Below are 72,089 nucleotides of genomic sequence, written 5' to 3' on the forward strand. Positions count from 1 at the left end.
CCTCCTGGCTCCAACAGCAACAGGCTGCCCACTGCCCCACATACACTGAGGGCTCAGCCCCACCAGCTGGAAAACTTCTGTATGTGGGGAAGGCAGCGCTGATGCGAGGGTGTGGAGCTGACTAGGACAGGATCGGCTGTCTGGGATGGGGCATCCAGGGTCGCCCCAGAGCCCACCCTCAGGTCCCAGGGCGGGGCCTGCACCTGCTCTGCTTTCTCCTTGGCACCCCACCTCCTCTTCGGCCTGCGCCTGCTCTGATCTCCAGGAGAAGGTTTCAGAGACAAGGTGACCAATTCCTCTGGGAGGTCCCACCAAATACGCCGTGCCTGCCCTGCCTGTGAGCCAGGTTTTCAGTCCCCACTCCCTTTCTCCTGAGCCAGCATAGTGCCCCCCACCCAGCCCACAGTGCCCACAAGCCCCACTCCGAGGCCCCACCTGTGCTGCTAAGTCACTGCCATGACCCCTCGAGAGCTGCCTCCTGGAGACACCCCTCCCTCGCACCAGCCGCTGTGGCCCATTGCTTCCTCTTCTCGTCTCTCACTCTCACTGACACACAGGGGACTGGTGACCAGGCCCCAGGCTTCTCCATCTGAGCCCCCCAACCATGCCAGGCCTCGGGTCCTGGCACCCGGGCCCTCCTCTTTACCCAAAACCCCCCAAGAGCAGGAGGGCATGTCCACCTCCTCTTTCTCCACTGTCTACACAGTCCGCCTCACACTCACGTTGTCCACCCCGGGAGCAGGGGTTCCCCACTTCTGACAGCACCAGCCCCTCACATTGGGGGAGCTCTACCAGCAAGTCCGGCCATGTCCCCTATCCGTTCTACAGGGCACGGGCTCTCCTTGAACCCCACCCACTGTGGTTTCGGACTCCACCTGCCAGTTTCTGGCTCTGCCTTTGTCTCAAATGATATCCCCTTACTCTAGAAGAAAGCTGGGTTGGGGCCCTGGACTTCGAGGATCCCCTAAGCACACAAACACAGAAATATGCATATGGGCTCCAAACTGTCTCCTAAGTCAGGCTTCAAGCAGTAGTCGATTTCCTACAGATGAATGAATGTCACCAGTTAAGCACTTAATGACCTTTGCTAAAGTTTATCTCTCACTTGTGACCATTTTCCATTAAGAAGCCAAAGAAACATTTAAATACTTAATAAGAATTATCGCCCCTAGAACAACGAGTAAGAAAAAATCAGAATGCTCAGTAATCTGCTCGCCTCATTCACAAGCCAGGTGATTCCTCCCACCACAGTCAACGGCAAGTCATGTCTCAGTCTCCATTCATGTAAAAATGACTACAGGTCATTAACCTTCTGCGACTCTTCAGAAACATCAGTGTCACAGTCTGTCAGGCCCCTCAAATGAATACGCCCAAATATCAACTGATCGCCCCCACACTTCCAAACCTCTGCCTGTGGTTTTGAGTGTTCTCAATCCTGTGACTACCACTCCATGGTACCAAGTTTGACCCTAAGGAACGATGCTTGTCTCTTCCCTCTCGCTGGCCACGAAGCTACAGGCTCCTTGAGGTGTGACCATGAGCAACACCCAGTCATACTGTCCACACACCAGACAGGCCCTTGTCACACTCGACTGCGCTGAGGGGAGCTGCCCGGGGGAGCAGCCTACCTGTGGTGGAAGGGAGCCCCTCGCAGTCTCGTCTGGTCCACTTCGGCTCTCAGGGTTTCCAGGTTTAGAATCAGCTGGCCCTACGAAACAGCAAATGACACAGCCTGCACCGCTTGCTTTCCGGATGCAAAATGACTTGCACCGAAATGTGCAGAACAGGTTACGTGAGTAGGTATCAACTCCGAACATTTTAATTCTGAGAAAATGTTCTCTAGGTGTCCCTAGAAGATATAAACACTCAGAACAATATTCACCCATAAACCATAATGAGGAGGAAATTCCCTCTCAGGTGTAGAAAAGGTTTCTCTGGAGGAAACATGGCAAGCCATTAACAACGACGAAGTCTGTAGAGAGAAGCTGGACTTCAGGCGGGGGATTCGGGTCAGGGGGACACGACTCACTCTATTGCCCTCACTCCTCTCATCACTTTAAACGGTCTCCATGGAGCTCACCTGCATTCCTGGGCATTCCTCACATTCATTCCTCTACGCCCACTTCACTTGCTCATGGGGTAAAACAAGTCAAACGGGCCAAGTTTCCGAGTCACTCGAATCAACCTGGCAGCTCTGTGCTGTCGGCCATGGCAGTCACTCGCCTCGTGCCGCCCCTGGGCACGTGAGACAGGCTGGTGCAACACTAGATGTGGAAATCACACAGAAGATTTCAAGACTCACAGTGAAAGAAGGATGTCAAGTAGCCCGATGGGTTTTAGGAAATTTTAGATTGTGTAGGTGGCTCGTATTATCTTCCTGATGCACAGCACAGTCCACGTGAAGGGCTCATGCTTTGTCTCAGCTTTCGGGTGATCCCAGAAAGGACTACTCAGAATTCTGAACCACACATAATGGCCACACACTCTAAACCCAACTATAATGCAAACACATTCAGTGCTCAAAACCAGAAATGCTATACGTGTTACAGCAGTGGATTAGCCATAAGGAAAATGTAACTCGACTATTGCTAAGCATCTGCTCAAACTCATGTCCATTGAGTTGGTGATGCCGTCCAACCATCTCATCCTCTGTCATCCACTCTCTTCTTGCCTTCAATCTTTCCCAGCATCAGGGTCTTTTCCAATATGAAAATTCATATTAAAAAACTGGAAATAATTACCTCAAGCAATTTTTAAAGTAATAACAAAGTTGGCAAGGCTGTGTTTTATAAAATGAGCATCAATTTCAAGGTTTAAAAAGCTGTTTTAGAACCTACCATATAAAAAAAAAATGGAGAGAAGACAGAAGAATGATCTACTTGAGATTGGCTTTGTGTTAAAAATTGCTGAGACTAATTGACGGGTCATGGGTATTTATTATACTACTCCATCCACTTTTGTGCCTGTTTGAAATTTTCCATTATAATACATTTAAAAACAGTTTATTTTCTGTTAGAACAGAGTCTTCTCCAGCAACACAATTCGAAAGCATCAGTTCTTCAGGGCTCAGCCTTCTTTATGGTCCAATTCTCACACCCATCCGTGACTACTGGAAAAACCATAGCTTTGACTATATGGATCTTTGTCGGCAAAGTGATGTCTCTACTTTTCAATATGCTGTCTATGTCTTGTCATGGCTTTCCAAGGAGCAAGCATTTTTTAATCTCATGGCTGCAGTCACCGTCTGCAGTGATTTTTGAGCCCAAGGAAACAAAACCTGTCACAGCTTCCACAATAAGGCATTGGCATTCAAAGATTTTTAAAGCAAAACAAAAGTTGACTTTGAATTGGCTTAGTCATAAACAGCATCCTGATCTCAACAGCCTCTGAATAGCAGTTCTGAAAGTAAGGAAGAGCACCCCTGATCGGGAGCCATTGAGCTCTCTGCCTAAGCCGGGAGGGCGCCTCACCACAGAGCTCACTATGGGAGTCAGAACCATTGCCCCCTGGGAGTCCATCTTTGAGGCTCTGCAGTCCAGGCCCAAGAACACAGGCATAGTGGGGACAGTACTGACATGTGAGGCTGGACCCGGGATCCCCACTCCATTTCCTGAATGGTCTGTATCGCCGTGTGGCCAACCTTTCCAGGAAACCTCTCTCAGGACTCGGTGACGCGAGCCTCCACCATCACCCTTTCCTGACGCGCCTTCTGTCGCAGCGCAACTGCGCTTCTCCTGTCTAGAGGCAGCCATCCTACACACACACCGTGTCTGGACCAGCGGTTTGGCATGTGGGACTCCAGCGCCACGTCCGAGGCAAGCAGGCTCCACACCTGGGCGCCATGCCTTCAGTTTCATGGGCCCCGGGCTGGCACCCCAGGTTTGTCTGAGGGGCAGTCGTGAGGTCCACCTGTATCCCAAGCAGCTCCCCGGACTGACTGGTCAGAGCAACAAGCAGCCTCTTTGAATGTGGGGAGGCCCTGGCTCCTGCCCACTGCCTATGGGCGACCACCTCTGGCCCTGCTCCCGAGGAGGTGGGTGCCCGGATCAGCAGATGGGGCCACACAGGCACACACTTGGAGGCAGAGAAGGGAGCAGCGAAGAAAGGCAGCACTGGCCCCCACCCAAGCCTCATCTCCCGCCCAGACGCCGCCTCCCCATCAGCACAGGCACCCGCTGCAGCTCCTTGTTCTTCTCCTACAGTTGGGCCTCCATCTGGTACAGCCTATCCTCGATGCTGCCGTGACTCTCTCCCACCTGTTGGCCAAGAACAGCGTCAGCTCCGCTCGCAACGACCCTGTCCTGACGGCACGCGGGCTGGGACTGTACGGGCGGCAAGTGGGCCGTGCTCTGTGCGGACCACTGGCCCCGGGCTCGTGGGGGGCATGCCCGCATGCCTGCTCATGCAGCCTGTGTGGCTTTGTGTGTGACGCCTGGATCACGGAGGGTGCTGGTGACCGGCTGGTGAGAGGAGACGTACTCCCCCTGCCCCGGCCCTGCAACCGCGGCCTCTGCGCCCCCTCCTCGGACTGCCTGTGGCAAGCCAGCACAGGCAGCAGGCAGCGCCAAGTGCGGGACGCACGAGGCACACATTCTACCTTCCTAAGCTGGGAGGGAAGTTCGAACCATTTAGCCTCCTTAGAGGCAGAGCTTCCGAAGACGAAAGGTCAGACTACAAGGCCAACCTGGGACTGACAGCAGAGATGCCAGGGGAGAGGAGAAACCAAGCCTGAAGAGGAAGATCACGGGCGAAGGGCGCCCCCTGGCGGCTGTTAGTGACCCTGCTCTGGGAGGGTTTGCGAGCGCACCTGACACCGCAGGCCGCCCACCAACGGACCGCCCCACAGCTGCTCATGGAGCTCCGGGCAACGCTCCCAACAGCCGCGCCAGCACAACCCCGCCTGACTCTCCATCCCCAGCCACTGCCCACTGGCAGCGCGGGGCAACACTTTCCCACCAGAAGGACAGGGTGGCTGGCTGGCTGGCAGTGGGGACGATTCCCCCAGCAGCGCCACATCCCCGGGATGTTTCTCATAAATCATGACCCCCGCAGACACGACCGCCAGAAACATTATGATTCCACACGGTCACACAGCTCGGGCCTGAGGATCCCAGGGTGAGCAGACGCCACGACTTGTCTGACCGCCGGTATCACTGGCACACATCCCTTCAAGGAGCGGAACCTCAGAAAACTAGAGAAGATGGCCAGGCAAGCTGCCTCAGCAGAGCCCACACAGCATGCTCCCATCTCTCTGAGAGAACGGGCTCCACAGATGTCACCAGACTCGTCTGAGGGAATCAGAAGGAAATTTCAGCATTCAACAGGCAGGTGGAGGCGGGGATGAACTGGGAGACTGGGGTTGACATATATACAGTACTGATACTACACATAAAGCCCATGAGTAAGGACCTAGTGTACAGCACAGGGAAGTCTACTCAGTGCTCTGTGGTGAAGTAAATGGGCAGGAAATCTAAAAGAGAGGCAGATAGATAGATAGATAGATCGATGATTGATTCACTTTGCTGTACAGCAGAAATTGGCATAGCAGTGTAAAGCCACTATACGCCAAGAAATGAATGAATGGATGAATGACTTTTTACAAAAGGAGCACACTGGGCCCCCTAGAACTTGTGGAAAGGAGGAGTCCACACCCAGGGTGCAGCACAGTGCCAGGGCTGCCCTCGTGTTGGTCCACTGCCAACGGACTGCCTGGACCAGGCCTCTTCTACCCCAGAGAGCTCGACGCAGAGGTGGGGAGGCAGCCAGTTGTGGTCTCTGCAGTGCTCTGCTCTTACTCACGCAGCCATCCCAAGGCTGAGATCACCGGGAGAAGAAGGGACCCACAGTCCACCTCAGGCAGACACGACCGCCGTCACTCACTTCGCGGATGTCCCACTGCAGTTTCGTGTTCCTGTCCTTAGACTTGAGGAGGTCCTTCCTGGCCGTGTCCAGGTCTTCCTCCAGATCTGTAACGTGGAAAGAGAGGGCTGCCAGGCGCTCCTTCAACTGGCTCTCCTCCTGTGACTGCTTTTCTATGACTTCCTGAGTGCAATCACCTTAGTCAGGTCTTCCTCATGGCTTAGAGAGCCGTAGGAGAGTCCCTAAGGGGGAAAGGAAGCCTTAGCCCTGTTTTGAGAGGGAAGGAACACAGCACTTCCAGGCAATCGGTGAGGTCAAAACAAGGCACTAAGTGTACAAATCCAGGATGGATGGGTGGCTGGTACCTTCTCGTCCAGGGCCTTGTGGTGCTCAAACAGCAGTTTCAGTGCCCTGAGCACCTCCACCTCGCTGGTCACGTTAGCTGGGGACTGTGCCTGCCGCTTGCCCACTGTAATCCGGAAGGATGGAATGTACCGGGCAACCAGTAACCCCAGGTGCTCCAACAGCAGCTGCAGGGCAGGGCCAAAGGGGCACTTTCAACCTCATGCTTGACTTCAGGGCCGATAACTCCTTTCAGCCTCACGCTACAGCTGGAAACATGCTAAGGCACGTTGGAATCCTGTCAGTTCAGCCTAAAGTTAAGAGTGGACTTCCCCAGGGGCCCAGTAGTTAAGACTCCACCCTTCTGCAGGGGTCATGGGTTTTAATCCCTGATTGGGGAACTAAGATCCCGCACAAAGTGTAGCATGGACAAAAATGTAAGTTGAGAACTCCCCTCTCAAAGGTACTAAAATTACATTAGCTCTCATCATAAATTTGAAGTAAGGTATGAGAACCACAAACTGATCCACCCTGGTCTTCTCAGTGGGAAGATGTGAAAAATGACTTGAAAATCAGACAGAGTTTAAAGACAGCAACACAGAGGCTAGCGGTGACCCACGTGGGGCAAATGTCAACACGTGAGAATCCCCCTGCTGACCCTGGTGTTGCTTCTTTCTGCTTTCAGTTCAGCAATTTCTCCTTCTCTTTTAAGAAGCTGCTCCCTGCATATTTTGAGTTCTACACTAGGAGTTGGAAACTCCTGGAAAACACTTAAATGAGAAACTAAATGCAAACATAAATTAAAAAGAGAGCAAGACTGTGAAGACTGACCCTGTCAAGTCTCTCCAGGCTTCACACAAAGGATCTCCTCGCCCCTCCAGAGGAGAGGGGGTCCACTGACCCCAAGACCACACAGACCACCACAACTCAGACTGGCCTTTGGCCTCCACCTCGACCTGGCAGGCACGCAGCAGGGGAGAACCCGGAATCCAAGCCTGCCTTCTCAAGACCCAGGGACGCCTGAGAAGCTTTCCAAAACATAAACCTAACAACAAAGTGGATAAAGAGATTCTTAAATGACACACAGACCAATGACCTAGAGCCACTGGGGAGAGTGAAGAATAAAGGGAAGGTCTACAAGGCCACCAAGCTTTGGAGTGTTCCTCTGGGACAAAGGCAGATGGCACCCCAAGGCCATCTGTTAGCCTGACTCCACTGAAGCCACCCAGTCATTCAGTCAACTGGGTAAAATGTAAAATTTATGTTATATGTATTTTACCACAATTTACATGCACGCAGGGCCGTCCACGTGGTGCACTTGCTCAAGCTGAACCACACGGAGTCTTTCGTTCTTCTGTTTTTCTTTGCAGAAACAGAAAGATCCTGGGCTACGTATCCCCTACTACATACTGGGTGTCCAGCACCCAGAACAGTGCCCAGCACTTGTAAGAGGCATGTAGTAGACATGTGAAGCTATGAGGGTGTATGTCATACACGTAAGCAGTAGGTACCCGTCATTAAAACACTGGACACATTGCTCTGTGGTTTGTAAGATGGGAGACATTAACGGGCTTAGCCTTTCTGCTTCAAGGACTGACTCTCTAGCTCGATCCTCATGCCCCAGAGTCTCCTCCAGCCAGTGTATACTTTCCTTGGAAGAAGGGAGACATTAAGGGGCTTAGCCTTTCTGCTTCAAGGACTGACTTGATAGCTCAGTCCACATGCCCCCGTGACTCCTCCAGCCAGTGTTTCCCTTCTTGTGGGGCCCCCGCCCATCCTCTACGTGGCAGCTGGACAACCTCTTACAAGGTAAACTGCTGGGGTCGATCCTGCCCACTAAGGCCAAAATGCCCTGGCCAGCAGGGCCCACAACTATGCTAACAAAATGAAACACAACCCCAATGCTTCACTGGGTGAGGGCCAATCCGATGGGCGTAGTCCCTGGCTGCTCTCACCTTGTTGAAGTCCTTTAATGGACTGGAACCTGGTGGTCTAGAGTCGACGATAAGAAGGTAAAGGAGAGAAAAAGGCTGATATTCCTTGATTTATGCAGAAAGCCAGTAAAGCCCCTGAGACGGGACTTGCTCTGTTCACGGAGGCCTCAGGTGCCCTCTCGATGGAGTGAAGATGGAGAGCGCCTTCTCGAGAGGGTCTTAGAAGCCCGGGTAGGAAAGTGAACTCAGAGAGCCTCTGCACTCCAAGGGATCAGCCTGAGAGAGAGAGAGAGAGAGAGAGAGAGAGAGAGAGAGAAATACACGGGGACCAGAGCTCTGATGGAGCAAAGGTGTTTTAATCAAACATGGTGTGGGCATATAGACTGTCTTACAAGGTAGTTGTTCTCAGCAAAGATAAAGATTAAAATTCCAGACTTACAAAACATAGGTGATCCATATTAAAGGGAGAGAGAGTTGTATACAATCACTTTTACCGTATGGTTCACAGGAAGGAAGAGGGTACTTATCACTGTATAGAAAAACTAATGAAGGAAATGCCTGGATTCTTCAGCCCGCGGGAGAGGCTTGCCTCTCCTCTTCAGGAATTAATAAGGAGCAGAGAATTCCTGACAGATCCAAAACAGCACACAGGAAGCCTCTTGTTAAATGCTTCCTGACAATTCCCTCTATTTTATTAAATTTGTAAAAAAAAAAAAAGGTCTTGACCAAATGAGTTTGGTTAGTATTAACCAACCTTATAGAAAGGCGATGGTAAACAACAAATATAATTATCAAGACAATCACCAAAGCTACAGTTCCAGACCCGATACTGTGGGTAATACTTTGAAACCATCCTCGCGGGTCTAGCCCAGGTAATTTGTTCAGCTAAGGTTTCCAAATTAGGGGAAGAGGGCAGATTTTTAGAAAAGGTTTTAAAGATTTTCTTTTATAGTAATTGTACATTCAGAGAGGCATTATCACGTATATTTTGTAAATGAAATTTGATTTGTTCCCAGTTGTAGGCACTATGATTGACGTGAACAGGAATAACACAAAAAGCTTAAAGAAATAGAGGAGTTAATACAAGTATATAGTTTGCAATTAATACAAGTTACAGAACGTAAAAGTCTTATTAAATTGTAAATTTTCTATGGCTATAACAAAAGGAAGTGGGACACAGGCCTGTATAAAATATGACTGACTGTAGCAAAAGAAATAGTTACTATGACGACTGGTCCCTATGAAATGTCCGGTCCAAGTTCCAAGTTCTTCGGTGCTCTGATGCTCGCAGCAAGTTTCCAAATGGCCCATTGTTCAGACCCACTCTGTTTATCGAGGACGATCTTAGGAGGAGGTGGGGCTAATCCATGGTCAAGCCACTCAAGAAGTCGTTTGTCATAGTAATGTTCCATCATAGTGTCAGTGACCTTCCATATCACACACAGTGTTGTTAATATCATCTGAGCAGTCAGATAACCACATACCATGGGGTCCCCAATCAACAATTGTATGATTAGCCACAAACATTGATTTTCTTGATTTGGTTTGACATTTGTCCCAAGGAATGGGAGTATAAGTAAAGTTTTTATACGTAAACCCTTTGCATAAAGTTCTTTGTTCTTTCCCTAACTCTTTCCCTAAAGTTTCAGTAGTATAAACATGGTTTACAGACGAAGAAAGGGCAGTAAATAATCCAAGCAGTGTCTGAAAGTCTTCTTTTGGAGGCAGGACGAAAGCCCAAGTTTGTCAGCCCAAATTTGTCGGCTGACGTTTATGCACAATTTTGCTGGGCCCATGCACAAGGGAAGGACTTCATAGCCTAAAGAAATATTAATTAGTTTTCTTTCCTGCCCAGGGTGTGAAGGCCCTTTCATGTACTAGGGGAGAAAGCATATGTATAGAGTCATTAGTTGAAATGATTGGTCCTCTCTCTGTCCATTAGACCACCTGTAATAGAGGGGGGTTGGGTGTTAGTCTGAGCTTGAGCAGGGGGAGGCACAAGCCAAAAGACTGAGCATTGCCAGGAGAATGTATTCAGGACTCGGAGGCAACCCTTGTTGAGAGACCAAATTTTCAGCTTGATTAGTAGGGCTTTTATTTGTCTCCAAGTGAGGAGATCATCGGGGTGATGCCGCCGAGGGTGGTGCTTTCTGGAGATTTTTGGAGCAGACATGGCCCGTATTGGAATTTCTTCTTCCTGGGGTTCTTATTTCATCTCCATTTTGAATGCCGGGGGCCCCCTTGGGTCGAATCTTAAGAAGAGGTTAAAAATTTTAAAACAAATAAAGCTGTAGTAACAATAGTTATAGGTTTAGAAAATGTTAGAACCTAGTAAAGTCTGCTTTAGATAAGGAAGACAGTAGTGTACCTGTGTATTCCCCTTTTAAAAATTTTTTTTATTTGTAACTTTAGTGTGTGATGTGTTTGTTTTGACTATGTCTTGTGTCTGTGGATTATAAGGAATACCTGTAATATGTATTTATTGATAGGTATTACAATTTTATGAGGATCAGAGCCAATTAGAGTTTTAGTCCTAATTCTTCCACTGATAACGATTAGAGCAATTAAATCAAGGTCGGGTGTAAGTGACTTTATTTCCATAAAACGGGTATAGATCCATTTTACTGGGTGTTCTTGTTGGGCAATAAGTCCTGTGGGAGAATTAGAGGGGAGTATAAACAATTCTAGAGGTAAATCTATTTTGATGCGAGTAAGAAATTGTTTTTGTAATTTATTTTGCACCAAACAGAGTTCTTCTCGTGCCTCTTGAGAAAGTGAATGAGGGCTATTTAAATCAGGATCTCCTTTTAAAGTACTAAATAGACTATTCAGTTGATAATTAGCAATGCCTAAAGAAGGTCTAATCCAATTAATATCACCTAAGAGCTTTTGAAAATCATTTAAGGTTGATAATTTATCAGCACGGATCTGAGTTAGTTCGGGAGTAATGTGTTGCCTATTAACAACGAACCCCAAGTAATAGTAAGGTGTAGAGGTTTGAATTTTTTCAGGGGCAATGATTAATCTAGAGTTTTTAAAGCATAGTTGAGCTACATCAAACATGTGTTCAGTGTTTAAGATAGATGGAGCCGAAAACAATATATCATCCATATAGTGAATAACAAGAAAGTTAGGAAATTGCTTTCTCACAGGCTCAAGGGTTTTGGTTACGTAGTACTGACACATGGTGGGAGAATTCATCATCTCTTGTGGCAGTACAGTCTATTGGTACCGTTCATGAGGTCTAATATGATTAGGAGAAGAGAGAGAGAAAGCGAATCTCTATTCGTCTAAAGGGTGTAAAGGTATATTTAAAAAGCAATCTTGTCCTGGTTGCAATGCACCCATAGGTTTCACAGATGCACTAACTTTTCTAAGGTCTGTTAGGAGATGCCATTTGTTAGATTTTTTTTTTTTTTAATGACAAAAATAGGAGAGTTCCAAGGAGAACAAGATTCTTCAATATGTTTTAATTCTAGTTGTGCATCTATAAGTTCCTTAGCCGCCTGTAATTTCTCTTTCGTGAGGGGCCACTGCTCTGTCCAAATAGGCTCGTCATTCTTCCAAGTTATTTTAATAATTGTATTGTTTGTTAAATGAGCAGTGGCCCACAGGGAAAATGTGGGATGTATATCTCAGTATGTCATATCTTATATCTTTTTATTAAAAGCATATATCTCACTTTTCCTTAGCAACTATGAAGTGTCTTGTATATTAGCATTTTATAGATTGGTGAATATATTTATATTTATATATATCAATATATTATACATTATAAAATATATTTATTAATAGTTTAAAATCTCTTTAGTTTTTCTGTAAGAAAAACTTTTTGTAAGAGGAATTTAATGTTTAGTAATTAATGTTTTAAAATCTTATTTTATTTGGAAATGACCTAGCTGTTTAATAAACTTTTATTATTTAGTTTTAGTACAACTCTAGAAATTTAAGTTATTCTAATCCTAAGAGACTATTTTAGATTATAATAACAGATTATAATAATAGATTATTCTATTAAAACTATAATTACTTTTAACAGTTTATCCAAAAGTTTTTATCTCATACATATATATATATCTATATAAAGAGTTACCTTTTTGTTGACAAATTTAGTTTACCTTAAACCTAGGCATAAGAAAAGTATTATATAATGTTGATGACTTAAGACATGTCTTAATTAGATTAGCAAACAATTATATTTAAATTATATTCATATTTAAATAATTATATATATTTAATATTTTTCAGTTCACGTGAATTTGAATTTAAGTAGAGCTCGTTAACTTCATAGTATCTAAAACCAAAGCTGGTATATCGATGGCAACACTGCCAGATGTTGAGGGTTTCAGGTAAAAGATGGAATTTGTCTCAGGTTTTTGCTGAAGGGGACCTGGGGGGTCCCTGCTTGCAGTTTTCTGGAATAGGTTTCCTTTCAATGCCAGATTTAGACTTACAATCTTTAGCCCAATGCATTCCTCTACTGTAGCGAGGGCAGATTTTTGGAGGTCTTTTATCTTTATATATTTTTCTTTTCTTTTTTTTTTTAAGCTTTCTTAGGGCCATCCCTTTTTAAATGGTTCTTATTTCCACATGTAAAACATCCTTTATTTCCCTTTCTTAAGGCAGCAGCTATTGTTTCAGCTACCATTTGCATCTTTTGAGTTTCTAATCCTAGATTGCGACAAGCCTTGAAATAATCAATAGTCCCTTTCTCACGAATTGGAGCTATAGCTTTTTGACATCCCTGATTTGCATTATCACATAATGCAAGTAATTTGCAAGTAATTAAAGGTGTTTTAATCAACATGGTGTGGGCATATATACTGTCTTACAAGGTAGTTATTCTCAGCAAAGATAAAGATTAAAATTCCAGACTTAAAAAACATAGGCGATCCATATTAAAGAGAGAGAGAGTTGTAAAGCAAATAATTTCTCTAGTTGCCTTTTGGCTTCTCCAAATACACTACGGGAAATAGTAGTTTCTAATCTAGCTAAAAAATCAGCATGCATTTCCTTAGATCCCTGAACTTTAAATAAGTGATGAAGTAAAGTAGAAAAGTGATGGGGCTTTCCAGCCTTTTTACCCATGTCTTAGTACTTACTGGCCTCAATAGGCCCTGCGGTCACTCCGTCCAAGAATCTGCCTACGTGTACCAAGTCCCTGTTCTGGGTGCCACTTGTTGAGGTCCTTTAATGGACCAGAACTTGGTGGTCCGGAGTTGATGATAAGAAGGTAAGGGACAGAAAGAGGCTGATAGTCCTTGGCTTATGCAGAAAGCCAATAAAGCCCCCGACACGGGACTTGCTCTGTTCACGGAGGCCTCAGGTGCCCTCTCAATGGAGTGAACACACAGAGTGCCTTCTCGAGAGGGTCTTAGAAGCCCGGGCAGGAAAGTGAACTCAGAGAGCCTTTGCAGAGCTCCAAGGGATCAGCCTGAAAAAGAGAGAGAGAGAGAGAGAGAAAGAAAGACACGGGGACCAGAGCTCTGATGGAACAAAGGTGTTTTAATCAACATGATGTGGAAATATATACTGTCTTACAAGGTAGTTATTCTCAGCAAAGATAAAAATTAAAATTCCAGACTTACAAAACATAGGTGATCCATATTAAAGACAGAGAGAGTTGTAAGCAGTCACTTTTACCGTATGGTTCACAAGAAGGAAGAGGGTACTTATCACTTATAGAAAAATTAATGAAGGAAATGCCTGGATTCTTCAGCCCGCGGGAGAGGCTTGCCTCTCCTCTTAATTCCTGAGTATTCAGGAATTAATAAGGAGCAGAGAATTCCTGACAGATCTAAAACAGCACACAGGAAGCCTCCTGTTAAATGCATCCTGACATCCCCTCAGGCCACTCTCCTTACAGGACTTGGGCCGAGGCCAAGTTCTTCCTTGTCTTGGCCTTTGCCTTGGGGTTGCAGCACTGAAAAAGCGCCCACAGGCGGGCCCTGCTGCAACCCATCCTCGCGGATGGGGGCAGCCCCCCACTCGGGGGCAACTGCTGTTTCATGGCAGGATACCTCCGCTCCTGAGCTAAAACCACCAATCTCACACTACAACCACTGCTATTCACACTATGACCACCGCTCTCACACACACTGCTCTCACACACCACTCTCACACACACCGCTCCCACACTATGACCGCTGCTCTCACACTATGACCACTAGCACCACTGTCTCAAGGAGAAATGGCATGAAGGCTCTGCCTCCAGCACGTCTCCTACGAGCCCGGAACTGGAACCCACTCAGTCACAAGGGGCTCTGTGGTAACAGGGGGGCTGGGCTCAGGCCCACCGTCAAGGGTGCAGAGAGGGGGGACGGGCTGCCAAAAAGACGACAGGTGAGTGTGGGGTGTGGGAGAAGGAAGGCCGTGCCCGTGGCTCAGGCCCCCAGTCAAACATGACCCTGCAAGGTACTGGGTCACAGTCGAACCGACCAGTATGAACTCCTTCAGAAACCACCACCCCTGGGAATGAGCACATCTTCTAAGTGGGCTTCTGCCCCCCTTTAAGCCCCAAACAAGCCTCCAGTGAGGCTACTGAAAGGGCACCCATGAACTCAAGGGCGTCCCCAGAACCCACCCGGCTGAGGAGGACTCACCACGCTAGCTGCCCCTCACTCTCACCCTGAGCTCGGTCCTCCCTGACTGACTCCCTCACTCGAGCTCAGCAAGGGCTTGACCAACCTCGCTCCAGGCACTTAAAATGAACCCACAGTGGGTACAGGGGTTCATTCAACCTGCTGTGAACTCGCCCTTTTAACTTCGACCCTGGGCTGTCAGACGACTCTGCCCCGTGGGGGCTGCAAGGTGGAGGTTCAGGGGTGTCCCTGCCTCGAGCCGCGACAGCCAGCGCCTCCCAGAGCCCACCAGGTGCTGCACCACCCTCCGCCCCCGAGTCTCCCACCCCTCTCCTGGCCCCACTCCCACCCTCGCGGCTCTCCACTAGCCAGAGCACAGGCCACTTGCTCCTGGCTCAGCCTGGACCTCTGCTGTCATTTGAGGACCTCGGTCCCCAGGGTGCTTGGGGTCCTATATCCACCCATCTCACGAATTACACACTCTGGGAGAGACAGAGTACAGTTTGGGGTCCCGCCTGCAGTTCACCCTGACCACGTTCTCTCTTTTGGGCTTTATCTACTGGAGTTCTCTGAGATGTGTTTTTAAAACCTCAACTGTTGCTTTCAAAAAGACTGTAAAATCACTGTGCTCAACTTTAAGAATAAAATCTTCATTTTCCACCTTAAAGTGAAACTGGAGGGAAGACTAAAAGCAGTCATTTTTCCAAACTGAAATAGAAAACCCACATGTGACCATGTCACAGAATACAGGTCACGTAACCCCTCCCTCCTCAGCCTTGGCCTCCACCGCCAGCAGCCTGTCATCGCAAGGCCTGCCCTGGGCTGGCAGGGGCAAGGGAAGAGGGGAGACCGGCTCCTCTGTGTCCAGGCCATGTGGGCTGCTTGCTCCACCTCCTTCCCAAGTTCACGTGGCACTGAAACAGCCCGGGCAAGCTGGGGATTCTGACCAGAAACACAACCGTGGGTACTAAGCAAGGACCCCTGGTTCTTGTTTTCCCCAGTATCAAAGTTGATCAATACAAGTACTGTGACTGTTACATGCGGCTTCAGATGACAGAATACACCCAGGGTGTCCCCACTTCCAGTGACAGATGCAAGCAGCTTGTAGATCAGCCTACCGAGAACTAGAAAAGCTAAACACAGTTTAAAAAGAGGTCCTTAGGCAGCCACAATCCAAGATTTCAAACAAAAGGGAAGCCCAGTGAGGGAGCTGAAGACTGAGAGGCCCGCTCCTTCCCTCGGGCCATCTGAACAAAGCCAACTCTGCGAAGAAAAGGCAGGAAAAAAGTCAAGCGGAGGGGACTGGATAACACAGCTCTGGACGGTTCCTTGGGCTGGGAAGACAAAAATTTGAGTGCAGGCCTAGTGAATCAGTTCGGATGTCAGAAAATGGACCCAACACTCTGCCCAAACCGGTTGAGCACTATCTGTCACCTCGTGGTGCTCAGGAGACAGATGGTGGGCTTCAGGACCTGCTGAGAAGAGGGCGGCCCTGGGAGGCAGCCCAGGCTTCCAGATGGAGACGCGGGAAAGCTCCTCCCTGGGCTCGGGGGGAAAGGTGGGTGAAGGCTGCTGAGACTGAGCTTACAAGGAACCCCCAGCCTCAAGTCCATCAGGCCCTGAGTAAACAGACAGCTCTGTCCCCACTGGAGGTCTGTGTCAGAGGAGACTCTGGCGAAGACAGCATCACTCAGAACCTCTAGGGTTTTCCAAACATAATGTCCAACATGCAATCAAAAAACCAAAAGAGGGTGTAACAACAAACAGGACCAAGAGAAAAAAAAAAACTGAACCAGATCCAGAGGTATCAGATGTATATCAGCATATCAGAGGTATGCTAGAGGTATCAGATGCAAATGTCACCTGTTGAAAAATATACTTGACAAAAGGAAAAATTTCTGAGAATCAAAATCAACTCTCGAACTTTACAATAACAGTGACTGAATTTAAGAACTCAGTCTCTGGCCTTAACATCACATTGGACATAGCTGAAGAGATGATCAGTGAACTGAAAGATGGGTCAGGTAAAAAATATATATAAGAGAGAAAAAAAGGATAGAATATAGTGAAGGAGCCCCTTGTTAAACTACGTTGTTAAAAAGTATAAATGGGGACTCTCATGGTGGAGAAAAGAGAAAGGGGAATAAGAAATGCCTCCAGGGGTTGAAACGAAAGACCCTCTTGATGAAAGTGAAAGAGGAGAGTGAAAAAGCTGGCAAAACTCAACATTCAAAAAAATGAAGATCATGGCATCCGGCCCCATCACTACGTGGCAAATAAATGGGGCAACAATGGAAACAGTGACAGACTTTATTTTGGGGGCTCCAAAATTACTGTAGACAGTAAAATTAGAAGATGCTTGCTCCTTGGAAGGAAAGCTATGACAAACCTAGACAGCATATTAAAAAGCAGAGACATTATTTTGCCGACAAAGGTCATTTAGTCAAAGCTATGGTTTTTCCAGTAGTCATGTATGGATGTGAGAGTTGGCCCATGAAGAAGGCTGAACGCCAAAGAATCGATGCTTCTGAACTGGGGAGTTGGAGAAGACTCTTGAGAGCCCCGTGGACTGCCAGGAGAGCCAACAAGTCACTCCTAAAGCAAATCAGACCTGAATATTCACTGCAAAGACTGATGCCGAAGCTCCAATACTTTGGCCACCTGATGTGAAGGACTGACTCATTGGAAAAGAACCTGATGCTGGGGAAGACTGAAGGCAGGAGGAGAAGGGGACGACAGAGGATGAGATGGTTGGATGGCATCAATGACTCGATGGTCATGAGCCTGAGCAAGCTCGGGGAGTTGGTGATGGACAGAGAAGCCTGGTGTGCTGCAGTCCATGGGGTCGCAATGGGTCAGATACTGAGCGACTCAACTGGCTGACAGGGACAGTGGCAAGAGTTGGTTCAAGAATCAGACCACTGACTCAAAGATGAAACCACACATTGGTTTCAGCAGCTCTGCAGGTGCCTAAGGCAAGAAGAGCATGTTCAAGCGCTCAGAGGAAAAAAGGTGTGGCTTTTAGTGGCACAGCAACACTGAGAGCTGACTTTCCAAGAACAAGGAAGTCAGAAGATAATGGACTGGCATCTGTGAAATGCTGAAAAACAAATAACCACCAACCTGGAATTCTATACTCAACAAAAATACTCTTCGAAAGTGAAAGCAAAATAGAGACTTTGAGGGCAAATGGAAATGAGACAACTCATCACCCACACACATGCACTAAAAAAATACTCAGGCAGTGCTTTGGGAAAAAGAAAAGTAGTCTCTGACGGAAATATAAAAAACAAGTAGAGACCAACAACGAGGTAACTGTGAGGGTAAATATTAACTCTACAAAACAATGATGTTAACGCCAAATATATATCTAACAGTTCAAAGTGTAACAGTGACAGGAGGAAACAGTCGAGTCAGGGAGGCAGTAAAAGTACTAAGTTAGTCTTGAGTGTAAAACACATGCTGTGTCTGCAAATGCGCACCTAACAACCTGACAGAGGAGCACAGAACTAGAGAAACACTTCATAGCTTTAAAAGAAGGCAAGAGCAAAGAACACAGACTAGGTGGGACAAACAGAAAACACACAGCAGCATGGTGTCTACACACTGAATATCAACATTATAAACAGAGCAAATACTCTCATTAAAAGATAAAGTGTCAAACTGATTCCAATGAAGACTGTACACTATTCACAGAGCTACATGTTAAGATGGAATATCTTTTAGACAGGTGAACCTAAAAGATACCTAGGCCAACAAGGACAGAAAACTGATGTGGCAATATCACTGTCAAATAGTCTCTAAAGAAAGAAGCATTATTAGTGATAAAAAGGAGCATCTCATACTGACACAAGTTAAGTCTAGAAAGAAGATGAGGATTCTAAATTTGAATGTACCTAATAACATAACCTCAAAATATCAATACATAAAAACTGACAGAAATAGAAAAGGAGTAACAGCCGAGTTCATAATCCCAGTGGGAGACGTTAAAGACACATCTCTCGTGGAACGGCCCCCTGGTATGTAGTCACCTGCAGCCATGAAGTACCTGAAATGTGGCTGGCTCTACAATGAGATGCGCTGCAAGCCTGAAACACACACTGGATTTTAAAGACTTAGCATGAAAAAAAGAATGTGAACTATTTCATTAGGTTTTATCATGTTGATTACACACTGAAATGATATTTTATGTGTGCTAAAATAAAATATATACAGGTAATTTCACCTACTTCTGCTTTTACTCAACGTGGCTACTGGAATCTGAATTACATGAGTGACAAGCCTGATCTGACTGATACACATGGAACACTGCATCCCACTGATACATATTATTTTCAAGAGCCCAACGAACATATAACAAAAAGAATATATATTGGGCCATTAGGAAAGCTCAAATTATTTCAAAGGACTGAAATAATGCAGGGTATACTTAGGGACTGCAACGGGCTGACGGTTTATGGGCCCTCAAACTTCACCCGGCAGGTGGTGATGATCCTAGGAGGCAGGCACTCTGGGAGGGGTCAGGCCAGGGGGGAATGGGCTCCTGTGCTGCGAGAACAGGGAGAAGAAGCAGGCAGTCTAGGAACCAGGAAACAGGCCTCACCAGACGAGGCACCTGCTGGTGAGCTTGGGACTCCCCAGCCTCCAGGCCTACAAGAAACAACTTTCTGTTGTTTATCAGCTAGTCTACGGGATTTATAACAGTAGCCCAAAAAGACGAAGACAGGGCTCTTCATGGAATTAAGCTAGAAATCAAAAAAGGGTCACTAGAAAAACCTCCCCAAACATTCCGAAGTTAAATGACATACTGCTTGAAGAATTTCCTGATTAATAATTTTAAAAAACACAATGAAAATTAGAAAATACTTTTCCTTAAAAGATAATGAAAATCTGGCTTATTCAAACTTGTGCGATGCAGCGAACTATGTTTAGAGGGTAACTTAAAGCCTTAAACACGTATACTGGAAAAGAAGGACGGCTAAAAATCAATTAAGCCCCTCTCCCAAGAAACCAGAAAAAACACCATAGCGAATGAAACACAAGGCAGATGGGAAAAAAAAAAAAAGAGCAGAAAACAAGGAAACAGAAAGCAAATATGAAGTTTCTTTAAAAAGAAAGCCAAAAGTTGGCACTTTGAAAGGAATGATAAAACTGATAAACCCCTAGAAAGACTTATTAAGAAAAAGAGACAAAGCACAAATCACCAGCATCAAGGATTTTTAAAAGGGGAGACAACACATCTTGCAGATAAGAAAGATATTATGAACCACAGTTCACTTACTAATTGGAGAGTCTGCTCATCTCAATAAATTCCTAGCAGGGGGGAAATGCTTTACTGAAATAGACCCAAGAAGACATACAATATGAGAAAATTTTATTTGCATAAAAAAATTACATCTGAAATTAAAAGCCTCCCCACAATGAAACCAACCGGTTTTGCCAATCAACTCTTCCAAAATTCTAGGGAAGAAAACAGTCATCTCACAGGAATTCTTGCAGTAAACAAGGAACACTCTCCAACCTTGTTTTATAAGACTAGCATAACCTTGATACTAAATCCAACCAGGAAGAAGTACAAGAAAGTAAAATTACAGACTCTGAGTATAGATGAAATAATCCTAAATAAAACACTAAGAAATAAAGTCCAACTGAAGGAGAATACATTGAGATCAGGTTGGGGTTGTTTTAGAATCACAAAATTTTTAAAAGTTAAATCACCACATAAAAGAAAAATCACCTGTTTCAAAATCTGCAGAAGATAAACTTAAGAATTTTTAATGTAATAATTTAAGCTCATGACTAAGAAAAAACTGCTTAGTAAACTAACAGAGAAGAATTTACATATTTTGATAAAAATATCTACAAAAAAGCTAATATCCTGTGTGATGGTGAAATAGTGAAAGCTTTTCCTCTGATAATTGGACAGAGACAAGGATACTTATTCTCACTACTTCTGTTCACCACTGTACTGGAGATCCTAGTCCATACAATAAGTCAAGAAAAAGGAAAGGGTTATCACAGTTGCAAAGGGGAAAAAAAGAACTTATTTGCAGACATAATTGTGTATACATAAAAAAATACAATTAGAATGATTTGAAGTAAGTGGATTTACCAAGGGAATATAGAAAAGTCAATTCTATCTCTATTAGGAATTTATAATGGCACTGAAAATATCAAGTTATCTAATTAAACATGTGCAAGACATACAGCAAACTATAAACTTCTAAGATAAATAAGATCTAAAAAAATGGAGAGCTATCTGTATTGTGTTCATGGATTATAAGAATAACATAAAAGGCACACACACACACAGAGTTAATCGTGTGAGGCGATGCGTATGTGGGGCACTCATTCCACGACGTCTATGGGCATCAAGTCATCACAATGTAGACTTGAAATACACAAAAAATGTATCTGTCAATGACTCCTTAGTGAAGCTGGGGGTCTAAAATCAGCGCCTGGCACCTGGTAGCTGGCAGGTGTGGGAACCCGGGTTCACGTGCAGGCTGTACACACTCTTAATCACAGGTGAGACTTGAGGCAACCCAGCAACTCTCCATTTTTTTCTCTGTTTTGCTCTGTTCCCCTTGCCATTTGTGTTTAACAGATACCCAGTATCGAGTGAGCAGCGTCAATGCAGCAATAACGTTTCCCCATCTAAGGCAGGAGCATGTAACACCAACAGACTTCCCATCGCCCCGAGATAACTGGGGTGCCCCATCACAACAGAAAGCAAAGAAACACGACAGTCCCCGAGAGAGAGCTGCCCCACGGCAGGGGGAACTAGGTCCACCAGACGTCCCAAGGGGACCCCCAGGGGCTTGGAGCCCAGGCTGGGCCCCTCAGCTTGAGGCCACACTTGCCTTTCCACCATTCTGGGGGTCCTGGCAGAAGAAAGCCAGGCCAAGGAAGGGGGAGGGTGTGGCCGGCCCGTGGGACTCAGGGCAGGACTGACTTGGGTCTGTGCTGGGCTCCACGTCCAGTCACCACCCTTGGAGTGTACAAAGCTCTTGGGATCATTGCAGGTTTTTGGCAAAAAGCAATGGAGCTGAAGTCACTTAGGATGGCTTTTAAGGAAAAAAATCCTCACTGAGGATTCCCTCAGCGCCAGCCTCGGCCCCTAGGGAGATGCAGACTCCTGGTCATCCATGGCTGTGCCCGCAGCCCACCAGCTCCAGGAAAGGACTCCGCCTTCTCTTCTCTGTGTGCCATGAACCTGCACAGTGGGCCTTCAGAACCTCAGGAGACTCACCCCACCCCCACTGTAGCCAGAACCCTCCCCAGGCATTAAAACAGCTGTGGAGTCACTTTGGCCCAAGCCCTGGTTACGGATCCCTGGAGCCCACTACAGCCTCTACAGCATGATTAATCAGGCCCTTTATACACAGATTCCTGCCTGTCAGATCTGAGCTTTGGATTCATGGTCAGCTCTGTCCCTCCCGTGGCAGCCAGGTGGGCCGCAATGCAGACAAAGGAGCTCAGGAGCTGAGTGTCAAGGGAAGCACTGAAAGGACAGCGATGGATGCAACCTGTTGCAAACTGAAGGAGGGTCCCTGCATGCCTCAGAAATGGCCTCTGGTGTGCAGGTGTGGAGGAGGGCCCCCACAGTGCAAAGCAAAGAGAGGTACTCAGGGGCAAAGGCTCTTGGCCTCTCCGGTAGCAGCTCCAGGTGGTAGCTCGTGAACAGTGGACAGCCAATGTGGTCACATGAGCGTGACACTTATTCCCTTACAAAGAAAGAGAAAGGGGGCAGGGTGTGGGAGTACCCGGAGGGTGTGGTGGGGGGGATGAAGAGAGGTGTCCCTCCTCTCTTCAGTGCAAATTGCTTTTGTGAGTCTCAGAGCTGCCAGAAGGCAGTTACCAAGTCAGGTCCCCACAGTATCCAGTGTGGGCTGGGTGCCTTAGCCCCCGTCACATGGACAAGCCACACCACATGGCTTCCCTGAGTTCTAACAGAAGATCTGGGGGGTTTGTCTAGGTACACACTTCCTTACTGTAGCTGTGTTACCCACTTCTGTGAGCCCCCGTTTTGTCCTCTAGATAAAGGACATCAATTGCTACCTTAGCAGGTTGCCAGCTTAATCCCATGAAGACTAATTAGGGTCTACAATTAATTAATTCTACAATTAATATCTGGCCTTAAGAGATATCAATGAATAGCTGGCCTTAAGAGATATCAATGAATAGCTGGCCTTAAGAGATACTGGGCTTCCCTGATAGCTCAGCTGGTAACGAATCCTCCTGCCATGAGGAGACCCTGGTTTGATTCCTGGGCTGGGAACGCTGAGCCGCTACAGAAGGGACAGGCTACCCACTTCAGTATTCTTGGACTTCTCTTGGGGCTCAGCTGGTAAAGAATCTTCCTGCATTGCAGGAAACCTGGGTTCAATCCCTGGACTGGGAAGATCCCCTGGAGAAGGGAAAGGCTACCCACTCCAGTATTCTAGCCTGCAGAATTCCATGGACTGTATAGCCCATGGGGTTGCCAAGAGTTAGACACGACTGAGGGACTTTCACTTCACTTTCAAGAGACATGACCTGAATCCAGATTAAACTGGAGTCTCCCAGTGTCATCTGGCATTTCTTCCCTGAAGCCAGCCAAAATTCACATAGGAGCATTTCCAGGGTCTCCACGTAGCCAGCTGGACAGAAAATCCAGTGTGGTTCAAACAAGCTGACAGACAAGCAGGAGAGGACTCACGGGCAGATGGCCTCCCTCCGGTCTCAGGGGAGCTCCGGGACCACAGCAGGAACCAGCGCTCTCAACCCCCGGGCTCAGCAGCGCCCTCCTTTTCAGGCTGGCGGCTCTGCCCTGACGGGCGCAGGAAGGCCACCAACTGCCCCAGGCTGAACTCACTCCCCTCCCACGGCTGTAGCCTGACCTCACCCGGCCTCACCCCTTCCGGCAGAACCAGCCCTCCTCTTCCCTTGATTCCAGTGTGAGGCCCGGCCCTGGGCCCTGATTGGTCACTGCCCCAGTCCTGAGCCACTCACGGTGGCCAGGGAGGATGGAACACACCGATTGGCCAGGTCCAGGTCATGTGACCATACTCTCCAGGATACGTGCGAGCTGCTCACCCTGTGTCCGGGGTAGAGAGAGTGTGATGCCTCTAGAGCAGAGCTGAGACTCCAGTCCATGTGTCCGTGTGCTCAGTGTCCTGGGACGTGCCTGCACATCCTCTCTACACACCGCTTTGTCCTCTGCAGACAAAATATTCATGACACACCTCTTCCTTTCCCAAGCGCTGTTTCACACACCCACATTCAAGGGAGCAAGACCTCCTGTTTGAAGGTAGGTTTGGAGATCCTCTCTTAACCTCTGGACTTGTTTCTTGTATTGCTACCACTGCTACTGCCAAGTCACTTCAGTCGTGTCTGACTCTGTGCGACCCCATAGACGGCAGCCCACCAGGCTCCCCTGTCCCTGGGATTCTCCAGGCAAGAACACTGGAGTGGGGTGCCATTGCCTTCTCTAGTTTCTTATACTGTTAGAATAATTTATTCAGTCTAAAAACCCCCCACAAGCACCACCATATGCTTGCTGCTTTGCCTATTCAGGATTCTTAGCTGTTCTGACAGAGAAGGCAACGGCAACCCACTCCAGTACTCTTGCCTGGAAAGTCCCATGGGCAGAGGAGCCTTGTAGGCTGCAGTCCATTGGGTCGCGGAGAGTCGGACAGGACTGAGCGACTTCCCTTTCACTTTTCTCTTTCATGCATTGGAGAAGGAAATGGCAACCCACTCCAGTGTTCTTGCCTGGAGAATCCCAGGGACAGGGGAGCCTGGTGGGTCTATGGGGTCGCACAGAGTCCGACATGACTGAAGCAACTTAGCAGCAGCAGCTGTTCTGAGGGCATGGCCCAGGGACCTCCCAAAGGGAATGCATTTTGTCCAAGGAAGCACCTGAGAGGCTGAATCACTGAATCACTTTGCTGTACACCTTAAACAAACAAATTATTATAAATCAACAATACCTCAATTTAAAGAAAAGATATTCCCTCATCAAAAATTGTTCCAAATTTTGTAAAGTTCTTCCTTCAATTGTTGGTTTTTAATATGTGTCTAATTGGTTTGGTGGTGTTTTGTGAGGTAGGGATCCAACTTACCTTCCCACATGGATACCAGATTGTCCCAATGGGACGATTCCTTTGTCCTTGAATAATTGAATATTTTTTAATTTAATAATGGAAATTATTAAATTAAATTATTGAATTAATTTAATCATTAAATATTAAATTATGTATTATATTAATATTATAAAGTAATCTATTATATTGATTAAATTAGCTATTGAATTAATTTATTTAAATTAATATTTAATTTATTTTAATTTAAATAATATTTCAATTATTGTGCTTGATTTATTCATATTTTCTATTTGTTCCTGGTTCAGTCTTTAGAAGATTGTACTTTTCTAAGAATTTGTCCTTTTGTTCCAGGATATCCATTTTCTTGTCATGCAGTTATTTCTAATTGTCTCTTATGACCCTTTGTCTTTCTTTGTGGTCTGTTGTAACGTCTCCTTTTTCATTTCAAGTTGCTTTGAGTCTTCTCCTTGTTTTTCTTGATGAGTCCGGCTAATGATTTGTCAAGTTTGTTTATGTTCTCCAAGACGTATCTTATTGTTTTATTCATCTTTGCTCGTGTTTCCTTCATTTCCATTTATTTCTGCTCTGATCTTTATGATTTCTTTCCTTCTGCTAACTTTGAAGGTTTTGTGGCCATTTTCCTCTTTTTCTAGGTTCTTTAGGTGTTAGATTAGGTTGTTTATTTGATGTTCTTTTCATTTCTTGAGGTAGGCTTCTTGTATTGCTATAAACTTCCCTCTTAGCATTGATTTATTGCGTCACATAGGTTTTGGGTTGTCATTTATTCATTGCCATTTGTTTTTAGGTATTTTTAAATTTCCTCTTTGATTTCTTCAGTGACCTGTTTGATTTCTCCATGTGTTTGTGTTTTTTACAAATTTTCCTATAAATGATCCCTAATCATGTATCAGTGTGATCAGAAAAGATGCTTGCTGTGATTTCAGTTTCTTAAATTTTGCAAGGCTTGATTTGTGACCCAAGATGTGATCCATTCCAGAGAGTGTTTCATGTGCACTTGAGGAAAAAAAAAATGTATTCTGCTGTTTGGTGATGGAATATGCTAAAGATATCAATAAGGTCCATCTAGTCTAATGTGTGATTTAAGGCTTATGTTTCTATATTAATCTTCTTTGTGGATGATCTGTCCATTGGTATAAGTGGGGTGGTAAAGTCCCCTAGTATTATTTTCTTACTGTCGATTCCCTGTTTTATGGTTATTTGTATTTGTCTTACGTATTTAGGTGCTCCTGTGTTGGATGTGTGTGTATTATTATTGCACTATCCTCTTCCTGGATCGATCTCTTTATCATTATGTAGTGTCTTTCCTTGTCTCTTGTAATAGTCTTTATTTAAAAGTCTATTTTATCTGAGATGAGAATTGCTACTCCAGCTTTCTTTTGATTTCTATTTGCATGGAATACCTTTTTTCCAGGCCCTCCGTTTTAGTCCGTGTGTGTCCCTAGGTCTGAGGTGGATGTATTATGGACACCATTTATATGGGGCTTGTTTTTGTTTCCATTCAGCCAGTCTGTGTTTCAGTTGGACCATTTTATCCATTTATAGGTAAGGTAATTATTGCTATGCATGATACTATTATTTACTTTATTATTCTGTTTTTTTTTTCCATGTCTATTCACTCCCTTCTATTTCCTGCCTAGAGAGCATCCTTTAATATTTGTTGTAAAGCTACTTTGGTGGTGCTGAATTTTTTAACTTTTGCTTATTTGTAAAGGTACTGAGTTCTTTGAATCTGAGTGAGGTCGTAGCTGGTTGGAGTAGTCTTGCTGGTAAGTTTTTCCCTTTCATAACTTTAAGTATATCATGCCACACCCTTCTGGCCTGCAGCGTTTCTTCAGAAAGATCAGCTGTTAAACTTATGGGGATTCCCTTGTTATTTGTTGCTTTTCCCTTTCTGCTTTTACCATTTTCTCTTTTTGCTAAGTTTTTCTTAGTTTGATCAGTATATGTCTTGGCATGTTTCTCCTTTGGTTTACCCTGTGTTGGACTCTCTGTGCTTCTTGGACCTGGGTGTGTTTCCTTCAACAATATAGGGAAATTTTCAGTCATTGTTTCTTCAAGGGAGAGTTTATCTTTCTCTCTTCTCCTTGAATTCCTATAATGTGAATGTTAGTATGTTTGATATCCACCAAATGGCCTTAAACTATCCTCAATTTTTTGGCTTCTTTTCTTCTTTTTGGTGCTCAGATCAGGTGATTTCCACTACTCTGTATTTCTTTGTCTTTTTTTTAAATATAAATATTTATTTTAATTGGAGGCTAATTACTTTACAGTACGGTAGTGGTTCTGCCGTACATTGACATGAATCCGCCACGGGTGCACATGTGCTCCCCGTCCTGAGGCCCCGCCCCCTCCCTCTGGGTCAGCCCAGTGCACCGGCACTGCTCTGTGTGTCAGCTTACTGATCTGTCCTCTGAGTCATCCAATCTCTTGACTCATCTGCTGTATTTTTCGTGTCAGTTATTGTATTCTTCCATTATAATCAGTTCTTTTTTATACTTATTGCCTCTTTGTGGAGTTCTCACTCTGTTCTTTCATGCTTCCCCTGATAGAAGTCAATATCTTTTATTCGTTTATTTAATGGGTCCACTGGGGCTTGCTGTGTCATTGGCTTTCTCTAGTTGCATAGAGTGGGGGCTGCACTCAGTTTTGGTGCGTGGGCTTCCCATCGTTCTGTCTTCTCTTGTGGAGCACAGGCTCTAGGGTACATGAGTTCAACAGCTGTGACATGCAGCTTTACTTGCCCCGCAGCCTGGGATCTTAGTTCCCAGACCACGGGTTGAACCCTTGTTGCCTACATTGTCCGGAAAATCTTAACAAATGAACCAGCAGGGAAGACCCAGTAAATATCTTTATGACCCTTACTTTGCAGTCATTTGATGTAGATTATTTATCTCCATCTTGTTTAGTTCTTTTTCTGAGTTTATGTCTTAGCTGTTCATTTAGCATAGATTCTTTGTCTCTTTATTTTGCCTTTTTGTTTCTATGCATTAATATTAGGTAGATGAACTATGTCTCCATGTTGAATAAGTGGATGTTTGTAGAGTGTCTCCTAGGCGGCCCAAAGGAACAGCTCCCCCAGGTCACCAGAGACAGGAAATCCAGGGTGTCTCCTGTGTAGGCTGAGTTTGGTGTTCTGTTAGATGGACCTGCATTTGCTTTGGGCATGCTGGTGGGTCTGGCTGGCCCCCAGTGCAGCTGAATGTAAGCCCCACCTCAACAGTTGCAGGTGTACTTCTGGCTGGAGCTGACCTGGAGTGGGACTCACCTTGAGGGGATGCAAGTCACGGCTGAGTCCACCCACCGTGAATGGTAGGAAAGGAGGCGATTGTGTGGGAATCCAGGCCCTTGAGGGCAAAGCCATTTTGGAGGAGCGTTGTGGACGTGGCTGGGCTGGGTATGTCTGTTCCACAGGGAACACAGAGACATAGCAGGGCAAGCAGTGCTAGCAAGGTAAGTGAGGAATGTCAGAAAAGTCTCCTTCTAGCACTGGGACAGCTGGGTACAGGGAGGATTTTTTTAAATGTCAAGTGATTTCATCCCTGGATAAAGTTTCAAGAAATCCTTGCCCCTTTGGCACGTGTCCTAAAATTAGTATATAATTCTCTTTCCCATGTGACCTGTGGCTACATTGAGCATCATTACCGGCAACATTCAGCGTCAGTAAGTTTGGCACTAACCTATTAAGCATGGGGTCTTGGCTTACCACAGCCCCCAGCTCTCTCCCAGACGTAGCTCTGCTGGTTTCAAATCAAGATATGGGGGCTTGTCTTCCTCATTCAGGTCACCGGGGCTCAGGTGCTCAGCATGTCCTCCCAGGGAAGATACCAAGTTGGTAATGTCCCCTCCTAATTCTGGGTCACCCATCAGGAGTATGGGTCCTGACTAGACTCTATCTCTCCCTTCCAATGCATCTCCATATTGTTTTTTCTTTACAACCTTAGTTGTGGAAGAGCTACTCTGCTAATTTTCAAGTTGGCATCTGGGTTTTCCATGTGAGGAAGCTCTCAGAATAAAATAGAGTAAGTGTCTCAAAAAGTGCCGTTTCAGTTTCTGTGGAAGCTGTCTCCTTGTGTAAGTCAGTGGTTCTCAAAGTGTCATCACTGGACCAGCCGTGTTAGCATCACCTGGGAAGTGGTTAAAACTGGAGTTTCTTAAGGTCCACCCTGATCTACTGTATGAGATGCTCTGAATCATTCCTCCAAGCCATACACATGCTCAATCCTAAATTAACCTGAAACACATCTCCCCCAAGGTTCTGGGCCCACCGTGCCCCTTAGCTTTAACCAGGCACTACTGTTCTGCAATTCTGAGGAATTTTAGGAATTTGGGGGGCATGTTTCACCACTCTCACTGGGAAGATACTAAGGAATATCTAATAAGTTGGACACGATACTTCTCTCTCGTCACCCATTGTGAGAGTTCTTAGTACATAAAGTAAAAATAAAGAACAATTTGATTGATAAAGAAAATCCTACAGCAGGTTGGAAAGGTGAAGATGCTGCATTAAGATCAAGGTCTTGTACAAGGTTCATGGGAGTACAGGATGTACAGATATTTTGTAAACTTCATGGAAAAGAAACAAGGGTGGAGCAGAGTAGCCACTGGGCTTCAGTGACCCCCTATTGCTTAGCTGTGCACCTTCCTGCAGGTGTGATCACCACTGAACCCTGGGAAGAGCGCTTCACACCTTGAACTGTGAGACTCCCCAGCAGGCTGGCCTGTGACCTCCTGGGCACCATCACCTTCTGCTGCTTCCTGAACTGGCCATGTTTTCTCCCTCTGCCTTCATCTCCTCTGCCTTTATCGCCTCGTCTTTTGTGGGGTTGTCAGTACCTTGTGGTCTGTGCTGGGCCAAGGAAGACGCACGTTTGCACTTCTGAACCCTACTGGCCACCTGATGACACGTCATCCTCCCGTGATCGTTAACTCTGGCCCTGATGGGAGAGAGCTGTGTTCACTCACCACTGATGTACTCTCTTTTAGCTAAAGAAGGAATCCGTTCTAATCATGCTTTTTAGGTGGCTGGATTTACCAAACAGAAATACACGAATCCCAGTTAAATTTGAATTTTTGGGAAACAATGAAAACTTTCTTTTTCTTTTTTTAGTAGAAGTCCATCTCCTGCAATACTTGGGATGTATTTATACTAAAAAATTATTCACTGAGAACCAAATTTAACTAGATGTCTTGTGTTTTACCTGACAGGCTTACTCCCAAGGTAAAGGGGTTCCCATTTTAGCTTCCCATCCTAGGAGTGGCACTTTGTCTTAGAAAGGAATGTATTTAGTCATCAAAATAAGGTCAGACTTACCTGCACGCCAGCCATGACTTGTGACATATTGATCACATGTTGAAATGATAATACTTTTTGTTTACTGGATTAAAATATAATTTGAAAATTAATTTCATCTGCTTCTTTATGTTTTTAAATGTGGTTACTAGAAAATTTAAGGTATTATACGGAGCTTGAGTTTGTAGTCCATAGTACACTTCACTGGACAGCTTTGGCCTAGAGCAAAAGCCATGCTGGGGGACCTAACGACCATCGGGCTGGGAGTGGGGCACCCCTCTCCCCAGAAAGAGTTAGACTCTCCCCTTTGGAGTCGTTTGTGGCTGAACTGGTCGGGGGCATACAGATTCCTTGAGTGTAGTTTGTCTTTACAAAGATTTTATTGTTTGAATTTTTCAGTTCTGACCAAATCTTGGTGGTTTTTGATTGACGAGAGACCAAACAGGCCTGGAGTGCATTTCCTGTTAAGTATATTTGTAGCAGGGTGCTTCCCAGGTGACTCTGGTGGTATAGAACCCATCTGCCAATTTAGGACACACCGAAGACTAGGGATAAAAGTTTGATCCCTAGGTCAGGAAGATCGCCTGGAGGAGGGCAAGACAACCCACTCCAGTATTGTTGCATGGAGAATCCCATGGACAGAGAATCCTGGTGGGCTACAGTCCATAGGGATGCACTGAGTCGGACATGCCTGAAATGACTGAGCACACACGTGTATTTGCAGTTGAATTATGACAGCAGATTGCGACACATGGGAAGAAGCAAGATGGGTGTGGAAAGGGGGTGGTTTGGGAAAGGGTCTGGTTTCTGGAAGCTGTGCCGTGTTGTCCTTTTTACTCCTCTTTTTCTTCTTTTGGTTTTATGATTGCATACTGGTGGTGGCAAGACAACACTGACTGCATTTGCTAGAAGCAGATGTCCCCATTAATTTAGATTTTAGAGACTGAAAATTAAGGAGGATGCATTATGCAATATGAAAGAAGGAAATGAAAATTTCTTTGGCAACATTCAAACTCTGAATATCTCCTGAGTTGGGTTCGTGGAGGTGGAAGTCTTTCTATATAAGTCTTATATAAGATATAAGACAATATCTTAGGATCATAGTTTAGTTGTAGGACTACAATTCTCCTTGATGATTCACTGCTTTCCTCTCCCTACCCCCTAACCTTCTGAAGTTCTTGGAAAGTCAAGAAACAGTAGTGAGAGCAAAGCAAATGAAAATTCAAGAGCTTTCAGAGGCCAAGGGCTTGGTCTCTGGTCAAATAACCTGACCTTTACTCAGTTCCATTTACAATCTCTCTTCTGGGAAGGCTTGGACGGTAAAAGAATCTGCCTACAATGCAGGAGATGTGGGTTCAATCCCTGGGTTGGGAAGATCCCCTACTCCAGTATTCTTGCCTGGAGAATCCCCATGGATAGAGGAGCATGGAGGGCTACAGTTCATGGGGTCTCAAAGAGTCAGACATGACTGAGCAACTAAGCGTAGCACATGCCAAGCACAGCAACTCGGAGAACCTGCTCTTGCTGCAGGATCCACCTTCTGTCCACTTCCACTTTTCCCTGCAGGTCTCACTACCTGCTGATCATGTTGCCAGAGTGTCCCTCATAGGTGTCTTGTCACCAGTTTGAGGGCATGACCTCCAAGATGTCAGGCCAGTGGGAAGTTGATGCCACATACCTTAGCAGCTGGCAGTCTGGTTCATCTGGTGATAATTTCATTAAGCTCAGCCCTCCCCCACCCTAGGTCTTCTTGTTGGCATTGTTGTTAATTTGAGGATTTCTATAGGACACGTGTGACACATGGCGCTTCAGTAAGAGGAGCTGATAGCCTTGGCTGGCAGAATGAGGCATGGGGCTGTGTGCTAGGTTCCATTTTCTGAGAAGGAGAACACCTCAATTTCATGAGGCCTTGAGCTCTCAGACCCAAAGGAGAGAAACCAAGGGTGTAGAAGGTTGACAGGCACTGACTGGAAATCTGTGTGAGAAGGTGTTACTGCTGGCTGTGTCCTGTGTCTCATGCTGAGCGCAGAAAAACTGATGCTTTTGAACTGTGGTGTTGGAGAAGACTCTTGAGTGTCCCTTGGACTACAAGGAGATCCAACCAGTCCACCCTAAAGGAAATCAGTCCTGGGTGTTCATTGGAAGGACTGATGTGGAAGCTGAAACTCCAACATTTTGGCCACCTGATGCGAAGAGCTGACTCATTTGAAAAGACCCTGATGTTGGGAAAGATTGAAGGCTGGAGGAAAAGGGGACCACAGAGGGTGAGATGGTTAGATGGCATCACTGACTCAATGGACATGCTTTGGGTAAACTCCAGGAGTTGGTGATGGACAGGGAGGCCTGGTGTGCTGTGATTCATGGGGTCGCAGAGTCAGATTCGACTGAGCGACTGAACTGACTGACTGACTGACTGACCACCACCATCATCGTGCACGGTCACTGGCCCTTGTTCAAGTCCAACAGGTCCAACTCCCCTTATCCCCTGGCAGCCTTATTCTACTTTGTGTTTGCAGTGGACTTATCTGGACATCTCACAGTGGAATCATAGATTATTTGTCCATTACTGTTTAGCTTGTTTCACTTGGCATATGACTTCAAACTTTACTCAATTTGCAACACATGTCAGAATTTCCTTAGTTGTTAAAAATAAACAGCACACAGGCTCACCATCATGTACAATCGGGGAATTACAAATTAAAATCGTGATCTATCACACCACACCTCTTAGGACTGCTAAACTCCAAATATAAGATAATACTAATTGCTGGAGGGTGAGGAACAACAGCAATTCCTCATTGCTGGTGGAATGCATGTACAGCCCCCATGAGAGACAGTCTGGTAGTTTTCCCCAAAGCTCAACAGGTTTCACCTTGGGATCCAACAATCATGCTTTCAGTATTTACGCAGTTGCTCTGAAATTGTACATCCAAATGCAAACGAGGATGCAGTTTTGCACAGCAGTTCTATTCACAATGGCTACAAACTTGAAGAAATCAGGATATCTTTCAGTAGATGAATGTGCAAGCAAATTGGTGTACACAGATATCAAGGGGACCAGAACACACCACCCCGAATTATGTCTGACATGAGTTAGTTTAGTTTAATTTAAAATAATAATAATAATAAAAGAATCTGAGTAGAGGTTGCCCCCTATTTTTTTTTTAAATGTGTTCATTTCTTTATGGCCATGCTGTGTCTTCGTTGCTTTGAGAGGGCTTTCTCTGGTTGTGGAGAGCTAGTTCTGCTCTTGTTGCAGAGCATGGGCTCTAGGTGTGCAGGCTTCAGTAGTTGTGGTGCCTGCATGTAGTAGTTGTGGCTCCCCAGCTCTAGAGCGCTGGCTCAGTAGTTGTGGTGCATGAGCTCAGCTGCTCTGAGGCATGTGGGATACTCCTGGATCAGGGATAGAACCTGTGTCCACCGCATTAGCAGGCAGAGTTTTAGCAGCTAGCTCACCAGGGAAGACTGAGGTTACCCTTTTGTGAGGTACATTTACATTTATGAGAGAAATCTCCATTTGTAAGGGTGTCCCCCTTTGAACCTAGGAGAGGAATAATTACATCTCAAGGAAGGAACACTTATCAGTGAAGAAGTCAGGACTTAAATCTGCAAACAATCATCTGTTTGTTTACTGTGCTTTGCATGATAACCTGCCATAAATGGCCTCTGCCTTCCCCTCAAGGTCTTTCTTCTGTTTGGGGTTGAAGAGCTATTTATGGTGAAGTCTTTGGTCATTTCAGGGAGGACTCAGTTTTCCTTGGCATCTCCTCTCTATGCAAAAGGTATACATGTTCATTAAAGTTCTTTCTCCTGATAATTTGTGTTTAATGATGGAGAAGGAGGGCTCAACCAAGAACCTGGAAGGGGAGAGGGAAATTTATTTTCCTCCTATATACATGCAAAGGAATAACACTCAACAGTGGAAAGGAATGAAACATCAACCCTTGAAAGGGATAAACCTTAGATGCACATGGCTAAGTGAAAGAATCCAGTTGAAAAGGCTGCACCCAGTATGACCCCATTGTGACATTCTTGGAAAGGTAAAGCTACATAGATGATAAGCAGATCACGGAGTGGGGAATTGGAAGTGATCGTTTAGGATGGATACCTGTCAATATGCATTTGTCGAAGCCTGTCACTTTATGTAGTGCAAAGGGTCAATCAGAATCTATTCAAATGTACTTACTCATTGTATAAATAAGTCATAGGATGGAATACCAAACACAACAGCATCTCAACATCACTCACTATTCTATCACTATTCAGTTCAGTTCAGTTCAGTCGCTCAGTCATGTCCGACTCTTTGTGACCCCATGGATTGTTGGTGGGAATGTAAATTGACATAGCCACTTTGGGGGGCAGTATGTAGGTTCCTTAAAAAACTGAAAAGAGAACTACCATACCACCCGGTAATCCCACTGGGTTTGCTGAGACTGCCATAATTCAAAAAGACATATGCACGCTCATGTTCATTGCAGCCCTATTTACAATAACTAGGACATGAAATCTGGAGAAGGAAATGGCAGCCCACTCCAGTACTCTTGCCTGGAAAATCCCATGGATGCAGGAGCCTGGTAGATTACAGTCCATGGGGACAGGAAGAGCCAGACAGGACTGAGTGAGTTCACTTTCACTTTTCACTTTCATGCATTGGAGAAGGAAATGGGAACCCACTCCAGTATTCTTGCCTGGAGAATCCCAGAGACGGGGGAACCTGGTGGGCTGCCGTCTATGGGGTTGCACAGAATCAGACACGACTGAAGTGACTTAGCAGCAGCAGGACATGGAATCAACCTAAATGTCCAGCAACTGCGAAATGGGTAAGGGAGAGTGCTACATATATACAGTGTGATATTATGTAGGCATTAAAGGAATGAAAGTGGGTCCTCTGAAGAAATGTGGATGGACGGTCAGTCATAAAGTGAAATGAGACAGAAAAACAAAAACATATATTGTATCTTCATATATATATATATATATATATATATATATACACACACACATATATATATATTCGTATATATGAATTTATATGTTTATCTGTCTATCTATAGGCTTCCATAGTAGCTCAGCTGGTAAAGAATCTTCCTGTAATGCCTCAGACCCTGGTTCAATTCCTGGGTTGGCAATATCCCCTAAGAAAGGATAAGCTACCCGTTCCACTATTGTTGGGCTTCCCTTGTGGCTCAGAGAGTAAAGAATCTGCCTGCAGTGTGGGAAACCTGAGTTTGATCCCTGGTTTGGGAAGACACCCTGGAAAAGGGCATGGCAACCCACTCTAGTATCCTTGTGTGGAGAATCCCCTTTGGCAGAGGAGCCTTGCAGGCAACAGAATGAACAGGATTGAGCAGCTAAGCACAGCGTATATGGAAAATGGTGCTGAGGCTCTTATCTCCAGAGCCCACATAGAGGCACAGACACAGAGAAGGACCTCGACGACGCAGCAGGGGAGGGAGGAGGGGCAAACTGAGAGGCCAGCAGGGACATGCATGCCCTGCTAGGATGTACGTTTCCTGTTGTTGCTTTTGTTTGTTTTTAAATTTCCTTTATTTATTTCTAATAATCCTCAGGTCTTTAACCAGACAGCTAGTGGAGAGCAGCCGTCTAATATACGGAGCTCAGCTTGGTGCTCTCCATTGACCTAAAGAAGAGGAATGAGGGGGTGGGTGGGAAGCTCAAAGGGGAGCAGATATATATGCACATATAAATGATTTACTTCATTGTACAGCAGAGAATAATGTAACATTGTAAAATGACTATAACACAATTTAAAAAAGAGAGAAAACAAATAGGTGGTCCTGGTGCTACGACTCTGCACTCCCAAAGCAGGGAGCCCAGATTTGATTCATAGTCAGGGAACTGTATCCCACAAACTGCAACTGAGACCCAGCGTAGCCAAATTTAAAAAAAAAAAAAAATGAAAAATTACGAATGCCACAGACAGCATAAAAAATAAAATAGTATCCATATATTTCTGATAAATGTTGTAAAAAATGGGGACATTTCCTTTTCAGGAAAAGTCCTGATGGTTATTAGAAATAAATTAAGGAAATTTAAAAACAAACAAAAAGCAACAACAGAAAACCTATTATGCCAAACAAAAGAAGTCTGACACAAATGCAAACCCATGATCCGGTTTTTATGAAATCCTAGACAATAGATCTAATCTCTCGAAACCAGCAAATCATTGGCTGCCTGGTGTTGATCAAAATGGTTGGGAAAAGGACAAGAGAAGATTTGTGGTGATGGAAACATTCTGTATCTTGCTTGTGGTGGCTGTACATGGGTGTATTTATCTGTCAGAAATCATAAAACTATACCCTTAAATTTTACTGCATGTGGATTATACTAAGGTCATGAAATGATACTTAACATGATTTGTCACTAGAGAAATGCAAGTTAAAACCACAATGAGAAACTATCTCACATCTAAGATAGCTTCAATGTAAAGATCAGAAACAACAGAATATGACAAGAGTGCACAGGATTAACAAGTGGTGGGAGAACGTGGAGACACAGGAACCCTGTATCTTGCTGGGGAGAATGGAAGATGATGTGGCCACTGTGGAAAAAAGTTCACACATTCCTCAAAAAGTTAAAATTGACCTATGAGCTGGCAAAACTGTTAGGGGAAGCACACTAATTGAAACTGCCCACCCTGGCCAGGCACCATAGTAACAATTTGCATGAGTTGTTTTATGACAGGAGATCCTGATAAGGAATACGAAACTAATAAGCCACCACCAACAGGAAGAGTTCGGGAAGGGTTAAAAGGAGACACCGTGTGTCCGTCCACTTGCCAGAATCCCTCTCGCTAGCATCCATCTTGGCTGAGCGATGCGTGTGCCACCAGGAAAGACTCTGAATTAGAATGATTGGCCAAAGACCACCCAGAAACTAATCCCATCACCATAAACCCCAAGACTGCGAGCCACGCGGCAGAGCAGTTCTCCTGGGTTCCCTTACCCTACTGCTCTCCACCCGGGTGCCCTTTCCCAATAAAATCTCTTGCTTTGTCAGCACATGTGTCTCCTTGGACAATTCATTTCTGAGTGTTAGACAAGAGCCCAGTTTCGGGCCCCGGAAGGGGTCCTCCTTCCTGAAACAAAACTACTCTAGGTCTAAACCCCAAAGAATTGCCAGTAGGGACTCCAACAGACACTTGTACACGAATATTCATACCAGCACCATTCACAACAGACAAAAGGGAGATGCAACCCAAACGTTCATCCATGGGCAATGGATAAGCAAAATGCTTTACAAACACAGTTACCCCTCAAACAACACAGATTTGAACTGCACAGGTCCACTTACACCTGTATTTTTTTCAATAAATATATCTATGGCATGTCCCATGGTTTTTGAATCCACAGACATTAAACCGAGGTTATAGAGGGCTGACTGTAAAGTGTACACAGATTTTTGACTACATGGAGGATCTTAATACTTTTTTGCTTTCAGAGAACTAATTTTGTAAAGGGAATGGTGCTCAGAGATATAACTTGATACTTTCATCTCCACCTGCCTACCTCCCACCTTCATTCTGAAGTCTAAGATCTGCCTCAGTATCAGCAGGGCCACAGCCATGACTTTCCGCCTCTACTCTGTTCCTGCAGGTGCCCCCACCCCCACACCTCCCCCCATAGTAGTCACTGCTTACTGTTTCTCCGGCCCAAACAACGATTCCATTCTTGGCTCCTTCCTTCCACCAGCTCCAGACATGAATTGAAGAAAACAAAGTTGATTCTGTCTTTGAGACATATCTAGTTCTGCCCATACACGAGTACTTGCTTTACTACACTACTGGTACCAGTGACTTCCCTGATAGCTCAGATGGTCAAGAATCTGCATGCCATGTAGGAGACCCCAGTTCGATTCCTGGCTTGGGAAGATCCGCTAGAGAAGGGATAGGCTACCCACTCCAGTATTCTGGCCTAGAGAATTCCATGGAGTGTACAGTCCAGGTGGTTGAAAAGAGTCAGACACGACTAAGTGACTTTCATTCATTCACTCACTGACTCAGTACCAGTGAGCAGGCAAGTAGATTTAAAGTAAATGCTGCTTAATTAACTGCCCATCTAGATGGAATAAAATCGATCCAACAAAAGTCAGTTCCAAGTGAATAGTGAACCTAAGTGGAAAGGAAAGAAAAACCGGTAGATGACATAGGGGAATATCTTCATGACCTCAGGTAGCCAAAAGTCCAAGGGCAGGAATTTGTGTCTGCTGCGTTCATGCCGCATCTCCAGTATAGATGCCCAGTGTTTCCAGAGGGAACATAAAGGAAACTTCAACACCATTTGGAGGAAACTACACACATGCAAGCACTTGGGTCATTGTGAAGACACGCAGTGTTCTTAATGATCAGATTGAATGTCATATAAATGTCACTTCTCATTAGTCTAACATCTAATGCAATCCTAATTAACAGCCATTCAGACTGATTTTCAGGATAAACTGATTCTAAGTTTCACATGAAAAATGAGCAAGAATACCTAGGAAAGCCTGAGGGGGAAAAGCCAGGTCCAGTGATGAGGTGTGATAAGGCCTACCAGGAGATAAGACAGATTTTTAAAGGCAGGATTATTATCATTTTTTTTTGAAGAATCCAGGCCACTACTGTTACAAGTTTCGTTATTGGCTCGGATACCACTACATAAAACACTATTCCGAAGACTCTTGACTTGTTAGGTGCCTCCCGATTCAGAGATTGGGAGGGCCCTGGGAGGCGCAAACGGAGGCGGCGGCGATCGCCTTAAATCAGAAAGTGGTGGATAAGTTTTTAAAGGTTTGCGCAGAGGGGCAGGGGGCTCGCCAGGGCACCCAGCTGCAGTGCCCTGTAAGCCCCCTCCTTTCTCAGGAGGTAAAGCACAGTCTCCCTCCTTTTCTTCATCAATGGCAGAAAAATATGATCTGCGCAGAAAGTGGAGACCCACCACCATCCACCGCCATAGCCTCCCCCACAGGCTCTCTAACAGCCTCATGACGGGGGTCCAGGACATTTCTAATCACATTCCACAGAGCAAAAGCATCTACAGGAACCCTTTTTGGCCCATGTTTCTCTTTCCCTGTTCCGGAGATCTTTTAACTGTTTGGTGACTGAATCTTATGGATGGTCTGATTGGGGATGTTTCTCTTAAGCTCTTAGGAGCATTTTTAGCTTAAAAAGACCAATCTTTATTAGAATGGTATCGGGCTGCTGCCTCTTTTAAATCTTTTTCATCTTGAGGTGAAGTATATTAATTATAAACAATTAACAAATTGCTTTTATTAATAATTTATAATTATTTATGCATTGTCATAAATATATGTATTTATATAATTGTACATTTTAATTAATTAAAGTAATATACTGTAAATATAAGTATTTACAATAAATTTTTGTAATATTATGTATGTAATGTAAATGATTACAATGTAATTCATAGCTATTATTAAATATTAATCATATATAATGTATATGTATATACATAAGTATAATGAATATATATATAATAATGTAATAATAGCATTATTTAATAAATGTAATACATTTATATATTATTAGATTCATAAACACTTATTAATATTAAAATTATATTATTTAATTACAAAATAATAACAATACATTTTAATAAATTAATGTAAATTATTTATATATTTTATTACTAAATCACGTTGGCAATTAATGTAGTGGATTAACCAGATTCATGAGCAGGGTCTAAAGCGTCTCTAATCATATTTCAAAGAGAAAAGGTGTCAGTGGGGACCTTTTCTGGGCCATGTAAAGTGTAGTAAGTTTTTAGGGGCTTCCCTACCTTTTCCCAGATATCTAGGTTAACAGTGCCCTCTTTTGGAAACCAAGGACATTGCTCTTGTACAAATGTAAAAACGATTGAACATTAGCTTTCTTAAACTTAATTCCTCTTTTGTTTAACAGTTGTAAGATTACTCCTATAAAGAGTTGTCATTCTTTTGACTCACTGTTACCCGTATCAGAAAATTATCTTTTTTACCTCTTCGTCAAAAAGATTTTTACTTCCCACTGTTTTTTACTCTACCTATTTTATGCAGGGGGGTCTGCGGCATCCTGAGTGGGGTCCTAGCCGTCCAAAAAACTGTACAATGGGGGAGACTTACCTTCGGGACCCTGTTTCGGGTGCCACTTTGCGGGGTCCAGCCCCAGTTGGATCCAGGGATTCTCTCAGGAGAACGGTGTCGGCAAATGGAGAAAGTAAAGAAGAGAGATAAAAGGGGAAAAAAATAGGCTTAATCTTCCTTGGTTTACACAGAAAGCCAATAAAGTTCTTGACACAGAACTTGTTCTGTTCACGGAGTCTGCAGGCGCCCTCTCAGATGGGGTTAGGACGCAGGATGCCCTCTCCCTGGTGAAGACGCAGGGCGCCTTCCCGATAGGGTCTTAGAAGCCCAGGCAAAAAGTGAACAGAGAGCCCCTGTGTTTTAAGTAGTCATCCTAAAAAAAGAACAGAGAGAAAAAAAGAGTGAAAAGGAAAAAAAAAAAATGACACAGGGAGACCAAGCTCTGATGAAGCCGGGTCTGTAGCTTTATTTTCAAAAGGAGCTTTTATACCCTAAGTTACACATTTCCAGAAGTGAAAGATACAGAGTTATATCGAGTCAGCTCAACATTACATCAGTTTCACCCTTATCAAAAGCAGGACATTTTTTGCATAGCTTTTTATAAACAAGGGTCTTATGTTGTGCACACCATCTTCTGGCCCTGTGGCCTGTTAACATTTTGTAACTCTTTTGTGATAAAGGTTGGTCGCCCAGAAAACCTGTTTTCCCTTTATCTTTTTAGTCTGCAGTCCCCCTCAAGAAACAGAGATACATTCTTATGGAACAAAGGCACAGTGGGTTACAACAAAGAAAGAACTTACCAACTCAAGGGTTTTCTGTTGCTAATGCCAAGGCTACTGCTTGTTTTTCTTGCATACCAACTATTTTTGTTAATGTACTCCCAGGCACACATTGGGTAAAGGACAAGGAAACTCAGCAGCAAACATTGGCTCAACAATGCAGTATTATTTTAATAAAGCTTTTTTATCGCTCGAAGGTTATGCTTGGGGTGTTGTGAACAATCATGTGCATTAGTTGTAAGAATGTGGATAAACCTGCCAAACAAGCTAAAATAGTAACAGAGGGGTTAAAGTAAAAATGTTCCTTTCAAGCCCAGGAGACTTAGTAACTAGAGCCTTAAGTTGATTTGTTTCAGAAAAAGGTGGTCAGGGATAGCCCCCTGTAAATGTCAAAAAAGTTGGTGAAAAGCATAATATAATAAACAGTAGACAGACAGATTTTAGTTTTGGGGTAGATGCTGGAGCAGATCCAGGGAATCCCTTGAGTCCTGTTTCGCCTTTGTCTGTCAGGTCCTCTCCACATGACGTTTGTCATGGTTGGGATCTCTCATGGTGGCTCCCGACATACATCAGAAGCTTTCTCTATCTCCTTTATACTTTAATAAAACTTTATTTATAACTTTATATATAAAAAGCTTTATATATATATATATATATATATAAACTTTATATATATAAAACTTTATATATAAAAAGCTCTGAGCAATCAAGCCTCATCACTGGCCCTGGATCGAATTCCTTTCCTCCAGAGGCCAAGAATCCTGGCATCTGTCACAGCTCATCGCAGCAACATTTCAATACTGAAGAGATCCTCCAAGAACTAAGAGTCTTTTAATAGTACAAAGCCATAGATTACAAAATGAAAATACATATGACCCCCCCCCCTAATTTGTGCAGCTTCACAGGTGCCACTATGAGGGTCAGGAAGATCCCCTGGAGGAGGGCATGGCAATCCACTCCATTGTTCTTGCCTGGAGAATACCATGGATAGAGGAGCCTGGCAGGCTACAGCACATAGGGTCGCACAGAGTGGGACACGAATGAAGTGACTTTACACTCACGCACCTTAATTTGTCAAGAAATAGCTGGAGTAACAGCAAATTTAGCCTTGGAGTACAGAATGAAGCAGGGCATAGACTAATAGAGTTTTGCCAGGAGAACACGCTGGTCATAGCAAACACCCTCTTCCAACAACACAGGAGAAGACTCTACACATGGACATCACCAGATGGTCAACACCACAATCAGACAGATTATACTCTTTGCAGCCAAAGATAGAGAAGCTCTATACAGTCAGCAAAAACAAGACCGGAAGCTGACTGTGGCTCAGATCGTGAACTCTTTATTGCTAAATTCAGACTTCTATTGAAGAAAGTCGGGAAAACCACTAGACAATTCAGGTATGACCTAAATCAAATCCCTTACAGTTATGTAGTGGAAGTGATAAAAGAGATTCAAGGGAATAAATCTGATAGAATGCCTGAAGAATTATGGGCGGAAGTTGGTGACATTGTACAGGAAACGATCATCAAGACCATCCCCCCAAAAAAAGAAATGCAAAAAAGGCAAAATGGTTTTCTGAGGAGGCCACACAAATAGCTGTGAAAAGAAGAGAAGCGAAAGGCAAAGAGAAAAGGAAAGATATACCCATTTGAATGCAGAGTTCCAAAGAATAGCAAGGAGAGATAAGAAAGCCTTCCTCAGTGATCAATCCTAAGAAATAGAGGAAAGCAATAGAATGGGAAAGACTAGAGATCTCTCCAAGAAAATTAGAGACACCAAGGGAACTTTTCCTGCAAAGATAGCACAGTAAAGGACAGACATGGTATAGACCTAACAAAAGAAGAAGATATTAAGAAGAGGTGGCAAGAATACACAGAAGAACTGTACAAAAAAGATCTTCACAACCAAGATATTCACGATGGTGTGATCACTCACCTAGAGCCAGACATCCTGGAGTGTGAAGTCAAGTGGGCCTTAGGAAGCATCACTACAAACAAAGCTAGTGGAGGTGATGGAATTCCAGTTGAGCTATTTCAAATCCTGAAAGATGATGCTGTGAAAGTGCTGAACTCAATATGCCAACAAATTTGGAAAACTCAGCAGTGGCCACCGGACTGGAAAAGGTCCGTTTTCATTCCAATCCCAAAGAAAGGCAATGACAAAGAATGCTCAAACTACTGCACAATTGCATTCATCTCACACGGTGGCAAAGTAATGCTCAAAATTCTCCAAGGCAGGTTTCAGTAGTATGTGAACTATGAACTTCCAGATGTTCAAGCTGGATTTAGAAAAGGCAGAGGAATCAGAGATCAAATTTCCAACATACGTTGGGTCATTGAAAAAGCAAGAGACTTACAGAAAAGCACATACTTCTGCTTAATTGACTACACCAGAGCCTTTGACTGTGTGTATCACAAAAAAACTGTGGAAAATTCATCAAGAGATGGGAATACCAGACCACCTGACCTGCCTCCTAAGAAATTTGTATGCAGGTCAAGAAGCAACAGATAGAACTGGATATGGAACAACAGACGGGTTCAAAATCAGGAAAGGAGTAAGTCAAGGCTGTATATTATCGTCCTCCTTATTTAACTTACATCCAGAGTACATCATGAGAAATGCTGGACTGGATGAAGAAAAAGCTAGAATCAAGATGATCAGGAGAAATATCATTAACCTCAGATATGCAGATAACACCACCCTTATGGCAGAAAGCCACGAGGACCTTGATGAAGAGCCTCTTGATGAAGGTGAAAAAGAGTGAAAAAGATGGCTTTAAACTGAACATTAAAAAAAAAACTAAGATCATTATTTTGCCATCAAAGGTCCACCTACTTAAAGAAACGGATTTTCCAGTAGTCATGTATGGATGTGAGAGTTGGACCGTGAAGAAGGCTGAGCATCAAAGAATTGATGCTTTTCAACTGAGGTGTTGGAAAAGACTCTTGAGAGTCCCCTGGACTGTATGGCAATCAAACCAATGAATCCTAAAGGAAATCAGTCCTGAATATTCATTGGAAGGACTGATGCTGAAGCTGCAGATTCAATACTTGGGCACCTGATGTGAAGAACACACTCCTTGGAAAAGATCCTGATGCTGGGAAAGAGCGAAGGCAGGAGGAGAAGGTGCGACAGAGGACGAGATGGTTGGATGGCATCACTGACTCGATGGACATGAGTTTGAGCAACTTCTGGGAAATAGTGAAGGACAGGGAAGCCTGGCGTGCTGCAGTGCATGGGGTCACAAAGGGTCAGACATGACTGAGCAACTGAACAACAGCAATTATTTCAAAGAATTCAAGTGATGTTGCATGTAAAGAAAAATATGTGAAAGCCTATCTCCACTGGCTTTTTTTCCAAAATGAATTTTCTCACCTTTTGCTTTATAAATTGAATTCATTTTACCCCCTTAATCCAGACTCAAGCTTCTGTTTGTATACTGGGAAATTCCTCCACCAACATGTGTGTAAGCTGATCCCCTTTAAAGTCTGTTTGTTTCTGAGTGTAAATCTGCTTGCTCCCCAAGCCCCTGTGACGAGTAATGTCTGGTGACAGTAAGGTCCACCAGGTGCTCTGCCAAAGAGAAGCATTGGGAGTGACCTTTGACAAGTGAAGTCCCTGCCTCCCTCTGCACCTGCCTGTCTGCTCTGGTGATGCTTAAGAGCCCACCAGAGGTGGCCATGGGAGGGGACCACCTCGGGAACCAGGACATAGGCCGCTCACGTCACGGCTCCCTGGTGTTTTAAAAGAAAGACCATATTTGCTCTTGAAGTTTATGAGTTTGTGTTTTTCCTGTTTTGGGCGATGCAGAGATTAAAAATGAAGAGCACAATAAACACTTATCAGATACCGTGGATAAGCTTCTATCCGAATCAGATGAGAAGCTTCAGCTTCATCTGAAGGAGAGAATGGCAGCTTTGGAGGATAAGGTGAGCCAGCCCCACGGCCTCTTTAGAAAGAGGCGCATCTGGCCTGGCCTGGCCTGGCCTGGCCTGGTCTGTGTGTGGGAAATCTCCAGGATAGCAGTTGGAAAACTCTTCCCATAGAGGGCCCCGGAGTGAATGTCTTTACTGGTATGAATAATTGAGTAGCAGCATTTCATGCTAGTGAATAAGCGTGACAGCATCCACAGGCAGTGTGTAAAGGAACAGACATAGATGTGTGCCTGCAACCTTTACAGAAAGCACCAGAGAGCCGGATCCACTGATGGCCCCAGTGTTACCAGCCACCATGCTAGAACTTTCTTCTAGGTCCACCCTCACCCTTTCGTTTCTTTCTTAGAAGTTTACTTCTGGGGCTTTGCTGGCAGTCCAGTGACTGAGAGTCTGCCTTGCAAGGTCAGGGACGCAGGTTCAATGGCTGGTTGGGGAGCTAAGATCCCACAGACCACGTGGCAACCGCGACAAAGGAATCCCGCATGACGCAGCTAAGCTAAGGCCTGACACAGTCAAATCAATAAGTTTAGTTCAGGATCTTTTACATAAAGTGATAGAAAAGACTGAATCAACTAAAAGCAAGTATTCTCATATTCCAACTCCAGCCTTCTCTCTTTTCATTTGCTTTGAAAAATGGCTGAGAACCTCCACCAGAGCAGCTCAGTGGGCAACACTCTGGTTCAGGTTCGGTGAAAACCTGTCCCAGCTGCACCAGTGCCCTAAAGATAAGGCCCAGAACCTTCCCTGAGGTTGGCGTTTGGGCAACGATTGTCTGAGAGAGACCAATGGTCACTACAAGTTCTGTGGCATGTTTTCCCCCCACAAAACCCAAGATGAAACACACACCTCACTAGAGACCACACAGTGTGGTCCCCTCACTTCACCCTGACCTGTGGGCTGGCCCTGAGGTGGGATAGTTTTGTCTCAGGTTTGAATTTGGCATGTGAAACCTGCGCCAGTTTCCTGAGTGACCACTGAACTGCAAAAAGCTATAAGCAGTTTCACTTCTCCCGGGACCTGGCCTCCTTGTATCTAGAAGATCAGTCGGGGAAGGAGGAGATTGTCTGCGTACAAGTTGATGTTAAAAGTTGTCATCCAGCCTCGTGCTGGCACTTCACTCTGGGCGCGAGGTCCGCCACTCATCCCGAGGTGCTTTATGCTTTCAGACAGAAGAGTAGCCATCCCACAGTCCATGCAACGTCCGTTAAGAATGGACACTAAAGCTGTTTGTATCTTTTTCAGAATTCTCTCCTATGGGAAGCTGAAAATGCTAAAAAGCAATTAGAAGAAATGCAAAACAACAAGCTACATAAATCTCTAAATCGTTTAGAAATTTGCTAAGAGCTGAATTGAGCTGGGTTCGTTGTTCCAGTCACTAAAGATGCTTAGCAGATGTCGAGTTACATTTTCCTTATGGCTAATCCACTGCTGTAACACGTATAGCATTTCTGGCTTTGAACACTGAATGTGTTTGCATTGTAGATGGATTTAGAGTGTGTGGCTAAATTCTGTTTGTGTGTGGTTCAGAATTCTGAGTAGTCCTTTCTGGGTTCACCCGAAAGCTGAGACAAAGCGTGAGCCTTTCACGTGGACTGTGCTGTCCGTTAGAAAGATAATATGAGCCACATATGCAATCTAAACTTTCTTAAAAACCAACAGGCTATTTGACGTCCTTTTTTCACTACGAGTCTTGAAATCCTGTGTGATTTCCTCATCGAGGTTTGCACCAGCCTGTCTCACGTGCTCAGGGGCTGCACGAGGCGAGTGACTGCCGTGGCCGACAGCACAGAGCTGCCAGGTTGAGTCAAGTGACTCAGAAACTTGGCCCGTTTGACTTGTTTTACCCCGTGAAGAAGGGGGGTGTAGAGGAATGAATGTGAGGAATGCCCAGGAATGCAGGTGAGCTCCATGGATACAGTTTAAAGCAATGAGAGGAGTGAGGGCAATAGAGTGAGTCCTGCCCCCCTACCCGAACCCCCGCCCCAAGTCCAGCTTCTCTCTACAGACTTCATCATTGTTAATGGCTTGCCGTGTTTCCTCCAGAAGCTTTTCTACACCTGAGATGGAACTTCTTATTCATTATGGTTTATAGGGTTTACTATTGTTCTGAGTGCTTCTATTTGCTATGGGACACTTAGAGAATATTTTCTCACAATGAAAATATTTGGAGTTGATAACTACTCCTGTAACCTGTTCTGCACATTTTGGTGCAAGTCATTTTACATCCAGAAAGCAAGCAGTGCAGGCTGTGTCATTTGCTGTTTCATAGGACCAGCCTGGAAACCCTGAGAGCCGAACTGGACCAGACGAGGCTACGAGGGGCTCCCTTCCACCATGGGTAGGCCGCTCCCCCAAGCAGCTCCCCTCAGCGCTGTCAAGTGTGACAAGGGCCTGTCTGGTGTGTGGACAGTATGACTGGGTATTGCTCATGGTCGCACCTCAAGGAGCCTGTAGCTTCGTGGCCAGCGAGAGAGAATAGACAAACATTGTTCCTTAGGGTCAAACATGGTACCACGGAGTGGTAGTCACAGGATTGACAACACTCAAAAGCACAGGCAGAGGTTTGGAGCTGGGGGTGGGGGGGGCGACAAGTTGATATTTGAGCGTATTCATTTGAGGGGCCTGACAGACTGTGACAGTGCTATTTCTTAAGAGTCGCAGAAGGTTAATAACCTGTAGTCTTTTTTACGTGAATGGAGACTGAGACATGACTTGTCCTTGACTACGGTGGGAGGAATCACCTGGCTTGTGAATGAGGCAAGCAGATCAAAGTGTAACACAACTGGGCGCAGATTTCTCAAGCCTAGTTCTTCTAAAGCAGAGTTACACCATATGTATGAAACGCTCAAACCAGGACCAGAACTTGCTGCTGGTACAACTCCTGTGCGCCAGTTCAAAATCCATTTCAGGTCCCTCCCTGGTCATTAAGTAACCAATGTGGGCAAAGTCCTAACATTAAAAGTGAAAGGTCTTAAAAACGCTTTTCCCAGAATTCTGTATGTATTAAACTCTGCCACCTAATCTCCTGTTGCCAAAGAGTAGTGTGAATAGCTTATACAAACCTGTGCAAATATTTCTGTTTTGAGTTCTCACACAGAATTACTCACACCAAGCTACTAAACAAGGACACTTGCTGTACCACATGTTGGAGGGGTTCTCTCTGAGATGGTCTCACGGGGGAGGGGTGGGCAGGGTGGGCGCTGTCTGTCTGTGCACAGAGGAGAGGCGAGGCTCACAGGAAGAGGCCTGAACCCCCAGCACTCTTCTGTTTTCACAGTGACCGTTATAGGTAGTTTCTCATAAATCATGACACCCGCAGACACGACCGCCAGAAACATCATGATTCCACATGGTCACACAGCTCGGGCCTGAGGATCTGAGGGTGAGCAAATGCCACTTGACTTGTCTGGCCGCCGGTATCACTGTCACACATCCCTTCAAGGAGCGGAACCTCAGAAAACTAGAGAAGATGGCCAGGCAAGCTGCCTCAGCAGAGCCCACACAGCATGCTCCCATCTCTCCGAGAGAACGGGCTCCACAGACGTCACCAGACTCGCCTGAGTGAATCAGAAGGAAATTTCAGCATCATCAGGAACACATTTGACAGGGAGTTGCAGAGGGGTGGGGGTGGGGGTGGGGGAGGATGAACCGGGAGACTCAGGTTGACATATATACAGCACCGATACTACACATAAAGTCAACGAGTAAGGACCTAGTGCATAGCACAGGGAAATCTACTCAGTGCTCTGTGGTGAAGTAAATGGGCAGGAAATCTAAAAGAGAGGGAGATACGTAGATAGATAGATAGATAGATAGATAGATAGATGACTGATTCACTTTGCTGTACAGCAGAAATTGACACAGCAGTGTAAAGCAACTATACGCCAATAAATGAATGAATGGATGAATGAATTTTTAGAAAAGGAACACACTGGGCACCCTAGAACTTGTAGAAATGAGGAGTCCACACCCAGGGTGCAGCACAGCGCTAGGGCTGCCCTAATGTTGGTTCACTGCCAACGGACTGCCTGGACCAGGCCTCTTCTACCCCAGAGATCTCAACGCAGAGGCGGGGAGGCAGCCAGTTGCGGTCTCGCCAGAGCTCTGCTCTTGCTCACGCAGCCATGCCAAGGCTGAGATCACTGGGGAACAAGGGACCCACAGTCCACCTCAGGACAACAGACACAGCTGCCGTCAGTTACTTCGTGAACATCCTGCTGCAGTTTCCTGTTCACGTCCTCGGACTTGAGGAGGTCCTTCCTGGCCGTGTCCAGGTCCTCCTTCAGCTCTGTCACATGGGCAAAGAGGGCTGCCAGGCGCTCCTCCATCTGGCTCTGCTCCTGCTTGTCTATGACTTCCTGGAGGTTGATCACCTTAGCCAGGTCCTCCTCGTGGCTTAGAGGGTCTCTAAGGGGGAAAGGAAGCCTTAGACAGCCTTGTTTTGAGAGGGAGGGACCACAGCACTTCCGGGCAATCGGTGAGGTCAAAACTGCCTTCTGCGCTCTGGGAGCTCACAAGACCCTCACAGCCACTCAGACCTACATGGTATGTTGGTGAGAGGTCCCGACAGCCCCACACAGACTGGATGGTAAGACAAGAACCAGACAGAGGGTGAGACCAAGGACTTGCCTTTCCATTGGCGCTTGGCATGTTTTCTTGCTCATGATTTACATCTAGCACCCTGTGCGTTAGTAGCTTTTCCTGGTTATTCTCCTCTTTAAGAATCATCTGCTAAAACCAAAAAGTTGAATTAGAGTAAAGAAATAAGTAAAGACAGCAAAACACCTGGAAATATTCAAGTCTAAACTGAAAATGCAACATATAAAGAAAATACATGGTGATGCTATCCATCCCGAATACCACCAGGTGATTAGAGTCAGAATTTGTCTTCTGCTGGACAAAGGGGGTACTTAAGAGATCCTGCAGCTCTGAGCCACAAGTCTAGTTTACTAGTCATTAAAATAACCCAGGTGGGCAGGTTCTCAATCAGAACGATAAATAACATCTGATGCCCACCACTACAGCTTTCATTCTTTTTTAAAATCAAAGGATTCAAATGACAAACCCTTCACGGAAATTACACAAAGACTGATCAAACTTACCTCTTTATGTGTGGCACCTAATTCTTCTTCTAACAAACTACACCTTTCGAGTGCTACTTGTAATCACGCTCTCAACTCAAATAAAAGGGGCCAAGTCACCTTGTGTTGATGTGTGTATATACGTTAGTACACTTCTTAGTGTATACTCACCCTAATACATAGATACTGTCACAGAATACCTTTAATGTCTCTCATTGATCTTAACGTCAAGAGAATCTGCTTGTTAACAGCTTTAAATTCTAAATTTGAGAGAACAAAATGTTATCCTAAATTAATTCTATTACCCAGTTTTTAACTGCAAGTTGATATACAGAATATAATAAATCTTGAGACATTCATGCCAACGAATACTTTTTAACTGGGGGTTTCCCAGGTGGCTCAGTGGTAAAGAATCCGCTTGCCAATACAAGAGGGCAGGTTCGATCTCTGGGTCGGGAAGATTGCCTGGAGTGGAAGATGGACACCCACTCCAGTATTCACGCCTGGGAAGCCCCATGAAGAGAGGAGCGTGGTGGGCTACAGTCCACAGCGTCACAAAGATTTGGACATGACTGAGCATGTACACAGGCAATGCTTTTTAACTATATAAAACTCTGACTTCTTACAGAAAAAAATATATATACAAGAATTCAAGAAGCTCAAAAGTCAAGTAGTTACATAAATACATGCATCATCCACCTAACAAGACAGCAAGTGTACAAATCCAGGATGGTTGGGTGGCTGGTACCTTCTCGTCCAGGGTCTTGTGGTGCTCAAACAGCAATTTTGGTGCCCTGAGCACCTCCACGTCGCTGGTAATGCTGGCTAGCTTGCTGCTATTTGCGCCTGCTGCATGCCCACCGTCATCTGGAGGGACGGCACATACCAGGAAACCAGGCACTCCAGGAGCTCCAGCAGCAGCTGCGCCTGCTGCTTGCCCACCGTCATCTGGAGGGACGGCACATACCAGGAAACCAGGCACTCCAGGTGCTCCAGCAGCAGCTGCAGGGCAGGGCCAAAGGAGCACCATCAACCTCATGCTTGATTCAGGGCCAATAACTCCTCTCAGACTCACCCTATAGCGGAAAGCATACTAAGGCACATCGGAATCCCGCCAGTTCAAGCTAAAGTTAGAGTGGACTTTCCCAGGGGCCCAGTAGTTAAGACTCCACACTTCTGCAGGGGTCATTGGTTTTAATCCCTGATCAGGGAACTAAGATCCCACACAAAGTGTAGCATGGACAAAAATGTAAGTTAAGAGAACTCCCCCCTCAAATGTTCTAAAATTACATTAGCTCTCATCATAAATTTGAAGCAAGGTATGAGAATCCCGAACTGATCCACCCTGGTCTGCTCAGTGGGAAGGTATGAAAAATGACTTGAAAATCAGACAGAGTTTAAAGACACCAAAACGGAGGCCAGTGGTGACCCCCCGTGGGGCAAATGTCAACACTTGAGAATCCCCTTACTGACCCTGGTATTGCTTCTTTCCACTCTAAGCTCAGTGATTTCTTCTTAATCTTTCAAGAAGCTGCTCCCTGCATATTTTTAGTTCTTCAGTAGCAGTTGGAAACTCCTAGAAAACAGTTAAATGAGAAACTAAATGCAAACATAAATTAAAAATGAGAGCGAGACTGTGAAGACTGACCCTGTCAAGTCTCTCCAGGCTCCACACAAAGGATCTCCTTGCCCCTCCACAGAAGAGGCGGTCCACTGACCCCACGACCACACAGACCACCACAACTCAGACCAGCCTTCGGCCTCCACCTCGACCTGGCAGGCACGTGGCAAGGGAGCACCTGGAATCCAAGCCTGCCTTCTCAAGACCCAGGGAGGGCTGAGAAGCTTTCCAAAACATAAATCTAACAACAAAGTGGATAAAGAGGTTCTTAAATGACACACAGACCAATGACCTAGAGCCACTGGGGAGAGTGAAGAATAAAGGGAAGGTCTACAGGGCCACCAAGCTTTGGAGTGTTCCTCTGGGAGAAAGGCGGATGGCACCTCAGGGCCATCTGTTAGCCTGACTCCACTGAAGCCACCCAGTCATTCAATCAAGTGGTTAAAATGTTAAATTTATGTTATATGTATTTTACCATAATTTGCGTGCACATGGGGCCCTCCACATGGTGAACTTTCTCAAACTGAACCACATGGAATCTTTCGTTCTATTTTTCTTTGCAGAAATAAAAAAATCCTGGGCTACGTATCCCCTACTACATACTGAGTGTCCAGCACCCAGAACAGTGCCCAGCACTTGTAAGAGGCATGTAGTAGACATGTGTAGCTATGAGGGTGTATGTCATACATGTAAGCAGTAGGTACCCATCATTAAAATACTGGACACACTGGTCTGTGCTTTGTAAGATGGGAGACATTAACAGGCTTAGGCTTTCTGCTTCAAGGACTGACTCTCGAGCTCGATCCTCATGCCCAGAGACTCCTCCAGCCAGTGTATCCTTTCTTTGGAAGAAGGGAGACGTTAAGGGGCTTAGCCTTTCTGCTTCAAGGACTGACTTTATAGCTTAGTCCACGTGCCCCAGTGACTCCTCCAGCCAGTGTTTCCCTTCTTGTGGGGCCCCCCGCCCATCCTCCACGTGGCACCTGCACAACCTCTTACAAGGTAATCCTGCTGGGGTCGATCCTGCCCACTAAGGCCAAAGCGCCCTGGCCGGCAGGGCCCACAACCATGCTAACAAAATGAAACACAACCCCAACGCTTCGCTGGGTGAGGCCCAATCTGACGGGCCCAGCCCCCGGCTGCTCTCACCTCAGGCCACTCTGCTTCCAGGACTTGGGCCGAGGCCAAGTTCTTCCTGGTCTTGGTCTTTGCCTTGGGGTTGCAACACTGAAAAAGTGCCCACAGGCGGGACCTTCTGTTACACAGCCTCGCGGATGGGGGCAGCCCCCCACTTCAGGACCTGCCGAGAAGGGGGGCGCCCTATGGGGCAGCCCAGGCTTCCAGACCGAGACGCTGGAAAGCTCCTCCCTGGGGTGGTGGTGGAAGGTGGGTGAAGGCTGCTGAGACTGAGCTTACAAGGACACCGCCCCCTCCCCAGCCTCAAGTCCCTCAGGCCCTAAGTGAACAGACAGCTCTGTTCCCACTGGACGTGTGTGTCAGAGGAAACTCTGGAGAAGGCAGCATCACTCAGAACCTCTAGGGTTTTCCAAACATAATGTCCAACATGCAACCAAAGAAGCAAAAAAGGGTGTAACAACAAACAGGACCAAGAGAAAAAGAGCTGAACCAGATCCAGAGGTATCAGATGTATATCAGCATATCAGAAGTGTGCTAGAGGTATCAGATGCAAATGTCACCTGTTCAAAAATATACTTGACAAAAGGAAAAATTTCTGAGAATCAAAACCAACTCTAGAACTTTACAATAACAGTGACTGAATTTAAGAACTCAGTCTCTGGGCTTAACATCAAATTGGACGTAGCTGAAGAGAGGATCAGTGAACTGAAGGATTGGTCAGGTAAAAATATATATAAGAGAGAGAGAAAAAAAGGATAGAATATATTGAAGGAGCCCCTTGTTAAACTACGTTGTTAAAAAGTATAAATGGGGACTCTCATGGTGGAGAAAAGACAGAAAGGGGAATAAGAAATGCCTCCAGGGGTTGAAACTAAAGAGCCTCTTAATGAAAGTGAAAGAGGAGAGTGAAAAAGCTGGCATAAAACTCAACATTCAAAAAATGAAAATCATGGCATCCGGCCCCATCACTTCATGGCAAATAAATGGAGAAACAATGGAAACAGTGACAGACTTTATTTTCTTGGGCTCCAAAATTACTGCAGATGGTGAAATTAAGAGATGCTTGCTTCTTGGAAGGAAACCTATGACAAACCTAGACAGCATATTAAAAAGCAGAGACATTACTTTGCCGACAAAGGTTCACTGAGTCAAAGCTATGGTTTTTCCAGTAGTCAGGTATGGACGTAAGAGTTGCCCCATGAAGAAGGCTGAATGCCGAAGAATCAATGCTTCTGAACTGGGGAGTTGGAGAAGACTCTTGAGAGCCCCTTGGACTGCCAGGAGAGCCAACAAGTCACTCCTAAAGCAAATCAGACCTGAATATTCACTGCAAAGACCGATGCCGAAGCTCCAATACTTTGGCCACCTGATGCGAAGAACTGACTCATTGGAAAAGAACCTGATGCTGGGGAAGGCTGAGGGCAGGAGGAGAAGGGGACAACAGAGGATGAGATGGTTGGATGGCATCACCGACTTGATGGTCATGAGCCTGAGCAAACTCCGGAGTTGGTGATGGACAGAGAAGCCTGGTGTGCTGCAGTCCATGGGGTCGCAACGGGGCAGATACTGAGCGACTGAACTGGCTGACAGGGACAGTGGCAAGATTTGGTTCAAGACTCAGACCACTGACTCAAAAATGAAAATCACCCATTGGTTTCAGCAGCTCTGTGGGTGCCTAAGGCTAGAAGAACATGTTCAAGTGCTCAGAGGAAAAATGGTGTGGCTTTTAATGGCAGAGCAACACTGAGAGCTGACTTTCCAAGAGCAAGGAAGTCAGAAAATAATGGACTGGCATCTGTAAAATGCTGAAAAACAAATAACCACCAACCTGGAATTCTATACCCAAGAAAAACACTCTTTGAAAATGAAAGCAAAATAAAGACTTTTAGGGCAAATGGAAATGAGACAACTCATCACCCACACACATGCACTAAAAAAATATTAAGGCAGTGCTTTGGGGAAAAAAAAAAAGTAGTCTCTGATGGAAATATAAAAAACAAGTAGAGACCAACAATGAGGTAACTGTGAGGGTAAATACTAACTTTACAAAACAATGATGTTAACGCCAAATATATATCTAACAGTTCAAAGTGTAACAGTGACAAGGAGGAAACAGTCGTGTCAGGGAGGCAGTAAAAGTACTAAGTTAGACTTCAATGTAAAACACACGCTGTGTCTCTGAATGTGCACCCAACAATCTGACAGAGGAGCACAGAACTAGAGAAACATTTCAAACTTCTAAAAGAAGGCAAGAGCAAAGAACACAGACTAGGTGGGACAAACAGAAAACACACAGCAACATGGTGTCTACACACTGAATATCAACATTATAAACAGAGCAAATACTCTCATTAAAAGATAAAGTGTCAAACTGATTCCAATGAAAACTACACACTATTCACAGAGCTACATGTTAAGATGGAATATCTTTTAGACAGGTGAACCTAAAAGATACCCAGGCCAACAAGGACAGAAAACCGATGTGGCAATATCACTGTCAAATAGTCTCTAAAAAAGAAGCATTTCTAGCGATAAAAAGAAGCATCTCATACTGATACAAGTTCAGTCTAGCAAGAAGATGAGGATTCTAAATTTGAATGTACCTAATAACATAACTTCAAAATATCAATACATAAAAACCAACAGAAATAGAAAAGGAGTAACAGCCGAGTTCATAATCCCAGTGGGAGATGTTAAAGACACATCTCTCGTGGAACTGGGCCCCCTGGTATGTAGTCACCTGCAGCCATGAAGTACCTGAAATGTGGCTGCTCTACAATCAGATACGCTGCAGGCATGAAACACACACTGGATTTTAAAGACTTAGCGTGAAAAAAAGAACGTGAACTGCCGGGAGCCGGCGAGAGACATTCCACTCGTGACAAAGGTCATGAGGAAGGGGGCTCGGCATACGCAAAGGCGGGATCGAGCCTCGGGAGTGCCCCCCAAAAAACCAGAGTCTGCCTACTTTATTGCTTTGTGCTCTCACCTCTGACTTTACTGGGGGCTGTCCCCCACCACCATCTCACTCTCTCTGTCAAAGAGTTAACTTACAGCTCCAATTAATAAAGTTCCTGGGCAATTAGGAGTGTTTAAATCCAAACCCCTCAGATGGCTCTCTAACTCGCCTGACAAGTTTACCCGGACACCTACAGCTATGCATACGATTGTTTACAGTCTCCCAGCCTCCAGAGGCACGGGAAGCTTAAGATATTCAAATAGCTTAGAGCCTCTCAGAGAATTAGAAACTGTCAGAATAAAACTAGTAAAAGATTTCATTGATGAGCCAATGTTTGTTGCCAAGTTTTCACATCCCCTGAATTGTATCCTTGAATGTGCATTAATTAATATAGTTGGTATGTAGAAAAAATAAGTAGTGGCCTGGTGTTAGTAACTTTAGACCCTTAAGGTACTAAATTCTTTCCTTTGTAAACCCATTACACATCCACCCTATAGGAACGTAATCTTATCTTCGGAAGATGGCGCCAAACCTTAAAATAACTACTCTTAGAGAAAATAAGTCTTTGTTGATAAGTGCTTGTCAAGAGTCATGAAATGTTAATAGGCCTCTGGCCAGAAGATGATGTAAATCACCTAAACCATTTGTATACGATAAATCTGCAGGAAAGAAACCCTGGTTTTTGATAAGCATCAAAGACTGCTGATTTTGCATCCCCTATTGTCCTCTATGTGTAACTTAGGGTATAAAAGCCCCTGTTGAAAATAAAGCTATGGGCCTTGCTCACCAACGCTTGGTCTCCCCATGTCATTCTTCCCTTTAACTTCCAGCTGAGTGTCCATCTGGAGCGTGGATGTCCTCTGCGACCATTTATTTGCCTGGGCTTCTAAGACCCACTCGAGAAGGTGTCTAAGGTGGGGCACCTTCCGCTATTCGAGAGGGCGCCTGTGGCCTCCGTGGTCAGAGCTAACCTGGTGTCACGGGTTATATTGATTTTCCGCGTAAACCAAGCCACTCAGCTTCTTTTCTCCACTGAATTTTCCTACTGAGCTATCCTCATTCTATTCCTCTTTATTATCTCTAATTAACATTTGAATAGGTCGCCTAGCCGTCTCTCCTTCGAATACCCTGGATCAGCCGGGGCTGGACCCCGGCAGTGAACTATTTCATTAGGTTTTATCATGTTGATGACACACGGAAATGATAATATTTGGGGTGTGTTAAAATAAAATATATTACAGGTAATTTCACCTACTTCTGCTTTTATTCAACGTGGCTACCGGAATCTGAATTACATGAGTGACAAGCCTGATCTGACTGATACACATGGAACATTGCATTCCCACTGATACATATTCAAGAGCCCAAGGAACATATAACAGAAAGAATATGTATTGAGCCATTAGGAAAGCTTGAATTATTTCAAAGGACTGAAATAATGCAGAGTATATTTAGGGATTGCAATGGGCTGACGGTTTATGGGCCCTCAAACTTCACCCAGCACGTGGTGATGATCTGAGGAGGCAGGCACTCTGGGAAGGGTCAGGCCAGGAGGGAATGGGCTCCTGTGCTGCGAGGACAGGGAGAAGCAGGAGGCAGTCTAGGAACCAGGAAACAGGCCTCACCAGATGTGGCCCCTGCTGGTGATCTTGGGACTCCCCAGCCTCAGGACTACAAGAAACAACTTTCTGTTGTTTATCAGCTAGTCTATGGGATTTATAACAGTAACCCCAAAAGCCTATGACGGGGCTCTTCATGGAATTAAGCTAGAAATCAAAAAAGGATCACTGGAAAAAGCTCCCCAAACATTGCGAAGTTAAATGACATACTGCTTGAAGAATTTCATGGATAATGATTTTGAAAAACACAATGAAAATTAGAAAATACTTTTCCATAAAAGATAATGAAAATCTGGCTTATTCAAACCTGTGGGACACAGCGACTGTGTCTAGAGGGTAACTTAAAGCCTTAAACACATACACTGGAAAAGAAGGAAGGCTAAAAATCAATTAAGCCTCTCTCCCAAGAAACCAGGGAAAAAACATAGCAAATGAAACACAACATAGATGGGGAAAAAAGGGAGCAGAAAACAAGGAAACAGAAAGCAAATATGAAGTTTTTTAAAAACAAAGCCAAAAGTTTGCTCTTTGAAAGAACTGATAAACCCCTAGAGAGACTTATTAAGAGAAAGAGACAAAGCTCAAATCACCAGCATCAGGGGTTTTTAAAAGGGGAGACAACACATCTTGCAGATAAGAAAAATATTATGAACCACAGTTCACTTACTAACTGGAGAGTCTGCTCGCCTCAATAACTTCCTAGCAGGAGGGAAATGCTTTACTGAAATAGACCCAAGAAGACATACAAAATCAGAAAATTTTATTTGCATGAAAAAAATTACATCTGAAATTAAAAGCCTCCCCACAATAAAACCAACTGGTTTTGCCAATCAATTCTTCCAAAATTCTAGGGAAGAAAACAGTCATCTCACAGGAATTCTTGCAGTAAACAAGGAACACTCTCCAACCTTGTTTTATAAGACTAGCATAACCTTGATACTAAATCCAACCAGGAAGAAGTACAAGAAAGTAAAATTACAGACTCTGAGTATAGATGAAATAATCCTAAATAAAACACTAAGAAATAAAGTCCAACTGAAGGAGAATACATTGAGATCAGGTTGGGGTCGTTTTAGAATCACAAAATTTTTTAAAAGTTAAATCACATAAAAGAAAAATAATCACATACAAGAAAAATTACCTGTTTCAAAATCTGCAGAAAATAAACAAGAAAATTTAATGTAATAATTTTAGTGCACGACTAAGAAAAAACTCTTAGTAAACTAACAGAGAAGAATTTACATATTTTGATTAAACTGTCTACAGAAAAGCTAATATCATGTGTGATGGTGAAATACTGAAAGCTTTTCCTCTGATAATGTGAAAGAGACAAGGATACTTATTCTCACTACTTCTGTTCACCAATGTACTGGAGATCCTAGTCCATACAATAAGGCAAGAAAAAGGAAAGGGTTATCACAGTTGCAAAGGGGAAAAAAGAACTTATTTGCAGACATAATTGTGTATACATAAATAAATACAATTAGAATGATTTGAAATATATGGATTTACCAAGTGAATATAGAAAAGTAAATTCTGTATCTATTAGGAATTTATAATGGCACTGAAAATATCAAGATATCTAATTAAACATGTGTAAGACATACAGCAAACTATAAACTTCTAAGATAAATTAAAGAAGATCTTAAAAAATGGAGAGCTATCTATATTGTGTTCACGGATTATAAGAACAACATAAAGACACACACACACAGAGTTAACCGTGTGAGGTGATGCGTATGTAAGGCAATCATTCCATGACATCTGTGGGCATCAAGTCATCACAATGTAGACTTTAAATACACATAAACTGTATCTGTCAATGACTCCTTAGTGAAGCTGGGGGTCTAAAATCAGGGCCTGGCACCTGGTAGTTGGCAGGTGTGGGAACCCAGGTTCACGTGCAGGCTGTACACACTCTTAATCACAGGTGAGACCTGAAGCAACCCAGCAACTCTCTATTTTTCTTTCTCTGTTTTGCTCTGTTCCCCTTGCCATTTGTGTTTAACCGATTCCCAGTATCGAGTGAGCAGTGTCAATGCAGCAATAACGTTTCCCCATCTAAGGCAGGAGCATGTAACACCAACAGACTTCCCATCGCCCCGAGATAACTGGGGTGCCCCATCACAACAGAAAGCAAAGAAACACGACAGTCCCCGCGAGAGAGCTGCCCCACGGCAGGGGGAACTAGGTCCACCAGACGTCCCAAGGGGACCCCCAGGGGCTTGGAGCCCAGGCTGGGCCCCTCAGCTTGAGGCCACACTTGCCTTTCCACCATTCTGGGGGTCCTGGCAGAAGAAAGCCAGGCCAAGGAAGGGGGAGGGTGTGGCCGGCCTGTGGGACTCAGGGCAGGACTGACTTGGGTCTGTGCTGGGCTCCACGTCCAGTCACCACCCTTGGAGTGTACAAAGCTCTTGGGATCATTGCAGGTTTTTGGCAAAAAGCAATGGAGCTGAAGTCACTTAGGATGGTTTTTTTAAAAAAAATCCTCACTGAGGATTCCCTCAGTGCCAGCCTCGGCTCCTAGTGAGATGCAGACTCCTGGTCATCCATGGCTCTGCCCGCAGCCTGCCATGGCAAGGGGAGGCTACCGGACACTGGGTGCCAAATGGGGTTCTTCCCTCACTTTGAGTGAAGGGCTGCACCCCCCCAGGATGAACCCAGCTCAACCCTCCACCTCTGATGCTGAGGCGCCCATGCCTCCCACGACCGGAGGATCCAGCCTCTCCCGGGGCCTCTGTGTCACCGCACAAGCCTCGTCCATGCGGCCCCAGCAGACAGGGTGAGTCCTGTGCGGAGCCTCCCAGCTCGCTGGCCTCGCTGCCCACATCAGGCCCTTGTATGTCCACTGAATGAGTGGATGAGGGCCCCTCACAATGACGGTGATGGTGACGAGGAGGAGGAAGTGAAGCGGGCTGAGATCCAAGTGTCAGTCCCTGATTCAGCCATCTGTGTGTATGAACTCATTTAACCTCATGACAAGATTGTGTGTTGGGGTTGGGGGGTAGGGGGTGGGTCCTGCCACTGTTCTCACCTTGGAGCCAGCAAGTTCACTCTCGGTGTCCAGGGGTGGCTGCAGCCACTGGCCACAGACTGGACAGCTTTAACACAAATTCATTCCCCCCCCCCCAGTTCTGGAGTCAGAAACCTGTGATCAAGGTGTGGGCAGGGCTGAGCTCCCTCCAGAGGCTCCAGAGGAGGGTCCCTCTGGCCTGGTCCAGTCCTTGGGGGACGCCAGGCCTCCCTGGGCTTCTGGCCACATCACCCCGACCTCTGCGTCCATCTGCACAAACCTTCTCCCCTGGGTGGCTCTGTGCCTCAGATCACCCCCTCTTTTCTTCCAAGGACACCTGTCGTTGGATTTAGGGTCCACATGCATCCCGGGTGATCTGGTGCAGGGGTCAGGAACTTACTTCCATCTGCCGAGACCTTTCATCGGAATAAGGCCACCTCTGGAGGCTGCAGAAGGATGGATGGCTTTCGGAGCCACCACTCAGCCCAACATACTTGTCATGAAGCCACAGGGCAGAGCCTCACTGGGCTTGGTGAAGGGAGCTTCGAGGAAGCAGGGCCCAGTCCTGGGGCTGCCTCAAGAAAACAGTTAGGATCAGGACACTCGGGCACAGAGACCAGATGGGCAGGGCTCGGAGGTGTGCTGGTGGGCGTGGGGCTCACCTGCAGGGAGCCTGGAGCCTGACATGACGGCCCAGGGCTGGGGGACACAGTGCATGATTTGGGAATGGACACATCCCAGCGTGGACGAGGGGAGGCAGGCCCAGGGGCTCAGGCCAGGGGAGCCCAGATCTTCCTGCTGCCCTCAAGGGGCAGGTCAGATGGGCACAGGAGGGAGCCGTGGTTTCAGCAACCTGGGTCGGAGTCCTGGTCTGCTGCTGTGTGGTCTCTGGTGAGTGACTCAGCCTCTCTGAGCCCACCGGAGAAGTGCTCGGTGGTGCCCGGGAAACAACGCATGCATTTTGGAACTGGGAGAAGAATCCTCGTCACTTATTGGTACAGCTCAATCTTTTCTGGAGGCCATAACCAATGTCTTTATGTTTGATGTTCATTTCAAAGTCAAGAAGTTTTTAAAAACATATGTGTGGCAAAGGATTTAATTGGACTTGGAAAGGCTCTTCTTTCTCCTTTATGAGCATGGCCATTTCATTATCATATGAGCAATAATGATATATGACTGAATATTCACATCACCAGTGAGAACTTCCCCAGTGCCAGACTCCAAGTTAAGTACTTTAGGATAACCCAGTGATGTAATGACTTGTTTCCCAGGTGGTTCAGCAGAAAAGAACCCGACAGCCAATGTAGGAGATGCAGGAGACCTGGGTTCAATTCCTGGGTTGGGAAGATCCCCTGGAGGAGGAAATGGCAACCCATTTCAGTATTCTTGCCTGAAAAATTCCACAGAGAGAGGATCTTAGGGGCTACAGGGCTGCAAAGAGTTTGACACGTATGAGCCACTGAACATGCACACGGTCGTGTAAATACTGTTGTTATCTCTGACAAATGGTGAAGCTTCGGTGTTGTTGATTAGTCATCAGATTTTGTCTGATTCTTTGTGACCCCACGGAGTAGACACTCCATGGAATTCTCTAGGCCAGAATACTGGAGTGGGTGGTGTTTCCCTTCTCCAGGGGATTTTTCTGACTCCCCAAGTATTGTAAGACTAAACTTCAGAATTCTTGTTTTTCTTTCATTTCAAATAGCCTTTGGGAATCTGAAAGGACAGTGTAGGTACTTTCAAGATGTCTTCTGCAAAACAAAGCCCTTTCGGCAAATGTGGTCATAATACCCAGGTGGGTGTCGCTGTTGTAAGTGTCACATATCAGCCAGAGGCAAATTCTGAGCTCTTCCTCTGGCAGAAACAAATTGACAAAATAAAGCAAGAAAGAGAGCTGGGAAAACAAACCACATCAACAAGTGGAAAAGCGTTCCTCATGAGACAAAGCTAGAGAAAAACCCAACATCCTTGTGGCCCAAAAACCCTCTTAGAAATGAATGTTCCATAAGGAAGAGACGAATCATGTCAAGTTCCAAGGAGAGGCAATGCTCATGGCCAGTGTAGCTTAGAGACGGCCTGACCACTCGATGAAGACACACACCAATGTAAACCCTTTGCAGACAGCAGTGACGGTCATCACCATAGTAAGTGTTTAGTCTGGGGACAACCTGCCCTGGGCGCCAATAAGCGAGCAGACCTGGTTCTCTTCCTCTGCCCCCACACCATTCACTCATAATGGCAGCTCAGGTGCTTTCGTGCCCTGCCTGCCTGTCTGGCTCATCCATGAGCTTGGACCACCTCCAGGGAAGGACTCCGCCTTCTCTTCTCTATGTGCCATGAATCTGCACACAGTGGGCCTTCAGAACCTCAGGAGACTCACCCCACCCCCACTATAGCCAGACCCTCCCCAGGCATTAAAACAGCTGTGGAATCACTTTGGCCCAAGTCCTACTTACGGATCCTTGGAGCCCACTACAGCCTCTACGGCATGATTAATCAGGCCCTTTATACACAGATTCCTGCCTGTCAGATCTGAGCTTTGGATTCATGGTCAGCTCTGTCCCTCCCGTGGCAGCCAGGTGGGTCGCAATGCAGACAAAGGAGCTCAGGAGCTGAGTGTCAAGGGAAGCATTGAAAGGACAGTGATGGATGCAATCTGTTGCAAACTGAAGGAGGGTCCCTGCATGCCTCAGAAATGGCCTCTGGTGTGCAGGTGTCGAGAAGGGCCCCCACGGTGCAAAGGAAAGAGGGGTACTCGGGGGCAAAGGCTCTTGGCCTCTCTGGTAGCAGCTCCAGGTGGTAGCTCGTGAACAGTGGACAGCCAATGTGGTCACATGAGCGTGACACTTATTCCCTCACAAAGAAAGAGAAAGGGGGCAGGGTGTGGGAGTACCTGGAGGATGTGGTGGGTTGGATGGAGGGACGTATCCTTCCTCTCTCCAGTGAAAATCGCTTTTTTGAGTCTCAGAGCTGCGAGAAGGCAGTTACCAAGTCAGGTCCCCACAGTATCCGGTGTGGGCTGGGTGTCTTAGCCCCCGTCACATGGACAAGCCACACCGTATGGCTTCCCTGAGTTCTAACAGCAGGATCGGGGGGTTTTTGTCTAGGTACACACTTCCTTGCTCTAGCTGTGTTACCCCCTTCTCTGAGCCCCAGTTTTGTCCTCTAGAAAAAGGACATCGATGGCTACCTTAGCAGGTTGCTACCTTAACCCCATGAAGACTAATATGGTTGATACTACAATGAATAGCTGGCCTTAAGAGATACTGGGCTTCCCTGATAGCTCAGCTGGTAAAGGATTCTCCTGCCATGCATGAGACCCCGGTTTGATTCCTGGGTCGGGAATGCTGATCCGCTACACAAGGGACAGACTACCCACTGCAGTATTCTCGGGCTTCTCTTGTGGCTCAGCTAGTAAAGAATCTGCCTGCAATGCGGGAAACCTGGGTTCAATCCCTGGACTGGGAAGATCCCCTGGAGAAGGGAAAGGCTACCCACTCCAGTATTCTGGCCTGCAGAATTCCATGGACTGTATAGCCCACAGGGTCGCCAAGAGGTGGGCACGACTGAGGGACTTTCACTTCACTTTCAAGAGATATGACCTGAATCCGGATTAAACTGGAGTCTCCCAGTGTCATCTGGCATTTCTTCCCTGAAGCCAGCCAAAACCCACACAGGTGCATTTCCAGGGTCTTCACGTAGCCAGCTGGACAGAAAACCCAGCGTAGTCCAAACAAGCTGACAGTCAAGCAGGAGAGGACTCACGGGCAGGCGGCTTCCCTCCGGTCTCAGGTGGAGCCCAGGGACCACAGCAGGAACCGGCGCTCTCAACCCCTGGGCTCAGCAGCGCCCTCCTTCTCAGGCCAGCGGCTCTGCCCTAACGGGCGCAAGAAGGTCACCAACTGCCCCAGGTGAACTCACACCCCCTCCCACTGCTGCAGCCTGACCTCACAGGCCCCCAACCCTTCCGGCAGAGCCAGCCCTCCTCTTCCTTTGAATCCAGCTTGAGACCTGGTCCTGGGTCCCGATTGGTCAGTGCCAATCATGGTGCCCAGGGATGGAGCACACTGATTGGCCAGGTCCAGGTCATGTGACCATACTCGCCAAGACACGTGTGAGCTGCTCACACTCTGTCAGGGATGGAGAGAGTGCAATGCCCCCAGAGCAGGGCTGAGAGTCCGGTCACTCTGTCCGTGTGTTCAGTGTCCTGGGACATGCCTGCACATCATCTCTACACACCACTTTGTCTCCTCTGCAGACCAAATATTCATGACACACCTTTTCCCTTCCCAAGCGCTGTTTCACGCACTGACATTCAAGGGAGCAAGACCTCCTTTTGGAAGGTAGGTTTGGAGATCCTCTCTTAAACTCTGGGCTTGTTCCTTGTATCGTGTTAGAATAGTTTATTCAGTCTAAAAACCCTCACTGAGCACCACGACATGCTGCTTTGCCTATTCAGGATTCTTAGCTGTTCTGAGTAGAGGGCATGGCCTAGGGGCCTCCCAAAGGGAATGAATTTTGTCCAAGGAAGTACCTGAGAGGCTGAATCACTGAATCACTTTGCTGTAAACCTTAAACAAATTGTAAATCAACAATACCTCAATTTAAAGAAAAGATATTCCCTCATCAAAAATGGTTCGAAATTTTGTCAAGTTTTTCCTTCAATTGTTGGTTTTTACTATGTGTCTAATTGATTTGGTGCTGTCTTTTGAGGTAGGGATCCAACTAACTTTCCCACATGGACACCAAATTGTCCCAATGGGACGATTCCTTTGTCCTTTCTCCTGGAAATATCCTTTCTGCGTTTACACATTAAGAAGCTTCTTTTAAAAATGCCAAGTATCAAGAACTTCAGATCTTTGGAAATTTGTACAGCACCCCAGAAGCATGTTTCCGTTTCTGTGTCTTCTCTTCACACTTCACCATTGCCTGTTTCTAGTATACACAAGTACCCTCAGAGGGTTCTCTGTAGTGAACCATGTATGTTTCTGTGAGGACAGAGGATGTGAGCACAGAGGAGGGACTGAGTGACCCTAGTGACCATGTAACCATGCTCAGCAACCCCAATATTAAGTCTGGCTGAGACTTCCTAAGGCAAGGTCTGTGTTTCTCCCTCTTGCTGTCTGGATATGCAAAATAATATTGGTGGATTGGGACTTGGGTCCCTGGGTCCAGCAGTGTAGAGATATACCCATAGCCTGCTTTTCCATTATATTTTCCTCCTGTGGGCTCTGCTGAGCTGGTGCGGAGATATTTCTGCTAAAGGCTTGCGAGGTAGTCAATCCTTCTGCTTCTCATACCCTGCCCTGTCTGTACTTCTGTCATTTTTTTAAATATAGCTAATTTTCAATGTTGTTAGCCCTTGTGTCATTCTGACTCTCAGGCACCTGTGGTTTAATAGACCTCCAAGTCCCAAGAGCTCTTTGCCTGGTGGAGACCTGGAGAACTCAGGGAGCAGCACCACATCACACTGAAGCCCGGACCAGACAGAAGGTTCTTGCCAGGAAGGCTCCATCCCTGCTGGGGGTGGGGGGGCGGTTCGGGGTTCACATCTGATTGTACATCCCCCAGGCCTTCGGTGCAGGCCCCACTCTGAGATCTGGAAAGGAGGTGACTTCCCTCCCTGACACAGAACTAGTATATTTTTTTGTCCTCGTCATTGTCCAGTCCCATTTGGCTCCCAGGCTCTACACTTGACCCTCACCCACAGGATCAGAAGAGCCCAGTTCTAGAGGAGTTTCATACAAGGAGAGGCTCCCGGAGACACTCCAATGCCCGGGCCTAAATAAGCATTTCCTTGGAGTTTCACAGCCCTGGGAGGAGATACTGGGTTTGTGTCCATTTTACAGTTGAATATGTTGAGCCTCAGATCATTGTGTGATTTGCCCTGGGTCACTCTGCAGGTCAGTGTAAGGTGGGATTTGAATCCAGACTCTATGTCTTGGAGCCTGTGACTGTACAGGTGTTTCTGCTCGTCGGTAAAATTTATTTCATGTTGTTTTTTTTTTTTTTTTTGATGCATTTGTATATGGTACTGTTCTGTTCTCTCTCTGATGGCTCATATCCTGCTACATTGCTGAGTTTATTAGTTTTAATACTTGTTACTTGGTGGAGTTTTTATGGTTTCATATAAATTCTGTCATAATCGAATAGTGGCAGTGTAACTTCATTTGTTCCAATGGGGATGCTTTTATTTCCTTTTCTTGCCTAGTTATTCTGGGTAGGACACTTCCACTACTATGTTGAACAAGATTGGTGAGAGTGGGCATCCTTGTACTATTCCTGATCTTTTAGGAAAATCTTTCACCTCTTTACCACTGACTTGGATGTTAGCTGTGGGCTTGTCTTATATACCCTTTAGGATGTTCCATGTTTAACCACTGTATTGAGAGATTGTACCAAAATTGATGTTACACTTTGTTGAAAGCTTTTTCTGCAATTATTGAGAAGATCACATGATTTCATTCTTAATTTTGCTCATATTGTGTATCACAGTGATTGATGTGCAAATACTAAATCAAGCTTGCAGGCACAGAATAAATTCCATTTGATCATAGTGTATGATTCTTTTTAATGTGTCTTCAATTTGGTTTGCTAATATTCTTTTGAGGATTTTTACATCCGTGTACACCCGGGTCAGGGTTCTCTGGTGGTTCATATGGTAAAGAATCTGCCTGCAATGCGGGAGACCAGGGTTTGACCCCTGGGTCAGGAAGAGCCCCTTGAGAAAGGAATGGCTACACACTCCAATATTCTTGCCTGGAAAATTCTGTGGACAGAGGACCTGGTGGGCTACAGTCCATGGGTCACGAATAACTGGACATGACTGAGTGACTCACACTTACAAGAGTGCTTCTTGACATTCTTAATATCTAAATTTAAGATTTTATCTCAGTCAAAAATTACAGCCTCAGGCAAAAATGTCAAAAGTCCAAGAGTCCTTAGAAGTAAATGAGGATACGGCATAACAGATGAAAGCAAGAAGGACTCCACATAATGTACTTTTCATAAGAATTTTAGGCCTTCAGAGGAATTCTCACTGAACTGAATTAAAATGCAAGCTTTAGTTTAAAATGGAAACCTTTTTTGGTATTATGTTTCTATGTTGAGACTGAAATGTTATTTATGTGTGAGATATTAAGCAATACTGTGTAGCTATTAAAATCATATTTTCAAAACCTTTAATGACATTTATAAGCACTTATAGTGGAAAAATAGCTAGGAATAGACGATGATCCCATATAGCTTTAGACGACAGTACAAAAGTGTTGAATGATAGTTTTCAGATTGTATTTATTAATTTTTAATTGAAGGATAACTGCTTTACATTGTTTGGTTTGTTTTCCTCATACAACAACACGAATAGGCCATAAGTATATTATCCACTCTTTGGTGAGCCTGCCTCCCACTTCCCGCCATCCCACCCTCTAGGTCGTCACAGAGGACAATGCTGGGCTCCCCATGTTATGTAGCAACTTCCCACTAGCTAGCTATTTTACATATGGTAGTAGGTGATGTTTCAGTGCTACTCTCTCAATTCATCCCACCCTCTCCTTCTCCAGCTGAGTTCACAAGTCCTTCCTCTACATCTGTGTATCTATTTCTGCCCTTCAAATATTCACCAGTACCATTTTACAAGATTCCATGTGTATGCATTCGTATACTATATTTGTTTTTCTCTTTCTGACTTACTTCACTCTGTATCACAGTTTCTAGGTTCATCTACCTCAGTTAAACTGACTCGTATTGTTCCTTTTCGTGGCTGAGTAATATTCCATTGTGTATATGTTCCACGACTTCTTTATACATTGTTCTCTTGATAGATATTAGGTTGCTTCCATGCCCTAGCTATTTTAAATAGTGCTGCAGTGGACATTGGGGTGCATGTGTCTTTTTAGAGGTATGGTTTTCTCCGGCTATATGGCCAGTAGGGGATTGTTGCATCATATGGTAGCTTTATTCCTACTTTTTAAAGAAACCTGCATTCCCTCTCCATAGTGGCTGTATCCATTTACATGTCTACCAACAGTGCAAGAGGGTTCCCTTTCTTCCATGTCCTGTCCAGCATTTATTATTTGTAGAATTGTTGATGATGGCCATTCTGACTGGTGTGAGGTGATACCTCATGTAGTTTTGATTAGCGTTTCATTAGTAATGAGTGATGTGGAGCATCTTCGCCTGTGTTTGGTGGCCTTCTTAATGTCGTCTTTGGATAAATTTGTTCATGTCTTCTGGTCACTTTTCAATTGGTTGCTTTTTATCTGATATTAGGCTCGATGATCTACTTGTGTACTTTGTAGATAATCCTTTGTCAATTGCTTCATTTACAATTACTTTCTCCTATTCTGAGGGTTGTCCTTTCATCTTGTTTATAGTTTTCTTTGCTGCTTATATACTTTGAAGTTTCTCTAGATGCCATTTATTTTTATTTTTATTTCAGTCATTCTCGGAGGTCTTGCTGTGATAAATGGCAAAGAGTGTTCTGCCTATGTTTTCCTCTAAGAATTTTATAGTTTCTGGCCTTACTTTTGGTCTTTAACCCATTGTGAATTATTTTTGTGTATAGTATGAAGAAGCGTTCTAATTTCATTCTTTTACATGTAGTTGTCCAGTTTCCCAGCACCACTTACTGAAGAGGCTGTCTTTTCTGTCCTTTTTCCATTGTACATTCTTGCCTCCCTTGTCAAAGAAAAGATGCCTATAGGGGTGTGGGTTTATCTCTCAGCTTTGTGTCTTGTTCCATTGCCCTCTGTTTCTGCTTTTGTGCCTGTACCATAGTGTCTTGATAGTATAGTCTGAAGTCAGAAGGTTGATTCCTCCAGTTCCACCTTTCTTTCCAAGATTGCTTTGGCCCTTCTGGGTCTTTTTTCCCCCCATGTAAATTGTAAAATTGTTCGTCCTAGTTCTTTAAAAAAAAAAAAAAGTCATTGGTTGTTTGATAGGGATGAATTGAATCTTCAGATTGCTTTGGGTAGTATAGTCATTTTCACAACATTGATTTCTTTCAAGTCAAGAACAAGGCATATCTTTCTACCTGTTTGTTTCAACTTGGCTATCTTTCATCATACAGCCTGTCTTTCTGCATACATGTGTTTTGTCTGTTTAGGTAACTTTAATCCTAGCTATTGGGGAAGAAAAATGGAAACCCACTCCAGTACTCTTGCCTGGAAAATCCCATGTACAAGGAGCCTGATAGGCTACAGTCCATGAGGTCCCGAAGAGTCGGACACGACTGAGCGACTTCATTTTCACATTTCACTTTGATGCATTGGAGAAGGAAATATCAACCCACTCCAGTGTTCTTGCCTGGAGAATCCCAGGGATGGGGGAGCCTGGTGGGCTCCCATCTATGGGGTCGCACAGAGTCGGACGTGACTGACGTGACTTAGCAGCAGCAGCATTCCTAGCTATGCTATTCTTCTTGTTGCAGTGGGGAATGGCACTTTTTTCTTAGTTTCTCTTTCTGATTTTTCTTGTTGTGCTGTAAGTCTGCAAAGGATTTCTGTGTATTAATTTTGTATCCTGGGCTTTACTAAATTCATTGATTAGCTCTAGTAATTTTCTGGTTCTACCTATAGGGTCTTCTATGAATAGAAACAGGTCATCTGCAATCAATGACAGATGGACTTCTTCTTTTCCAATATGCGTTCTTTCTCATTTTCTTCTCTGATTGCTGTGTCTATGACTTTAAAAACTCTATTGATTAATAGAAATAGAGTGGGCACCATGATCTTGATGCTGATCTTAGAGGAAATGCTTACATTTTGACACCATTGAGAATAATGTTTGCTGAGAGATTTTCCTATATGACCTTTCTTATGTTGAGGTAGGTATCTTCCATGCCCATTTATGGAGTGCTTTTTAAACTGGTATTTAGTTTTGTCAAAACCTTTCTCTGCGTCGATCAAGATTATCGTATGCTTTTTATCTTTCAGTTTGTCAATATAGTGTATCACATTGATTGATTTGCAGATAGCGAAGAATCTTTGAATCCCTGGGATAAACCCCACTTGAACTTGGTGTATGATCCTTTTCATGTGTTTTTGTTTGGTTTTTGCTGCAATTTTCCCCAGGATTTTTGCGTTGATGTTCATCAGTGATGTTAGCCTGTAACTTTCTTTTCTGTGTGGCATTTCTGCTTCCTTTTGGTTCATGGTGATGGTGGCCTCGCAGAATGAGTTGGGAATGCTCCTCCCTCCACATTTTTCTGGAACAGTTTGACCAGCATAGGTATTATCACATCTCTACCATTTGAGAGCATTCATCTGTGAAGTCCCAGGCATTTCTTTGTTGGAGACTTTTGATCCCAGTTAGTAGTGCTTGTGATTGATCTGTTCATAGTTAGAGCTTGTGACTGGTGTTGGTGCTTGACTTATTCATATTTTCTCTTTCTTCCTGGTTCAGTCTTAGAAGATTGTACTTTTCTAAGTATTTGTCCATTTGTTCCAGGTTATCCATTTTATTGTCATGCAGTTGTTTCTAATTGTCTCTTATGATCCTTTCTCTTTCTGTGTTGTCTGTTGAAACGTCTCCTTTTTCATTTCGAGTTCATTTGAGTGGGCTGCCTTCTATGGGGTCACATAGAGTTGGACACGACTGAAGCGACTTAGCAGCAGCAGCAGCATATAAGGCTCAGCGACCCCGAGCTTTCCCAGATGTGGGATTTTTAGTGCTAAAACCAGGACAGCCCCGGGCAAACCAGGATCCTGGTCACCCTAGTTCTGTGTATCGTCTTCCTCAATCCTGAATGCTCCCCCTTGTCTGTCCCACCCCGTGTTTACTATCCAATACTCCTCATCCTCCGTTTCTGCTTGCACATCACTTCTGCTGCCCCCAGGGAGTGGTTTATTCGTCCTGTCTAGGAGCTCTGGGGCTTCCCAGGAGGCACTGAACAGAAAGTGAAAGTGTTAGTCGCTCAGTCATGTCCTGACTCTTTTGCGACCCCATGGACTGCAGCCCGCCAGACTCCTCTGTCCATGGAAATCCCAGGCGAGAATACTGGTACCTATGCCCTCCTCCAGGAGATCTTCCTGACCTGGGGATAGAACCCAGGTCTCCCGCATTGCAGGTGAAATCTTTACCATCTGAGTCACCAGGGGTGCTAGTGGAAAAGAACCCGCTGCCAGTTCAGGAGACCCAAGAGATGTGGGTTCGGTCCCTGGGTCTGGAGAAGGAAATGGCAACCCACTCCAGTATTCTTGTCTGGAGAATCCCATTGATAGAGGAGCCTGGTGGGCTACAGTCCAAGGGGTCTCAAAGAGCCAAACATGACCGAGTGACTTAGCACAAATGCTCAGGCTCTCCTGGCAGTGACCACTGTGTTCTAACAGCTTCTCTGTCTCTCTTCAAGTTATAAACTCATTAAAGACTGAGGCAGGTTTTTTTTTTTTTTCCTTCTACCTATAATCTCAGAGCCTAGCAGAGATTCTGGTGCACAGTAGGTGTGCAATGAAGTTTTATTGATTTAATGACTATCAGTATCAACATATCAAGTGTCATCTATTTCATATCACTACGTGGGATGTTATGGACTGAATGTTTGGGTCCCCTCCAAAACTCATATGTTGAAGTCTTAACCCCCAGAGCAGCTGTATTTGGACGTGGAGCCTTTAGGGAAATGCATGAGTGTGTGCTAAGTCGCTCAGTCGTCTCCAACTCTCTGCGACCACATGGACTGTAGCCTGCCATGCTCCTCTGTCCATGGGATTTTCCAGACAAGGATACTGGAGTGGGTTGCCATTTCCTCC

At 45.1% G+C, this 72,089-nt stretch overlaps 1 protein-coding gene and 2 long non-coding RNA genes across 6 annotated transcripts; 1 reads left to right on the forward strand and 2 right to left on the reverse strand.

Annotated features, from left to right (window-relative positions):
- Positions 1–8,472: 8,472 nt before the first annotated feature.
- LOC129640767 (uncharacterized) lies at positions 8,473–23,588 on the reverse strand. Its single transcript, XR_008708974.1, has 2 exons — positions 23,418–23,588; positions 8,473–10,387 (listed from the first exon to the last, which is right to left on the reverse strand). It is a non-coding gene; the product is annotated as an uncharacterized LOC129640767 (long non-coding RNA).
- Positions 23,589–23,809: 221 nt separating this feature from the next.
- Positions 23,810–30,224, forward strand: LOC129640758 (uncharacterized). 4 transcript variants are annotated; one of them, XR_008708962.1, is made up of 5 exons: positions 23,810–24,008; positions 26,537–26,591; positions 28,046–28,134; positions 28,767–28,844; positions 29,474–30,224. It is a non-coding gene; the product is annotated as an uncharacterized LOC129640758 (long non-coding RNA). The 4 variants fall into 4 exon arrangements; XR_008708961.1 differs by lacking the exon at positions 28,767–28,844; XR_008708964.1 differs by lacking the exons at positions 26,537–26,591; positions 28,767–28,844.
- A 17,359-nt stretch (positions 30,225–47,583) lies between these two features.
- LOC129640770 (liprin-alpha-1-like) lies at positions 47,584–49,416 on the reverse strand. Its single transcript, XM_055565821.1, has 2 exons — positions 49,115–49,416; positions 47,584–48,469 (listed from the first exon to the last, which is right to left on the reverse strand). The coding sequence occupies exons 1-2, from the start codon at positions 49,238–49,240 to the stop codon at positions 48,365–48,367; spliced, it is 231 nt and encodes a 76-aa protein (XP_055421796.1). The 5' UTR covers positions 49,241–49,416; the 3' UTR covers positions 47,584–48,364.
- Positions 49,417–72,089: the final 22,673 nt, after the last annotated feature.

This window comes from Bubalus kerabau, unplaced genomic scaffold (genome assembly GCF_029407905.1).
Source record: "Bubalus kerabau isolate K-KA32 ecotype Philippines breed swamp buffalo unplaced genomic scaffold, PCC_UOA_SB_1v2 scaffold_40, whole genome shotgun sequence".
NCBI classification, from domain to species: domain Eukaryota; kingdom Metazoa; phylum Chordata; class Mammalia; order Artiodactyla; family Bovidae; genus Bubalus; species Bubalus kerabau.

Bases quoted from the DNA above. Each gene is read 5' to 3' on its own strand.
- LOC129640770 (XM_055565821.1), bottom strand. From the start codon at position 49,240: ATGGAGGAGCGCCTGGCAGCCCTCTTTGCCCATGTGACAGAGCTGAAG. The intron at 48,470-49,114 runs GTAACTGACGGC...TGATTCACTCAG, and splicing joins TGCAGCAGGATGTTCACGAA to GCGAGTCTGGTGACGTCTGT.